The 72089-nt window shown below is 43.2% G+C and overlaps 4 protein-coding genes across 5 annotated transcripts; 2 read left to right on the forward strand and 2 right to left on the reverse strand.

Moving 5' to 3' along the window:
- The first annotated feature begins 13200 nt into the window (after window positions 1–13200).
- LOC311031035 (dexamethasone-induced Ras-related protein 1-like) lies at window positions 13201–15056 on the forward strand. The gene is made up of 2 exons (XM_084037135.1): window positions 13201–13473; window positions 13598–15056. Exons 1-2 carry the CDS (start codon window positions 13203–13205, stop codon window positions 14119–14121), a joined length of 795 nt encoding a protein of 264 aa, XP_083893261.1. The 5' UTR covers window positions 13201–13202; the 3' UTR covers window positions 14122–15056.
- On the reverse strand, window positions 14822–15715 carry med9 (mediator complex subunit 9). The gene is made up of 2 exons (XM_084037137.1): window positions 15578–15715; window positions 14822–15346 (listed from the first exon to the last, which is right to left on the reverse strand). The coding sequence occupies exons 1-2, from the start codon at window positions 15658–15660 to the stop codon at window positions 15127–15129; spliced, it is 303 nt and encodes a 100-aa protein (XP_083893263.1). The 5' UTR covers window positions 15661–15715; the 3' UTR covers window positions 14822–15126.
- Window positions 15716–22016: 6301 nt separating this feature from the next.
- Window positions 22017–46292, forward strand: LOC311031029 (ubiquitin carboxyl-terminal hydrolase 22-like). Of its 2 annotated transcripts, XM_084037125.1 has the most exons (14): window positions 22017–22505; window positions 23404–23436; window positions 33272–33404; window positions 34986–35099; window positions 35185–35286; window positions 36277–36443; window positions 37945–38104; window positions 38694–38799; window positions 39982–40140; window positions 41066–41192; window positions 41960–42051; window positions 42505–42567; window positions 43170–43319; window positions 43979–46292. In XM_084037125.1, the coding sequence occupies exons 1-14, from the start codon at window positions 22386–22388 to the stop codon at window positions 44019–44021; spliced, it is 1569 nt and encodes a 522-aa protein (XP_083893251.1). In that variant the 5' UTR covers window positions 22017–22385; the 3' UTR covers window positions 44022–46292. The 2 variants fall into 2 exon arrangements, with proteins under 2 accessions (XP_083893251.1, XP_083893252.1); XM_084037126.1 differs by lacking the exon at window positions 23404–23436.
- A 401-nt stretch (window positions 46293–46693) lies between these two features.
- Window positions 46694–51328, reverse strand: LOC311031761 (somatostatin receptor type 2-like). Its single transcript, XM_084038224.1, has 2 exons — window positions 51078–51328; window positions 46694–49822 (listed from the first exon to the last, which is right to left on the reverse strand). Exon 2 carries the CDS (start codon window positions 49789–49791, stop codon window positions 48679–48681), a length of 1113 nt encoding a protein of 370 aa, XP_083894350.1. The 5' UTR covers window positions 49792–49822; window positions 51078–51328; the 3' UTR covers window positions 46694–48678.
- Window positions 51329–72089: the final 20761 nt, after the last annotated feature.

Genomic DNA, 72089 nt, shown 5'->3' on the forward strand with positions numbered 1-72089 from the left:
TCATACACAGACGTGAGGGGTTTTTTTATCATCTGTTCCATCCAACTCTCCACCTCTCCCTATTGTGAACGACAGAAACGCCTTTGTTCAAGACGCTACCTGTCCTTGCATATTACTGATTAAAAGAGACCCGGCTGTGCCGTCTGGAGGAGGTGGGTGTTCCTTAAGCAGGAGAGATCACATTTTTCCTTTTTGCCTAAATAATGGAAAAAGCAGGGATTCTGCCTCTGCTTCATACATACAAGAACAGTGTGTGTGTGTGTGTGTGTGTGTGTGTGTGTGTGTGTGTGTGTGTGTGTGTGTGTGTGTGTGTGTGCAGCTGTTCTGATGGGGAGATACAAGAGGGAAAAAAAGTCAACAAGGTGTAAAGATGTGCACAACAAAAGTGCATACACACAAACAGGGAGAGAGAGAGAACAGCTTGTCCAGGGTGTGTGTGTGTGTGTGTGTGTGTGTGTGTGTGTGTGTGTGTGTGTGTGTGTCTAGATCTAGCCGTCCTTTCCTTCTAACCTTTTCCACTACAGGTTCTACTTTTGGTCCAGGCCCTGCTAAGAGCCGGATAATGTTCTGCTCTTTTAATTGTGCTTCGACTATGTTGGCCTTAGCATGAAGGTCTTGTGATACTGCTGTCAAGCTCGTGAAGAGAGAACAGAGTGTTATTGTCAAGGGGATAGTCATTTTCTTTGGATTTTATTTCTCTCTTTCATTGAGCTATAAAAAGGGATTCATTGATTCAAAGTGGTTTGAGCTTGATATGCTGTAAAAAAAAATAATAATGATGACACAAAGAACAACATTCTGTTCCTGAATTACTGCGATAAACTGTTTAATAGTTCATGTTTGTCTCTTCACTTTTCTTGAACTTTGACACATGCCAACACTTATAAACATATACACATACATCAGAATATTATATGATGACCAGCAGCCAGTTGTATGGGCCCAGTGTACGCTGTTATGACTATTATTATTAAGCTTCCCAGATTTTGAGCCTATACAATATATCACATAATCTCTAACATGATCAAATAGATACTTTACGGTTGGACATCGAGACTTGGACAACATCAACATATAGGTTATTACACAGCAATCATCATAGCATATCTGACAAAATACAATATTTTAAGGTGACTTAATTGATTTTTATATAATTTATATATCATATATCATTTTGTTGGGGTCCTATCTGACGGTCTTAAACAAATCCTACCATATCAGCAGACCACTGAGCAGTAATCTAATGCACAGGATAGGACAGGACGTCTTTTTCTCAAAACGTTACTTTTTTTTTCAAATTCAAATAGCTGAAACGCATCTTAAAGTCCGGGGATGAATCAGTAAAAAATGCATGAATGTGTGCCACATGCCGATTAAAAGACATTGCTTCTCCAGATAAAAAAAGACACAAAGACTAAATTATGCCTATGCATGTTTTGTCTCAGCAGGGAAAACATGAAATGAGGGAAGTTGCAGGAGAGTAATAATTATTTGAAACAATGCAGATGAATGCCATTGAGGCATCAGGCATTCGTAACAGGGAGACGAAACACGGAGCACATAATATTTCTGACTCTTATCAAGAATACTAATCCTTTTAGACTGGAGGGAACATTTCTATGTGCAGTTGTTATATGTCACTGGTTCCAACAATAAAAAGACACCAATGGAGGTCTAAAAGAGGGCAGTTGTGTCCTTGTCCCTCGCTGTACTGAGGGACTACATGTCTTGGACAACGGCCCTCCCTCCCAGCTGCTGCCGCCGCCGTGGCTGAGACTGCATGTTCAGGGCTGTCCGCTCCTTGCGTATGTTCCAGCCGCTGCATTGTCCTACTTAGTCCTTGTTAATGTTAATAGCGACACCAAAATGTTGTGTTCTTGCTCGTATAAATAGCTGGGACAGTGAGCATTGTTTCAGGGTGTGAATGGGACAAAACCTACGACAGCGAAACCAAAAACTGACCAGTAGTCAGTAGTTTCTCTTTTGAAGAGAAAAACACAGGTGGGCACATTCAGGCTGCAGATGGATGTAGAAACTCTAAATGTTGACATTACGCTCAAATCTGTTTACCTATAGGTTTTCTTTCATTCTCAAAATAAAAATCTAAAATCAATCTTTGAAATAATAAAAACATTTTAAGTGCCTTAATCAGAGTCTTTTTGTAAACACATGACACATAACTATCTGTGTCTTAATTGTTTTTGTGACACATTCATCCACGTTCCTGCTCGGACTCACACATATACATATTTTCGTACACTTTTCACAGATAGACAAGGAATATCCATTATTATAAAATTATGATTTAAAATGCTCACATGAGCTGCAGATGTAAACGCACATTTTGTGATTGGGGGAATGACCAGGCATGTCATTAGGATGATTAAAGGAAGATTGAATGTCTAGCGCATAATTATGTCTCATTATAAAAAACACAGGCTGTTAATTGTGTTGGTACATTATGTACGTGCATATAGTAACACCAGGCATTGTTGGATGACTGATTGTCCTGCTTTATACGTGATTACCATAAAATATAAACATTTTGTTTGTTAGTGTACTTCGATATTAATACTGAGCCTCAATTTTTATCTAAATATATATACAGGAAATAACTTTTTTCTCTTTCCCTAACTTTCCCAAGTCTGTTTTGTGGAGTGAAAAGCCAGTCCCATGTGATTTTGGCCTATACCTTGTAAAAAAAGTCCAGGGTCATTTAAATCTCCAGACCGGCCCTGCTTCAAAGTGTATACAGACCCTGGATCTGGTCTCAGCTGAGGGTTAAAGCAACAGACTGTAATAACTGTGAGAGCTGAGCTGCCAGGGACACATACAGTGATATACAATGTAGTGCATGGTGATACGTTTTGCTTGCAACACTCTCTCTATTAACATGCACAGCAGGAAATTGAATAACACACACCTGGAGGGATAAAAATAGTTTCAACACGCTCGCTGGGAATGCTTTTTTTTTCATTACTTTGTAGTATAATATGGCATTAGTGTAATTTTCTTCACACCGTGTCACTAAATAACAAATCTTTCAAAGGCCCAGAGAAAATCTGTGCAAAAATGAAAGCAGCGGGACGCGGCTAGTTTTGATTAACTATTACAGTAAGAGTCAACGTTAATCACATTTTGAGGGCGACATCAAACACGCCTCGATGGTTCCTAAGCAACACAAGACAATTGTTGCCATTTTCATGCCAAACCTGACATTTTGGACAATTCTACACCAAATCCATCTAGGCCGCATCCCATTTACGCACTCCACACTCTCAAATCAGCCACAGGACCATGTATGTATACTGCATGTAGACGCACTCAGCGGCGTGTAGGAACACTGAATTATTGAAAAATTCACCATCTGGCTTTGCATCACCCGGCTGCCTGTGGCGGCTTTGTGACAAAGGGTGAAGGTTTACAACGCGAAGCATATGGCGAGGAAAAAGTTCTGCTTTTCTCTGTAAGTTTGTCCCAGTTTAAGAAGTAGGGCATGGAAACGAAGTCAGCGAGAAATTCATCGAGCTGAGATGGAAAAAGCATGAAAATAACTTCTTTATACAGCTATTTATTCAATTCGGCAAATTCATTTGACAGCTCTTTGTGTGCAAGTCTTAGAGATGTTTAGAAAAGCAACACAGTGACGTAAGTGTATCGTAAGTGATGACCTTTTTCAGGCAGATCATCTTGACTAATTAACACCATAAGCGAAGTGTTTCAGATGACGTGGGTTGTACATCTTCTATTTCCAACAATGGACTCTTTCTGATATCTTATAGAGCTGATGAGAAATTTCAGCGTTAAAGAGTTGAGACACTGTCTCTATTGCCTTCAATCAGTGGCCACAATGTGTGTGTGTGTGTGTGCGTGTGTGTGTGTGTGTGTGTGTGTGTGTGTGTGTGTGTGTGTGTGAGTAGTCCACAAGGTTTCTTGTTATATTCCCGCTGGGTTCAACCACTAACCGTGGGTTGAAAACAAACCTTGCTTTCATCGATCGCCGCTACTCTTCATTTCTATTCTCCTGAGCGTTGAACTCCTCTTCGCGGTAACGGCGAGGCGTTCCCAGGTAAAACAGCGTAATGAGATACACCTGGTACACTTTGTACTCAGTACGGCTTAGCCAGCCGGGTTCCCTAAGGTCAGGGAAACACTGAGTGCAAATGGTCGTTCATAGGCGATGTTGCATAAACATGGCCGGCCAAATTAAGATACGAGGGACGGGAAAAGCTGCCGTGACGCAGAGGCGGACGGAGACGGCCGGCGGGGTTCAGACGGGAGCTCGGGGGCGAAAAAGAGCGCACCGCGGCTCGGTGTTTGCATATGTGCATGAGTCTTTACGTGTGCACATGAGTTATGTACATCGGCTCTATATGTTTGCACCACCTGTCGACCTCCGCCTCCGTCCTCACATTACATTGATGGACTCAGAGTCACTAATGCACCTGTAGCTGCGAGGGACCGATTATGTACAATTAGCTTGGTGCGGCGGCTAGGCTAACACGCTGCCCTTATTGACCCAGTCATTTAGCCAGCTCCTTGTGTACTCCTGCTGATGGTAATGACTGGACTCACACACGGAACGTACGGCCTTGTGTTCCCTCGTTGCAGGTCTCGTGCTGTCCGAGGATCGACAGAAAAACATTAGCGCCTGCCACATTTAGCTACAGGAGGAGCATGAGGGGAAAATTCTATTTTGGTTATCGCCTAGGCTTCCCAAGAATATGTGCTCTCACCGCAACCCCTCCCTCCTTTTTCCTAAACGTGGCTTGATGTGTGCACTTGTTGTCCTTCCATTTATCACTACACTGAGCTTCAGGGGGCAGAGAGTCAGACAGGCGACCTTGCCTTTCTTATCACTTAGCTCAGGCTGTCAACATCCTGCCTCCGCTATTTAGTCCAGATTTCAGAATCACGTGTCCTGCAAAAGAAAAATATATAGATATAATTTCAATATTAATATTATTGAAGAGGCATCCATTGTTTTTACATATGAAAAAAAAAAAATCCAAACCAAATCTATGTTTTCCTGCTGGATGCAGGATGCTGTAAAGTCCATTCTCAGCATATGTGCAGCTGCAGGTTCACTTTTCCAATCACGCACATATACGTTGCAAATAATGCAAGATTGGACCAGGATTGACTTCCAAACCATTGCCGATGTCACAATTCGTGCTCGTAGGCCCTCCCCTTAAAAACATGAATATAAGGTTTGCAACATCCGTCTGCAACCTTTTAGTGTCCAACATCCTGCATCGTTCTACCACAGAGAAACTCAAACACCCAACTGTGGGAACAAGAAGAAAAACATATTTTCGAGTGACTTAAATCATTTTTTCCTGAACAGACCCAGACGAAACAGTAGACTGTGTAATTGTTATACTCTGAGCTGTTTCTGAGATGTTCTTTGTACTCAGTCAACCCCTTAGTTAGGTAATAAAGTACATCTGATCGTGGCAACCTCCACAAGAGAAACCACAATAGAGTCTATCCCCATTCCGTCCAGCCGTGAACAGCTTGTCTTTCTGCGAAGAGACTGAGGGCATGTAGGAACACTTGAGTCAGCCTGACTGATTGCTTCTTTTCTGTTCTTCACGTCTTTCCATACGATGAATGATTTTAATTTGAAAGGGAAAAAGCAGGGATCATTAGAGTTTGACAATTTTTTGTTCGAAAATAACTTTTTATGTAATGTTTGACGACTGCCAACTTAATCACAATATCATACCAACTTCGTTAATTTAGTTTAAACTGTGGTTATTGCTGCAAAATCAGTGCTCTCTTATGTATCTGTTATGTTTCCACCTGTGCTGCCCCCCCCCCTGCTCAGGTGTCTGCCATTACTCCCCTGGCCATAAGCCATCTTCTGCCCAGCTGGTCTTAGTTTAGTCATCAGCTTTTTTTTTTTTTTAATAGAAGACAGGTCGCCCTCCTTCTCTGGATTCTTAGTGTTGTGTGTCTGATTTGTGCAGCGGGCAAATTGAAATCCTATAGCAATAATTTACTCTGTGACATTTGACAGAAGCCCAGTGGGTAGATGGATAAGGAAGCAATAGTGCCTCGCTGGAAGCCTTCCACTGCCGGTGGTACAAAGGTGAAGTGTCTGGCTGCGAACGGCAGGAGACAAGCTTATTCTCACTGTGGACTAATAAGCTGGCAAGTAGAGCTGAGGCGCTTTGTGTTAGCATCACCTACTATCAGCAGCCACGGTGGAAATATATGGGCGACATACTGCCGTATGTCATACTGCCTTTTAAGTGACATCATACGAAAACATTTTCCATAATTAGAGGGTCTTTATTATCTATATTTTTTGGATTGAGAACACCAGTCACAGGGGTTTTCCTAACATTTCCTAAAGGTCACTGTGTTGTTTTTATCGTAAATCTTAACGTTGTGTCTTTAGGACCCAGCGCCTCCCAGTGATATTTTCTTGCTTACATATGTGTTCAGCATCATATTTCCAGCATGTCTGTGCATACTGCCTGTGTAATTATTTGAAAAATAACATGCATAACCCTCCCAGCAGTTGGTGGGATTAGCATCAAGCTGAGTCGGCATAGATGTAAACACAAACAGATGAACTGGACACTCGAGTCTAAACATCTACAACCATGCTTGGACTGCCGGAAATGTAATTTCATTCAAAGAGGCCTTCAAACAAAACTGCATGGATCCGGCTTTATCCTGAGCATACCTTGTCTTGAGACTTAGTGTAATAACATTTCAAACACAGCCCAGGTCAGATGTTTTCATACACAATAGCTCAGAAACCAGTTTACGTAACATTTGTTTGGGGGTGGGAAGGTGGGGGAGATTTCAAATGATGACATAACTGCTCAGAGCATCACTGATGTTAATATTTTTTATATTAAAGGTGCATGTGTGTGTGTGTGTGTGTGTGTGTGAGAGAGAGAGACAGGTGGAAATGAATATATCAATCCTCACCAAAGACCCACTACCTTTCTTCTTCCCCCTCCTCCCTCTCTTTTTAGTCTCTGCATGAAGCTAATATAGTTACGTAAACAGCGCCGCAAAGGGCAGCAGCTCACTGACGTCTAAGGTTAAGCATTTATAAGATCACTCAGTGGTAGTCACATTTACCAACTCCAGTGCTCGGTGAAGTAACACAGGTTTGGAATCGACCATTACCCCTGATGCAAGGCTGCAGAACGCCTCATGGAAACAGTAAAGTGCCCACGGCCGATTTTCCAAAGGTGCTGTAAACTGAGCACCAGTGTCCGCGGACTCACAAGGAAACATATGATCTTATGTTACATTTATGAGATACGGCGCTGGATGACATGCTGGATATCAACCTTTACACATTTAACAAAAGACATTTTATCCCACAGTAGAAATTGAGGCCTAATCTGTCATGTTCGCAGTTCATAGATAGATTAAGCAGGCTGGATATTTACCTTTACCATAACTTAAAAGGACCATTTAAATTTAAAAAAATCCAAGGCCACATTCACATGCAGAACTATTGGAAAAACGGAGGGAAATATAAAGTGGGCTGTAAATAAGTCTCTGTCAGCTGTTACGACGAATACAAATAAATATTCACCCATCACAATAATTAAGCCTTTTTAATTGGATGGGTTCTTTTTTATTTATGTGATGTTTTGTGAACACATTTAGATATAATTTGCTTTGTAAATTACCAAATATATGAAAGGTTAAACACAAAATTGTCAATTAAGAAAATTTGTACATATGTTGTCATAGTATTCTTTTTTTTTAAAGAAAATATCTCAGATTTGACGATGCTTACTCTTCCCTACCATACGCTCTAACCAAATGAGATAAAACTTGTTAATTACTGAGCTTTCAGTTTTAGTCGGTCATTCTGTTGGTTTCGGGAAGCGAGCATGTATATTGATCCGATTGACATCCCTCCAACTTTGCGAGGTGAGCTCAGGCCTCCAGGTCCAAACAATCCGACGTGTTTGCCCGTGTGTTTGCCGCTCCTCAGGCCATTAGCAAATAACCACCCGCTCAGAAGAAACGCAGGTCAGCCAGGTCAGATGAGGAGAACCCTCTGAACCACCGTCTGTTCAGTGCATGTGAGGTAAGCTGCCAATGCCAAATCATTTCTGATAACTCACACAAAGAGCGCTTATAGTTCTACCAGCCTGTTCCGCCATCATCTCTCTAAAAGGCTAAAATAACATTGATGGATCAAACATGATAATTTGCTGGCTCTCTTTCCCTCAGACTGAGATGCAACTGCCGCCAAAAAGACTATCTTAAACAGGTCGGGAGCATAAAATACTATTACTAAAAAAAAGAAACTGTCCCTCTTTTTGTGCCTTCCAAATCCCACAGGGGGATGTTTTGCTTCACACGTCGTACGTCACACAGGGAGTCCGACATGAGGTTGCATGTCACCGATATGAACACAGTTGACAGATTGGCGGTTTATCAAAACATGCAGGTGGTCGGCAAACTGAACCTGAACTCGAGGCGGAGCAGTGATTGGCTCTGAAACCTGAAGCCTTTGTGTTGGAAACGGCAGGGATCATGCTTCATTCAACAGTCCCTCCGCACTATGGCCCGGCATGACACGCAACGGCCCCAAGTCTCACGCCATGTAAACACAGAGTGACCCTCCTCCTTTCCTTCAGCATGCAAGATCAGATGGCCTCTCCTGCACCGGGAAGACTGAATTAATCAAGTTCCGTCCCTCCATATGGGCTGATCTCTATCTCGCCGAGTTAAACTGATCAGTCGTGATTCTGCAGAGAGAAACATAATGGCTTGAATTTATTATCCATCTGTGAGGACATGAAAAAATGAACTTCCTTCCAATTTTTTTTTTCTTGGATGTTCCACTAATCACAGGCTACTTGCAGGCTTCATTGCATATATAGTCTCATGTTCACGTCATTGCATTTTTGTTTTTAAATATTTATAATATGTTAGCAAAGTGCAAGCAGTTCAGTGGAGTTTTGTAACCTGTCATTTTGTTGGAGATTTAGAAGGATTGGAACAAAAGAAATCCACAGTGGTTTGAAGAGAACAGAGCGAAGAGAAAGGCATCTGTAAGCCTGACCATCAGTTATGTCAGCATGCATGTTCTGGGGCCCACATCTGGCTGAATCAGATGAAGTCTGTGTTTGTTTCTTTTGCCAATACACCAGGTTTATTGGGATGTGTGTCGTCTACTTTGCAATCTGCATTACTTGGATATGTTCTAAGTATTCCAAAATCACTTCTAGGATATTTTGGGCTTTGTGCAAGGATCAATTGTGCAGCTTTCCATGCAGAAAAGACTCATGCCAATTGCATTATGTACATTTAAATTCATAATGTTTATGTAGTGTTTTGAAAAAGGTGCGTATATAAACATTTATATTGGATAAATATATAGAAAAAACGCACAGAGCAACAATAAAATGAAAATGTAATGTCACATGTTCTCTAAGATGTCAACTAAGAAATACTGAACAGATATAGAGTGGATGATGATGTACAGTGTGTACGTGTAAAGATGTCTACGTAGTCTATGCTACGTATTTGTAGGGTTTATGCTGACACTGACCGATTTGCATGTTAGAAAAAGAATCTGAAATTAAAAACTAAATGATGAATAATGATCTCTAATGTGAGTGTAAAACTAATTGAAGCGGCCTGAAAATAAAAATGTAGTTAAGTTTTATGAGTCATTTTCATTTGACACATGATTTTTAATTTTATTTTCATATGTGGGTTAAAACAGGGTCAATGGTACAATACAATGTGTTGACATAATCTAGATTATTAAATTACAAACCCGAGGGCAATGCACAGTGTAAATATACCTTGATTCCATTTGAAAAGCAATATAACGTGTGCAGTAGTCACACAATGTAGTCAAATTAAATTACATTAAGGCAGAAAGGTGCCTGCAGGCAGAACACCATGTAGCCAAATTCAGACTCAAGCACGCATACACACATATGCTCTTGTAAATTAGTCTTCGCACTAACAGATTTTGTGTGAAACATGTTACGCGTGCAGTGTTTTACATGTGTGATATGACATCACAAGGATCACGATACCACAAAATGTTACCACCCTGTCTGCAATCACATTTCTAAACACGTCACCGCTTCTCGTCTGGAAGCACGTTTTTTCAACTTGTGTTTCATCCATGTTATATTTAATTCATAGAATTGCTAATAAGGTCGAGCCACAAAACATTATGAAAAATCGCTCCTAACAGTAAAAAGACTTTCTCCCTAGTCTGCCACAGTCTTCATCCTTTATAGTGTTTCACCTGACAAAGAGATGTCTTTTTTCTATTATAATATTAGTTCCTTCACAATAAAATATGGTGTTGATGAATTCAATCATTTCACCAATCTGAAAAAAAAAAAAAACATCAGCTGTGAAGCACCGTCTCCTGCAGTCTTCTCTGTCCTCTTGACTGAATGATGAAGGCAAACATGGCTGAGAAGGAAATGAATCGAATGTGTATCACTGGGCCGGGGGCCTGAGTGGGCTGCAGTGTGCTTGCCCTGCTCGAGGGCTGCGTTGCCAGGACAGTGCACGTGTCAAGGACCGGACCCAACAGAACAGACTCCAAACAGACACAAAGAAAAGGACGCTGGCAAACAGACAAAGGGATTGAAGCTAAAGACAAATGAATCTGTCCTGCATGTTTGTTGTTTCTGGGACTGACCCTGATCCAGGTCTCCGGGGAGCAGCTGGGGTCTGTGGGTTTGTCATTGAGGTTCAAGAGAACTCGCAGTGCAAATGTTTCTCTTTCTCTGGCCCACAAATAAAGAAACTCAGCCGGTTAAACGCTTGCCCATAACCTAGATGTTGGCTGTTACCAAGAAAAAGAGAAACTGGAATGAACCAGATTTTTGGATATTGTTACATGTATCTGTTGCTTTAATCTGATTTGCACATCACTGCATAAATGGGTGCATAAATGGGTATATATAACTGGGTATATATATATATATATATATATATATATATATATATATATATGTATAGTACATATATCTATATATGATATTGCCCCCACTGTTGTTGTGACGGCCTGCATGCACGTGTGCTGTTATATGCGTGTCTGGGAACACATTGGCTTAATTACGGAGCAATAGTGAAGGCCGTAGTGCTGGTTCACTCTGACCTGGTTACATGAAACCCATTGATCAAGGCTGGAACAACCAGGCTTAAGTAAGCCTCTCCAGTTTCATCCTCAATGCCCTACAGAGGGCTAAAAAAAAAAAAAGGTCACCAACATGAAACCAATCGTTTTGGATGTTGTGTAAAATCTGATTTATTGCGGTTTTATTTCAAGGATGTTAAAGGAAATGAGAAAGGTAGAGAGTTAAATGGCAACATGCTGAACCTTGCTGCTTGGGTCAATTTTATCTAGTGATGATCTGAGGTCGACACTGATAGCTATGAGGAGCAATTTAATTCTTGTTTGTTGCGTTCTATAACTGCCTGTTGAAAGGACACGTGGCATATATTATATGTTTATCTGTCCATTTATTATCTCTTGAATGAATGAATTAAAGAGATGTAATTGTTAGCGATGAGTCACAAATGCATCAAAAACTAGGGTTTCTCTTTTTAGAATGAATTTTCTTTCTCTGCACTGATTCACGGGTGAGAAGATAAGGTAAAGGTGATAAGTGGTTAAGGTGGCATGTGGATGAGTGAGTCACAAACAGCGAGCTCTATCTTTAGACGGTCTGTGGGGGACTTTTATCAACACACGAGGACGTCGATACAAATTGGATTGGATGGCTTCCAGGCAGCGGTTTCACACAGCTGCTCTTCAGTTGTAGGGTTTTTTCCCCCCGCCCCTCATTGTTACGTTTGATGATCTTCCATTTTGTCTGAGGAGGTGAAGAGATTCTAATTTAGAAGGTGGGAAAATCCATAAAATACTTTCTCAAAAACTGCCACTGCTTCTGTTTATATTTGGATCAGTGTGATAGTTCTATAACTTAACTGGATTTTCATTTGTCTGATCACTTGTGACATCTTTTGTATTGCAATTATTGTTGTAACAGTGTTTTTGCTGCCATTTTGGCAAACATCGTAAAATAATAAAATGTTATATTGTTATTATTAGTATTATTATTAGTGTTATTAGTATTAATTGATAATTAATTGAATTAATTAATATTTAATATATTTTTAATCCTAATTTAACAAAAACATTTTTTTGTCAAGACTGACTTGAAAAAGCTGGCTCACTATGATGGCAGCAAAGTAAAAAGACTTATTTAAAAAAATGCAGGATACAAATAGGCTACATTAAGACAAATATAATTAACTTGCATGTTGCATTGAGACTTTCAGCTCCACAGAGCATAACTTACACCACAATGCCACAGCAACAGTAGCCTATACCCATATTTGCATTGCACCTTAGGGCATTTCAAAGTGCTTTACCTACAAACAAATGGAGAAGGTAACCATTTAAACCATAAGTCAAATAAATAAAACAATGACAAACAACATAGATACATGTGAATACATAGTGAGACTGCTACAGTAACAACAACAAACCTGCAGTAGCATTTCATTTAAACTCGTGCAGGTGGGTTACACGCTATGAGGGTGATAAGAGCAAAACAACCCCTGAATGCCTTCCTCTCCTGAGGGGAAACCTGCCCATCAATTACTGGCGTCCGAAGGAACTGATGAAGCCGACGTCCACGTGCAATTCGACTGTTGCTTCAGGTGCCTGTATTTTCTGTCGAGACAAAACATAAACACAGGGGATGCAGATAAGGCGCGCACGCTAGGTGAGTTGTTTTCGATTACAACATTTAGATAAAACACGTGCAACAAGCAACTGTGTGAGTGTCTGTCAAACATGGCATTATCTAAATGGCATATTACGCATATAATAATTATTACGCAAGCAGATATGGCAATCAAAACATGTTTGAAAAGTTAAGCATTCGAATTGAAAACACGCTTTAAGTATGTATATATATGTCCCCTTTTTGTTGATTAAAGTTGAACAGGGCTGACGCACAAAAACCACCATAGTAACATTATAATATCGGGTAGGTCTCCATCTCCCCCGAAACTGGAGCGTAACGCATGACGCATTTGGAGGCGCGGCACACTTCCCCTATAAATGCTCAGCCTGCTCCCCTCCGGCTTCAGACCAGACACCGAGGTTAGACTCCTCACCTCACTGAAAGGACTTTAAACCCGACCTGCCTGCCACCATGATTAAGAAAATGTCATCCGCCGAGAACGAGTTCGACATCCCGGCCAAGAATTGCCACAGGATGGTGATTCTGGGCTCGACCAAAGTTGGGAAGACAGCCATCATCTCTCGCTTTCTGCACGAGAGAGTGGACGACCAGTACACACCCACCATTGAGGACTTTCATAGGAAACTCTACAGCATCAGGGGGGACGTTTACCAGCTGGACATTTTGGACACATCTGGAAACCACCCGTTCCCTGCGATGAGGAGGCTTTCAATTCTCACCGGTGAGTTGAGCTTTTAAGGCATCAAAGTCCAACAGCGTGCGTGTGTTGCAGAGTTCGTGTTTGCTGTTTCATATATGGTGTTATTGTTTTGGCACTCAACCCGTCTTCTGCTGTCTCCCTCCAGGCGATATGTTCATCCTGGTGTTCAGCCTGGACAACAGAGACTCCTTCCAGGAGGTGCAGCGCCTGAAGCGCCAGATCTACGAGACCAAGTCGTGCCTGCGCAACAAAACCAAGGAGGACGTGGATGTGCCGCTGGTGATCTGCGGCAACAAGTGCGAGAGAGACTTTTACCGCGAAGTGCAGGAGGAGGAGATCGAGCAGCTGGTCGGCGGAGACGAGCACTGCGCGTACTTTGAGATCTCGGCGAAGAAGAACACCAACGTGGACCAAATGTTTCAGACTCTCTTCACCATGTCGAAGCTGCCGGGCGAGATGTGCCCCGGGCGGCACTGCAAGGTGTCGGCGCAGTACTGCGAGCTCCTCCACAGGAAGTCCTTCAAGAGCAAGAAGTGCAAAGACGGGAACGCGTACGGAATCGTGGCGCCGTTGGCGCGGAGACCCAGCGTGCACAGTGACTTGATGTACATCAAGGAGAAAGCTATAGGAGGCAGCCAGGCCAAAGAGAAGGGCTGCGTCATATGCTGACACCCCCCCCCCGTGCGCAAAAGACTTTCCGGACACTTTCCGGAGCTGAAGCAGGAGCCCAAAAACTGCAGACTGTGATGATCCTGCGATGAGACACTCAGTGATGCAGTAGATCCTCTCAAAATGCTGTAAAATCTGCCTCTAAATTAGCTTGCCGAGAAAGGCACATGAGAGAAAAAAAGTTTACATTTTGCTATTAAGTTTTTTTCTTTTTCAAAACTTGGTGAAACTTGAATGTTTGCTGCATTATGAACAAATCTGAATGTGTATTTATTGTGCATATGTCGACTTTTTTGGATACATGGAAAAATAAAACACTTGGTATTTTCATAGACTGTCTTCCTCTTCTCTTACATCTTTGAAGCAAAACATGCAATGAAGTACAGCAGGTTCTAATTACTGGACAATAGTCGTTTCTCACAAGTTATCACTTCATACACAAGCAGATACATTTAAAAGTGCAACATACTGATTTGAGGGGTAGTGATGCGTGTGGGACCATAAACACGTCTCAAGCACTCTCAGATTTAACTACATGTCAGCCCTGCCACCACCTCAAAATGTAGATAAGCAACATGTTTACTATCATTACATTCTGAAAAACCTCCCATCACAGAGCCAACAATCACTTGAAAAGATCATTAAGCTATGACGAAGGCCAATGTGGACGGACTGGTACGTTAATTAAAAAAGCAAATACTTCTTAATCAATTAATTTATTACAAAATTTGACAAGATAGGAATATTATACAATGGGGAAATCTACATTTAATACAAATACTAACCAAGTTGGCATTTTCCAAAAATAGACAAAAAAAGACACCGTGTGATGTTGAAAAACATCTGATGCAACATAGGAAAGAAAAAGAAGTCCTCGCTCATTGAAACGTCCTTCGCGTATTCTTGAATTCCACGTTTGCTCCGTGGGTGAGGATATAACAACAAAACCTCCACCCTGCACATCTACGAGCTTCCTCCAGTCCGTGCGCAGTAATCCAGTCACTTTCATGATGCTTTGGGCACGTCAAACATGCACAGGCTTTTGTATTTCTGCAGCAGCTGGTTCTTGGTCCGGACCTGCTCCCGCAGCGTAGCCAGCTGCTGCTGCTGCTCCGGCGGACTGCAGTCCACCCCGGGCATGTTGGAGATCTGCTCCCGAGCCTCCTGGATCTTTACCTTCAGCTTGGCCAGCTCTTGGTGGACATCCTGGCTGTCCTTGTCCATGCTTAAAAGAGAGAGCAGGGTGAATAATAGAAAAGCTACATCCACGCTGACATGTTATTTTGGACATTTACGGCACCCTTTCTAGTTCAATTAGCCTAGCAGTAATAGCTAACGTTAGCTTTAGCTACGAGCCTAGCAACTCCACCAAAACGACCGTTTACGACAAAGTTAATATGTTTCCACGCAGCAGCGACCGAACATGCAACACACACACATCTCCTGGTACACTTACCATTTTATAATATCGTGAACTAAAGGCAGCAAAGAGCAGTCTTCGCTCTCTTTCTCTTGCCTTGGCTGAGACACCGCCATCATCACTAGCTGCTTCGCGACGCGCTTAGTTTACGTCATGGATGGGCAGTGTGTGATGACGTCACTCCACAAAAAAATGAACCTTGACCGTTTTAAGGCTTCATTAAATCAGTTAAGGCGCGCATAACAAACATTTGGAGAATAAAGAACGTGTACAGTAGCGCTCAGTAACTTCAGCTGTTAGCAAATAAAAGAGATTTTAGCAAATGATGACACAGCATGCTACGGCCTTGGTGTTTTTCTATTAGTTTGGTGCTGAGTCATCCCAAATGGATTCAGGTCAAACTTGACCTGCAACTCAAAGTTTCATCCCATGATTATTTCCAAGATATATTATACTGTGTAATCATAAGGTTGTACGGCAGAGGCCTAACCTGGGTTTATTTTTCAAGGAACCCCAGTAATCTTGGTGTTTATATAAGGCTCTCTGTTAAATCTGACCTGCATTACTCGGGAATAATGCCACCTAGCAACCTTAAGAATCCATACCTTAATTCACCCTCCTATGTCTACAAGTGTGCCACTATACGTGGTGTGCGTGTAGAGTGAAATACAGCAACCAGTGTAAACACTAGTGTGCATGATGGTCAGGGAAAGTGGTCTAATGGACTCCAATGAGTCATGCTATGTGTCTATATTATAGATGTGTGAAGAGTTTTATCCTGAAATTAGATTGATGACCCAGGATAAAAGGGAAAACCTACCGTATTTCTGAGCAACAGCCTACTGCCCCTCAAGATGCAGCTGGTAATATGTGCAGCCTCTCAGTATCAGCATAGACCAAATAGGCTTGAGATACTCACGGCTCTACAAATAAAAACCTACCCGCGGTCCACCTCTTCCTCAGCCTTCACTGACCTACATCCAGCCATATCAGGCCTCAAATCGACCATGGGCCTCCACTCTCTTATTGCAGGTCATTAGCCTTATTAGACTGGCAACCTGAATGATATTGCAATAGGCTCACTTTCGTGTTTGACCACTGATAAGGCAGAGTGAGTTAATATTGGCAATGGCCGTATGTCATGTTAATTGAGTTGCTCGTCACCCGCCTGCAGATGGAGGGAACCACCATGATGAACGGCATCACTGCACAGATTACACTGTGCTTGTGAAGTAGTTAGTCCATCAAACCTCTTTTAAAAACACAAAGCTATATAAAGTAGCAGGATTTGGTGTGCGTATGCCTCTATCTGCCATTCAAATGTGGCTGCCTTTTCTTTTAAGGGGCTTGATTTTCCTCTCTTGATCTTCTCATCCTGACTGACCTATATATTTCCACGGCGATATGTTCCCATCAAAGGATTGACAGTTAATCCTGTCCACTTCTCCCGCCACACACATCACTACCCACACCTTGTAAACACCAAGGGGACAAATTGTCATTAGCCACCACAGCGGAGAGACCACCGACGTGACACAGCCGGTGAAGACCTAATTAAGCGTGGCTTCGGTGAGACTTCACCTCGCATTTAGGCGTGAGGTTTATTGAACACTTTTCTTGGTCACACCTCCAACCGAGTGATAGTTGTGAGCTTACCAGACACCTAACCAATCATCCGGTGCTCCTGCTGAGTTTCAGTGTGACGTTGACATTACATACTGAGGACTCTTTCCGAGGTGGTACACCTATATATGACCCAGTTTTTAGTTTGTAGGGCATTATGTAGATCAAGTGTTTTTGGGTCACAGGGAAAGCTCTGACCCATCACATTGAATGAGAATAAATGGGCCATTTCGTGATCCAGACGGTTTCATCCCACACAAGCAATTGAACGCATTTGGCTGGAATCGCATGCACATTGTTATTGTAATTGGACGGATATTAGAAGATAACAGCTGTGTCATAGAGTAAAATGGTGTGTGTGGCGATAGTAAATGTTGTAAAATTTGCCCGGGGTAGATAAGCATCACATTAGTATGTACATGTAGGGGTTTGTTTCATTCAGCATTTTTTTTTTCATTGTGTCTTTTTGCATCACGCTGAGTAACTTTGACCTATTTACAGCTGAGGGAACTGGCAACCCGACAGGAAGAAGCTTGTTACCCGACTGTAGGTCAGAATCACTGATATCTGTTTGACTGATTGACTGTATGTTGTTTCTCTGATCTTTTTATATGGAAGCTAATTAGCTGTGAGGATTTAAACAAACCCTTATTCCTTTGATAGGGAAGTAAATATTATGCTGTTAATATTTATCCACATTTGCATCTTATACAAGGATTACAAGCAATCGTGGTATTCATGTTTTGAGTACATGTTCAGAATGTTTTAGCAATGTTTCATTCAGAATGGATATGACTAATCTTTTGATTATGTCCTTGCTTACTTTTTTTTGTTCGAATGTACATTCATGAAGCACAATTGAATAAATTATAAATGCATTAGTATTTATTACCTCTACACTGCATCCTTTATATTGAGTCAATGTCTGAATAAGTTCTTCATTTTTTTTTCATCATCGTCATTGTCTTAGCAACAATATCATTCTAAAGATTTCAATGAAAAACTATTAACAAAAAAATAAAAATTTCTTAACAAGAAGATTGTGTCAAGCAAAAGTTAAATCAATGAGAAAAGCCAAAGGTTTGTAAAAAGTCCTGGCTCCATGTATGAACTCAGCAGCATCTTTTGGGAAAAGATCTCATAAGCTGTGAGAAGTCAGAGAAATCTTGTGTTTTGTGACCATCAAGGGAGTTCTGGTTGACGTTTGGGCCTGGGTGACTTCATGCTTCTTCTGGTTGAACCCCTCCATAACACTCCCCAAGTGGCCTGCCTTGCCCCACCCAGCCTCTGTGATGACGTGAAAGAGCCGCTGACAGCATCTCAAATATGTGTCACATCCCAGCATCTCTGGCAGGGAGCTGGCAGGATGCAGATGTCCGATGCTGATCTGTGGTCTAATATTAGCATGATTCTCCATATGAAAGCTAATCTACTGTACATCATTAAAACTGATCTTTTTCTTGTTGTTTTTCTTATAAAATACTTTATTAAATTGAATAAATACTGAGCATTAGAAGATATTTCCAGTCAAAAGGTTAGTTCGAAAGGAAATGTTTTGCCGTCAGTTGAGTCCAAACTTCTTGGGAGAAATCCTTCACCAGATTATTATTTATTCCAACAAAATCCACATTTAATTTGATAAACAAGGCTTTCTCAACATGCATGTATATGGGGGTCATTCAGTTATAAAATCCTATGTGTGTGTGTGTGTGTGGGTCACGCGTCTCAGCAGTGTTCCAAAGTAAACTGACCGATTGCATGTCATGCCCATCATTGCCTGTTACACTGGGATTTCCCAGAAAGCAGAGGCTCAGTTCCATTTACAATCTACTGATTCTTAGCAAACCTCTTTGGTGCAATAACTGCATTACAGCTGATGTTACTGCTGCACCGAGACATGCAAACAGTCAACTCAATCAATTAGGCGCTGCGGGCAGAAGGCCGAGTGTTTGCATGATACGCACTTGGTTCCATTCCAGACGAGGCACACTGCATGATTGTTAGATGCTGTAATGATTCCAATAACTCCTTCACACAGTAGTGCCTAAAGGGCTCAGACCTGGGTTAGTCGTAATCTAACAAAGACACGTGAATGACACCCCGACTCATTCTCCGTACACTTAAGCTCATGTAAGTCCAGACACTCTCATTACCCATCCAGCAATGTAGTAATGAGTGTACCACTGAATGGGCATGTTCACTGTCATTCCCTCTACTATTTTTCTGAGTAAATTGCATTCTGTAGTTTTTAATAAGCATCATTGAAAATGACTTATAAGTCACTGGGAAGTTTTGCCTGGACACCATAATTAATACCCAGTGGTGAAGTTGCCTGATTTTATTTTAAGATTTAAAAATAGCCCAAATGGCATGGAGAAGGAAAGAAAGAAGATACACATTCTTATTCTTATTCTTATTCTTATTCTTATTCTTATTCTTATTCTTATTCTTCTTCTTCTTCTTATTATTATTATTATTATTATTATTATTATTATTATTATTATTATTATTATTATTGATAATAGTATACAATGACTCAAATTTTACTCCTGAGAGCAACAAAGTTTAACTGAAAGGATAAGTACACCTGCACTGCCCCCAAGTGAACAATTGTGGGAACACCCCCCCCCCCCCCCCCCCCACACACACACACACACTATTATATATAGAGCTGTAAATCAAGCTGAAGTCATGCCGAAGTCATCCTGTATTTCAGAATAACCATGGTAATTCATATGAAGTTGTGATGGAGTAAGGTTACGTCTGAGAAGAAAATTACAGTTTCTTACGATTGTTTACACACTAAAATAAAAATGTCCACACAATTTGCGAAATTCTACTCCAAGGAGCAAAACACCTCCACAGATTTGCACAACATTACACACAATGTCTGCTTCACCCTTTTTGCAAAACATTACACACAGGGATTTGTAAAACGCTACACACATTTTCACACCTTAGACACAGATACGGATTGTGAGGTTACTTCCTTGTCATTACAAAGCCCCGGATTGCCAATGACCACACTTATGAACAAATTGGATAATCACATCCACCAAGTGTGGAAGCACAGATGTGCTTATTTGAAAACGCAACACTCAGGTGTGCTATAAAAGGCAGCAGGTGAGTTCACCTGTCTTCAACAAAAATGGAAGGAGCTAGAAGAAGAAGAAGAGTGAGAATGAGAGGGGGAGCTCAAAGAGGAGATGAAGGCGGTAGAGGAAGAGGAGAAGGAGGTAGAGGAGGAGGCCCAGGTAGAGAAAGAGGAGAAGAAGGAGATAGAGGAAGAGGAAGATAAAATACATACTTGAAATATTCAGTCTGCAGCATCAGTGTTGTGCAGTGCTTGGTAAGTTTATAGTAGGCCTATTTGTGTACATTCTCCCTATATCTCAAACTAATCATGAGGAGTGATGTGGGTTTGTCACTATTTTTTTGACACCTAAATTATCCCTTACATAACAATGTCTGGCCAAAAATCTAGCACATGCTATTTCCTAAAATTAGTTTTTTTTACAAAAGTGTTTTTTATTTATCACAGCAGTGTGAAACTGGCTGCAATAGTGTCTGATCATTGAGGACTGTGTTGGTTAAATGAAAACTAATAGCATTTTCACAAATATGTGTATATGTTTTGACTGAAGTGTGTATGTTTTGACTGAAGTGTGTCATTTTGCAAACAATCTAGGAATTATGCAAATTGAGTTTGGTGTTTGGATAATTGTGATTATATTTTGAAAAAAAGAACCCGGTTTTCAAAATTGCATGTAAGAATGAACTCAGACCAGCTGCTTGCTTTGGCTCATCTTACTCTCAGATGTAGATATAGACCATCACAGCTATCTCCAACACCTTCACAAAATATGAATATGAGGAGACTGCTGGTACCACTGGTACATGTATTGACGTGTTGAGTACATCGTCCACTGACCATAATACAAACAAAAGTGAGTAATTGTACACATCTGTACATCTTTGTTGGGAAAAACACATTGGGGTTACTTACAGATATACATGGGCAAGGTCATGCAGCAACCCCATCCCTTTAATATGTGTGTGTTCATAAGGTCTCTTTGAGTTCAGTGTAGACTCTCTGCATTAACTGAAAATGTAAAATACGTTTTCTCTTGGTTTTAAGTGAAGTCAAGTAAAAAACTCATTAGATGAACTTGAGTTTTTCAGGGCTTTGGGCCTAATTTTCAACTGTTGACGTGAGCTCGTTGGCATCCAGCAGCTGAGCATCAGCTGTCAGTTGTTTGCCTCCATATCAATCAATATCCCATTATTTGCCTTTGAGTGGTGTGTCCTTACATACACAATATGACCACTAGGTGGCAGGCTTTAGTTGATGATACTAACGGGGTGTTGCGGATGGTGTTTACAATTATGAATAAGGACACATCATTTTTGATGCTGTTCAGATAAAAATATTTATGCTTATTTTATATAGCCTATATATCTTTTATCTCTCTATATCTCAATCAACTAAATTGCAAAATATAAAATGTATGCGTCCATGAGACAGAAGAAGCCTCTGTCAAAACGCAATGAACAATGATTGAAATAAAGCAAGGACATTTAAAATTGGATCCCGATGGCTATTTCAGGAAAAAAGACACCATTCACAATAATGTTGCTGTAAATTTTGAGATCGGGTTTAGATTCCACACGACTCTGAATGGGAGGTGTTATGTTAAGACTCCGTCAACGATGCATTCTATGGTTAAAATCAGAAAATCACCCATACGGAACACCCTGGGGCCGAAACCAAGCGCACCAAACGTGCTCTACAACCGACGTAGTGACGCAACGCCTTTGTGTTGGCAAATCACGGTGTACGCTGGGCGGGCATTGTGAAGCTGTAGTTGAGTGTTAGCAGGCTAACTAGAGAAAGAAAGCTAACTAATCGTGAGAGTGGAAGTGGAGCTAACGTTAAAGGAAAAGGCAACTGTCAAAACAGCAAGGGGAGCAAGATTTTTTTTAATGGAGTGTTAATTCCGTTAGACGACTACATGAACATATGTGTAGCTAACGTTAGTTAATCAAAGACCGTGTGATGCCAGAGGAGCATTTTGGATACTACATCGATTGTCCCATTTCCAAACGGAAACCATTTCTGGACAGACAAGTCGTGCTAGCTAGCTAGCTAGCTAGCTAAGTGAATCATCCAGGATACTTTTCATTGTCACCTAAAAAACCCAAACTGAATGTTTTGTCTGTCATGAGTCCGGCCGGGTGCTCCCATGTGAACGCTTATAAGGTGGATAATTGGAAACAAAACCTTCGAGTCATTTACCAATGCTTTGTTTGGAGTGGTACTGCTGAGACCAGGAGACGCAAGGTAAAAACACAGGAACTGCAATGTTAGCTTCAGGAACAAACGTGCAATGATTTTTTTAACGTGGCACAGGCAGACACGGGGCAAGAGTGCAGATGATGCTCCACACGAAGTACATTCACTGAACGGGTTGGTCAAAATTACGGCGTTAAGTTAAACTTGCAGCAGTGCTGTTGCTAATGCTGGGGTTAGTTAGCCAGCTAGGTTACCACCGGTACGTTAGCTAGCAAGGCTGCTTGCCGAGCTGCGGAGGCTGGCGGCTTCTTCGCCATCCTAAAATGCAACGTTTCATGTCTCTTTTATTAACGTTAGCTCAAGCAATGGTTGGTTAGCATTTTTTTCTCCGAGTCAGTCGGATAGCTAGTCGTGGGTTAGCTCTTTGGGTAGATGCTGAACAGTTAGCTGCATGGCTAAACTTGGGTTTGAGGATGGCTGTGGCCATTAGCTAACATTGCCACACCAAATGTACCCATTGTGGCTCTCCACACGCGCACAATTGGGTCACATATGAACGGTTCTGTCCCGGGCATCCCGGGTCAGTGCTTTTTTTTCTGCACTGGTCATTCACTCACGAGTTTGGATGCTGGGAGGTCAGCTGATTACTTCATTGCCAATTTCTTGTTGGGCTTATCCCACACCTGCTCGGCCTGCACAGCTCCGAATAGCCCACTACAATGTGATGTCATCACTGGACCGTGTTGCAGTTTCTTTCACTCTTTCGCTCCATTTTTTTTTCTGAATATAAACATGTTTTTTTTGTGCCACGATGTTCATTTAGAAATACATAGAAGCTTTTGTAATGTGGATTAACAACATAATGTGGGTTGCTTGACTGTTACAAAAACAAATCCATGCCTCTCTTATGTATGTCATACATTTTTATGTCGTTGTGATAAAATAGGTGCTTCAGAGTGATGCAGGATGGACAGAGCTGGTGAGTTGATGCTTATCCCCTCCTCATCTTCACTGACATACTGTAGTTCAGATGACTAGGAGCTGGCTTGCTTTCTCTCCTCTTGCTCACCTATCTGTGTGCCTCAGTGCCTTTTCATGTAGTTGACTGAATATTAGATGTAAACCTACGTAGCGGATAAATTCAGCCCCATCCCTGTATGTTAGTCAGTGAGATCACCGGGCGGGAGGGTGGACTATGAGCGGAAAAGCCAAAAGCGTAGCTCAGTTACATTGCAGGCATGTCAGAGCAAATGGCTTGTGCATAACGGTCGATGACCCTTTTTTGTTTAGACAGTCTTGTAGTGGCACACTTTGGTTTTAGCACAGACTTCACATTGTCTTTATTAGAATGCTTTTCACACCAGATGTACATCATAATTAAAAAGTGCTGGAGAGCATCTGAAAATGTATGAAATACAAAATACATAGGTGTGTTTAGCTGTTGCAAACCTGGCCACAATCAGTTTTAAAAGCCTCACTGTCCAGGCACAATCACTTCATTGACGAGATGACCAGTACCACAGCCATTGCTTCAGGGGCAACCTCTAATTTTTTTCCCTAAGATTTACCTCGGACAATAAGTGCAGTTTTGGGAGACACACTGGCAATATATTAGTTGTATGGTGAACTATATCTTCCCTGCTTTTCTACAATGCCCTGTACATGGTGGTATGCTGCATGACAACCAGTCCTCCAGGTTGAAAAGCCTGCTGTCATAGTCCTCAAGGTTAGATGGCATTCAAAGAGCTGCTGTGAGCAGGTTTCTGTACACTTTAAAGCTTCCATTGGTACTTTCAGACTGAATAGGACTGGATTTTATGCTCCGACTCCTCCATCAGTCCATGTCATCTGTCACTGCAGTCTTTTTCCCCTCAAAAATGAGCACCACCTAGTTCCTCTCACACGCTCCAGCGTCGCAGTAAACATGGCCTTGATATTTGAAGTAAACTGATAATTGGGAGTGGAACTTCGCTGTGTAATACCAGTACTGTATCCAATAGTGACATTTTTATTTATTTAATAACTTGTTTGGGCTGTAATATAAGTGAAATGGAGAAGGAGAAACCTAGAGTTTTATTCATTTATATTTTCACAATTTGATGCGGTTTTAAATAGAAGAATTGTTGTTCGGTTGTTTACAATTAAAGTTGATTGACACAGCATTAATAGTCGGTTTTACTTATGGGAGCCATCCTTCTAGCTACGCAACAGCTGTCTTAACATCTGTTACCAGTGGTTCGGCTCTACCCATCTGTACCCAGACACTGCTTGTACAGGTGACTGATACAGAGAGGAAAAGAGAGTGGCTCCTGAATGAAATGTTCTCTCTACTGCCTAATTGCACTCCAGGATGGATATGCAAGTATGATTCTTGTGTCCCACTCCCCCTTCACCATGGTCCTTTTAGGACCTAGCTACTCCGGAGGTGAGGCAGTCTTTGATTGTGTTCAGCTCTGAATTATAAGCTAGAAGACTAGATGCCTTTTATCACATCTTATCACTGCGCTGCTTACTGCTTAAATCGTCTTCACAATAGTACAATATTGGCAACTACACTGCAAGCACTGTAGTAAAAGAGGCACCTTCTGCATAGAGGGAAGTTGGAAGACATTGCCATTCAGAGACCAGCAGTGAATAGAAAAGATGCGTTTTGACATTGCATTCACACGTGGTTTCATTAGCGAGTGCCTTTCATCCTGAATTGCCTCCTCATTTTCCTTGTTTCTTCTTCCCTTTTCATGTTGTCTGTCCTCGTCAGCCTCCCCGCAAGCTGCCATCCTCTCTACCTCGAGCTAAAATCAATTCCCATGCAATGTGCGGGAACATTAGAGGAAAATCTGTCACCTGCTCTGCATGCACAATCTGAAACCCACATGAGCCAAGGATGGCAGAATGAGTGCAAGAGATAGGAGTTTGCAGAGATGACATCACAACCCGGGGTGGCTTGGGATCTGCCATCCTTAATTAGTAAACGTTAATTAATAATAATTCTTTTGGCATGTTCGTCTAAAATTAAATACCCCATTAGCTTGGGATGTGCACATGTGTGAGTGAGTTGAACGCCAACGCATTGTATGACAGCATGCACTCCTTAACTGGCAAACGAGTTGACCATAGTTTATGTTTTACTTAGTATCAAATTTGATACTATACCTAGATAATTTTATAATTTTATACAACAAAATGGTCCATGGAGAGACAAATCATAAGCAGATTGAGCAGTGTATTAATGATGTCCCATTAAGGGGAGATGGCAAGAATAAACAAGTACGCAACAGTGTTTTCTGTTTGGTGTTAATGGACATTGTTACATGATTTTCTTCTGGGCATCATTATATTCTGTTCTGGTCTAGGTGTGCTACATGCCATATTGCCAGAGGGGCTACACATAGCGTAGCGGCCGTAGCCTGTCAGTTTGTGTCACGTTATAAAAATCGTCTGCATTTCAGGTTGCAGAGGAATTATTGTTCTGATGTACTTCCACTTCTATCTGCCTGGGTCCCTACTTTGATTCCCATCTCTTAATCTATTATTACTGTGTTGTGAGGGTATGTTTAATGGGTCTAGTGAGAGATTGTTTGAGAATGGCACACAAGCCGTTATCTGCCCAGATTTCTTATGTTTCCCCTCTTCATTGAGATTCATGTTACACCATTATTGCCATGTGCCATTTAAGCAGGTTTGCTCAGCTTGGAGATAGAATCCTGCCCTTGCTTTTAACCGTTAAATTCATTCCCCTTTAGGCCCAACTCCAGTCATATTCATAATTTATAGTTTGTGAATGGCTATGGTGGTGGAGGGATAGTGTGAATATTCATGAAGGTCATTGTTATTTATTTTGTGTGCTGCTCCATCCAGCAGGATAGGCTATATTAGCTATGTATAAGAGGAGCTTCGATGTGCAAAAACACTGCTGCCAAGAAGGAATCCGCTATGCAGTTAAAGCAGAGCTATTATCTTAGGTTGAGTGGGAATCCGATGAGATGAGAGCCGGTAGGGTGGGGTTGGTGGAATTTTAGCACCATAACTTCTTTGAAGAATGTGCTGTCACTTTGATTAAAGGGGTAAGGGTCGTGATTAGAGAGCTGACTGAAGTCAGCTTTTTTATCTTCTAGTTTTGATAAATCATGTATGATCAGAGGAACCATAACACCCCCTCTTTTTCCCACAAGCACAAACCCCATTTCTGCTTGTGATGAGGGGAGATGAGAGAGAAATCGTTTGCTAGATGTTGCAGGGAATTTCAGAGGTAGGAAAATGGATAGCTATATCTTCAAGGATGACACATTTACTTCCTTCTGTCGCTCTCTCCTCCCTCCTGTTCTCTCACTTCATACACACACACACACACACACACAGATGCACTGAGGCACGACCAATCCCAGTGAGCGGCTGATTCCTGTGCTGTGAGCAGATCTCTTTGTCAGATCAGTCTCCATCACATCACAAGCCTGCTCTCTGACTCATCAGCATACGTTTGTAGCATCAGGATCTTTTCCTCCAGCCTCTTCATAGCCCTCACTTGTTCCTCTTCTGCACTCACTCCCACGCTTTTTCTTCCTCTTTTTTTGTTCTTTTGCTTTCGCTTTTTTTTCTCCTATTTTGCAAACCTAGTTCAGCTCACAATTCTCATTTCCCCTTCACCTCCCATTAAATGTGTGCAATAAATAAATGACTGTATGATGATAATTATAATACTATGATGGCAATTTCAAAATTACACTATGTACAATGTTAAAAAACACAAAGAATAGAATTTTCCATTCAGAGGTTGTTTTTTATTTCTTCTTTTTTCGAATCCTGTGAAAGTCGTAGCAAAGCCTCTTAACGTTGAATTTTCCCCTGGTCCCACTGGTCCTTTTCAGTCATCTCGCCACCGCACAGTCGGTGGGTTTGGTGATATCAGACGTTTGTTTCTCGCCCCCTTCCAGCCCTTTTTCTTCCATGTCTGTGTGCTCTCTCTGTCACTTCCAGCCTAATATGTCTTTCATTCTGTCAATCACTGGGTGGCTCAGTGACTCAGAGAAATAAATGGCACAAGGTCTGTAACCTCTTCCCATAGTAATGGGCCCATTGTGTGGTGAACTTTTGCATTCTATTGTCTCCCAGTAAGGCCTCGGGTAAGCTAGTCTCCCATTCAGCATCTTATTTAATGGCGGTGCTATAATGTACTTGAAGTGTGAGGGTACTGTACCGACTCATTTGGATGTCCTCTGCTACAGTGCTTCCTGTCTTGGTGTTTATTTTAGACCAGAGACGTGAGAGAAGACAGCCAGGCTGAGAGCTGGTCAAGAAGATTCAACCTTGAAATGAGCGCAAATGTGAAATCGGGGGTGAAGGAGGTGGGAGGGCTGTGACTTAAAATGAACAGCCTTAAACTTTGTCTTAGCAGTGATTGAGAAAAGAGTGATGAAAAATACATTGATGTGGTAAACAAAAAAACAGCCGTTCTCTTTTGGGCAGGGTTACTATAGCTGTGTGTCTGAGGACAAGCATGACTTTGCGTTTTCATTGAGCTCCTCTGTGTAAGCTGCATCCAGCTCTCCATATTTTCTCTTCCATCTCTCTGCCTGACCGTTTCACTTCTTTGCCCTTTTTTCGAGAGGCGGTTCTTCTCATTAGACTGTCCAACGGGTTCTGGAAAGACATCATTGCTACAAAGCATGCTGGTTGTGGCCTGAGCCAGCCAATGAGGCTGCTGTCCAGCCCTCCCTTAGTACCACCATCTGGCTAATGAGCTGTCAATCACTCCCCAGGGGCCGGCCAAGCCCAAAACCAAGAGGCAATCAATCTCTTCTAGTGTGGACACTCAATTATTCCCTATTGTTAAAACTGTGGGCCCAAGTGACAGCTTTTCTTGCGCTTAGGCATTTTGTCTAGAAATGGTTCTCTGTCCTTGTGGAAATAAAGTGGCATTAGAACCTAAGATAATTTATTACTTGGGTCTACTCAATATATAGTCGCTTTTAAATACTCTGCAGTGCACTAATAGCCCCACTGTGCCTCTTTTCTGTAGACAGCTCATAGATTTTCTTGAAGGTAGTGTGCAAGGCACTGTGGATCCTGATAGGTGCTATGGGGATAAAGAAGAAATCAACTTGACATCGTATGCGATTTGAGTCCAAGGGGACCAAATCAAGGAGTCACATCAGCGGTCTGTTTGTGTGTTTTCTTTCTGAGGAGCAGGGTGGTTTGGGCATCTGGTAGCTGCAGGGTTCGACAAGTGATCACGCACCCTTTTGTTAAGCTGGAGCTAGACTGTTAGCCATCTGTGCAGACAAACACACGGCAGTCTGCACGATCCTGCCTCTTGCTGTACATGTTTGTCAATGTTTTTGCTTATTTTTTTTGCGGCTTGGGTTAGTCTGCACGATGGTCAGGTGGATAAATATTGGCTTGGTGCTCTTGTGTGAGAGAGGCTTTGTGTGATTCCTTTATGTGGCAGTTATCAAAGCATGTTTATTTGATGATTATTTAGCTTGTTCCCTCTGAACACGCATATGGAAACACACAGTTAGCCAGTATGTTTCACGTAATAATATAGTTAAGAATTTAAAACCATAAGTTTCACTCTGAGTTTTGTGAGTGGAAATCCTTCTGTTGCCTCCTCTTTTTATTCTCCGACACCCTCTGTAAATCAAGGAGGAAGCACAGCCTATCTCTCCATAATCGAGTGATCCTAATCAGATTCCCACACCTATGTAGATACTGCAAACCTGCTTTATCACACCAACCTTGACAACTTGCACAAACTCCCAAGAAGCATTGGACTACATATTTCCCCCTCATGGCATCAAAGCTACTCCACCGTGAGTATGTCAGCTTAGTTCCACTCCATCCTCTTTTTATCCAGTTTTTATTTATTTTCCTGCAGATGGCAAGAAGCTAGACTCCATAGGCTGGGGCTCAGGGTTTAGCTATAATGTCCTTATAGCAGTGTCTGACAGTATGAGGCCAAACTACACTCCAACAATCCCCCATCTCCCCCACAACTGGGATTCGTTTGGATGAGGTGGGAATACATTCTCATGCAAAGACCATACAGCATGTCATTGTCAACAGAGGTTACAATGAGCTGAGGACGAAAGGAAGCGAAAGGAGAATAGAGTAAGATTTGCATTGTCTGTGTCCCTAGGGCTGCTTACTGGGACTGCATTTTGCAGGACAGGCATTGTCATGTGGGGATAGTGGGAAGTGCGCCTGCCAAGGCACTGACAGGCTGCAGCCCCACAGGGCCAGTAGGCAGTTCTGGAGCAACACCATCAGTCTTTCCCCCTCAACTTGATCATATTCGTTATCAGAAATGACTGTCTGTATGTATGCATGTGTGTCTGAGTACTCCTAGCAAAGGTCTACCTGTGTGTGCTCGACGAGAGAGATTCTCCGTGTCATATTATGCATATTCATAGTGTGCAGTGAGCATGTCTGTGTAGAGAAGCATGGAAAGGCTTCTGAATGTGAGGCTGCATGGTGAGTCACTGCTCTCATATAACCATGCTCCCTCCACCCTGTATTGACTCTCTCCCCCCTCCCCAGTCTGTTCTTTGCAGCAGTAGGAGCGTGCTCAGAAGAGCCAGACTCGGGAGAGCTTTGTCCACATCATAATCGTCGTCGTCATTCTCTCTCCTCCTCAGTTACAGCTCATCACATTACTGGCTCCGTTTGAATATATGAATGCATTAACCTTAATGCTACGTTAGGAATAATGCAGTCATATTGAAGGAATGCAGGAGATGAAGAAGGGTGGTGTGGATATGACCTTATTCAGATTAAGATGTATTCAGCTAGATCTTCTGGATACAGCTGAATTGAAGGTATCCCACTGTGGTTGTTGGAGCTGGGTGATTGTTAGCTGAAGGCCAGTAGCCCCACAAAGCATGCAATGCTATCCTATCCTCATGTTCAAGATGTGTTGGAGACCTATTCATCCAGCTAATGCCTTTCTGCATCTGTTCCTCCATCAATAGCCACCTTTGTACATTAGTGGGTGATTCCCCTGGACACGGTGCCCAGCCTAATTTGCCCCAAAGAGCCGATCCCAGATGGGAAACGCAGCCTAGTGCAGCCCGAACTGGAGCTTGCTACCTGTCCGACACTTGTTCCAGTCATCTGAGCCAGTCGCTGATCAATAGCTGATCTAATAGAACATTAAAAGCCCTGGGCGCAGAGAGAGGCAGGACTGCTGACACTGAGGAGTAGACAGCCTGTGAACCATGTTGAGAAGGAGAGAGCACCGAGAAGCCAAGGGGGTGCTGGAGCAGAGATAGATTTTCTGCCTGTTAAAGGGGTAGCGAGGCTGGGGAGGGGGAGCCAAAGGCGTGGCATTGGCAGGGTTACTTGTTTTTGACTTGGGAGTCTTGGTGCAATAGAGGTGGTATGGGGATTAACATCACTGCTTAGGCAGGATAGGCTCAAAGAGGCAACTAAAATCTATAATGAGGAATTCACTTTACCTCAGTTTCCACACATTTTTTTTATATTTTGCCATGTAAGGATTCATTTAGATTCTCAAAACACAAATCCTGCTACACACTTAACCTTTCTTTGAACTGAAAGCACTTTGAATTGCCCTGTTGTTCAAAGGTGCTATACAAATAAAATTGCCTTGCCTTCTTTTCTCAGAGCACGTCAGTGACACAAGCTCTGCATTTAAATAGTTCAAAGTAGGCTGAAGATGTGGGGTTTGTTCATTTCCTTCCCGTCGCTCACCATACATATCTCTTGGGAAAAGCACCCCTCCCGGATTTGGTTCTGCCCATTTCTTGCATACCCATTCAGGGCTGGCTGCCTAACAGACCAATATGAATAAAAACAAAGCTTAGTGTCTGCGACCCTGAATATCCCCTCTACTGCAATGTCATCACAATCCAGCCCACGGCTTATAATGCTCAGCCAAAACACAGACCTGATTGTTAGTTTTGCGGCCGATCTATGCGGCACGGCATAGAAGCATGTGTTTCATGTAACAAACATATCCCTACCATGATATGAGCAAATATACAACGATCGTGTTAGTCCTTGTGAGAGCAGCAAGCTCCCAAACAAAGCTTCATGATAACATGAACATGCCTGATGTGGCCTTGGATGTTTAAAGTTCATCCTGTGGGTTATTTAGTGAGATAGTCACGGTTTCATTATACCACAAGTGGCAGGCTATTCTTTTTTTTAGCTGTGTAGTCGGCCCCTTTGCATAGTGTTATGTGTCATCGAGGGAGATGGGAGCGAAACTGACTTTCTCTGCAACAATACACTTTAATGTTCTTTGTATGGTGTCGGGTTATACTATTGTGCCTCTACTCAAAAGACAGCAATAAGCAGACATTACTGGATAGTTTGGCCAATAGCTTAAACAAGGTGTGTGTAGGAGTGTGTGAGTCTTTCTTCTGAACTAGTTTCACACAGTGTACCAGAAACTAAATCTCTCCAGCCAATACTTTCTCTCCACCTTTGCTTCACACCTACTTTCCCTCTGTCTTCTCTCTCTGAGTGGGCGACTCATTGCGGCATGGTCTGGTCCCTGTAAGGCTTTGATTAGATCGCTCTGTCTTTCCTCTCATTCAATTTCTTTCTCTCAAAGCAGACAACATGCCGTGCTCTCACTCGCATTACCAACTGTAGTGAAAGCATCTATGATCATTGGTCATTTTTAAATTAAATTGTATTAAAGTGTAGAATTTCAGTATTACCATCTGCATGCTGTACATTCGTTAGAGGGTCAGGAGTGAAATGGAAATGGGAGTATTCCATAAACTAGTATATCACGACATCTCTCGCATTTAAGCCGCCAGGCTGCAGCTTTGTACGCAGGTATACAGTCATATAGCCTGTATGTCAGAGGCCAACGGTATTTTCATGTGTTCATTAGCATGGCTGTTGTTGGATGCCTTCACAGTGAAACCTGATAGAGAGGGATTATCCAATACCCAAAGCCCAAGTATCAGGACTGGAAACGTCAGAACGGTCTATCCCTATTCATAATGCAGTTATTAACTCCCATACTCATCTAGGCTACATGTTGCGTCTGCTTTCATATACAGCATCCGTATCACATTTCTGGCCATGATTTTTGACAATCTTCACCATATCCACATTTTGTTCCGTTTCATCTTTTCCCTCCCATATCTTACTGCATTTCCCTGGTAAGAGTTGGTCAGGGCCACTCCCTTCTCTCTCCCTCACAGTTGTTGTTCAAATTTTAGGTATACACACAGTGTAACCGCCACCAAATGTAATCTGAATTATGCATGAGCTGGGACCTGGGCTCCTGTGCAGCCAACATGGGCAGGTTTTGGCAGGTTTGCAGAAGATGTCAGGCATTCTAATGTCCGGTTACCTCTGGGTGCTGTAGTCAAACCAATCACACACACACACACACACACACACACACACAGACACCGGCTGCTCTCAGTGTGTGCTTCAGAAAAAAAATCTGCTTGCTTTCTCCAGTGTGCCTGCCAAGCATTAAATCCCATCATACTCTGCTTGTGTTAGAGAGCGAAATATTCAGTTGGATATATGTTGTTCTTCAACTGCATAGACTTTGTCAACAGGCCCTGGCAATCTTTGGTCTGTCTTCATATTGGGTCTATTCAAGTGCTGCTAAGTGTTCATCTGACTCAATGGAAGATAGAAATCTGATTCAGCTGGCAGGGAGTTCCAGTCTCTGCCTTCGCCGCTCTACAGTATATCTCAGGGCTCTGTCCTGCTGCATAGGATTTTCTCACCATACTGACTGTCCTCTCCTTTTTTTTTTCTGTCAATCCCCCCCCCCCCTCCTCCCCAACCCCCGTTCCCCTTTGGGTCTCTCTTTCCAGGCCAAGTCGTGTATCTGTCACATGTGTGGAGCCCACCTGAACCGACTCCACTCTTGTCTTTACTGCGTCTTTTTCGGCTGTTTTACGAAGAAACACATCCACGAGCACGCAAAAAACAAGAGACACAATCTAGGTAAGCCACACACTCACGCAACTATAATCTGAATATGCTAATTGTGTGCCCTTAAGTCCCTATATTTAAAAACAAATTGCACAATAGAGCTTAAGCATTAGTTGATAAATGACATCATTATACGTATTGTCCCTCCCTACGTCCAAGGCTCAGTCCCATCACGTCAATCCTCACATGCACCCCCGTGGCCCACTGCAGCATCAGCTATTATCAGCAAAGGATTACAGCATTACTTTGGGCAACTTCCCTCCTCTGAACAGACAGGGAATCCAAACCTGACTCTCCCCGCAACAAATTAACATTCTGGTGGGAGCGGCTTAGCCAGTCAAATGTCATGAGTTTGTACACTTACTTTCACAGCACGGCAAGAGAGCGTGCTAATCCACAGCTACGAGAATGCCTGCACTCTGACCCCTGCATGCTAATTATGCCATATGAGATAATGACACTAATGAGCAAGATTTGGATATTACCCCGATCAACTACACATGGTAAACTGGGCCACAATATGGTGGCTTAGTAGTCGTCTGAATGGCTTTGTTTAACATTTGGTTTGGTTGCACACAAACGCCTCCCGAGTGCATGGCCACAGTGTTAATTGCCATTGAGCATTCCATATGAGCCTCTCGGATATTGACCTTCTGTTCTTCTCCACCTCTAATCAAATGAATCCCTGTCTGCTAGACTGCTAGATAGCAAGCTCCCATCTCTTTTTTTCTTGTCTTTTTTCCTAACGTCCTCACTCCTCAGGACCCCTTTCATATTTGTCCTCCTAGCTACTTCATTCTAGAAATGCCTTTCACACCTTTTTACAACTTATTCTTGCTCTCAACCTTTGGTTCAAGTCAGCAAGATATATGAATTCCTCCCTGTATCACGTGCAGCACTCCATATTCTATATCTTCGTCCTCTCACTGCCACTTGTGTCCCCATTTTCTCTCTTAATCGGGTCGCTGTTGTCCAGAGAGGCCCATCCTATGTAGCCATGGTTTACCAGAATAAAAAAACAAAACAAAGATTGATCATGTTTTTAAAATGATAATTTCTTTCTACATGATTTGTTTCTTTGTATGCTCTTTCTTTATCGTTCTCTTTCAAGCACGCACAGACACACACAATAGCACTGTAAATACCCAGTCAGGTTTTCTATATGATGTTTTAGCTCACTTTATCAGTGTGGGTAGAACCAAAAACAGAAAAATGTCCAGTTAAGCTAAAAAAAAAAAAAAAAAGAAGGTTGTCACGGCAACAGAGCTGAGGTATTGTTGCCGTGGAGTTTTAGAATGGAAGAGGATGGTGTGTTAGTTGAAAGCGCAGGTGGGTGTGTGATATAGATGCACGTATTCCATTACTTCTATCCTCATATCTCTTATAATTGCTCAGTGCAAGAAATGAGATGGAAAAATATGGCGGTGAGTGGAAAATGCAGGGCAGAGAAAGTACTTGTCTTGAGGCTTTCACTGCCAGCGAGGTTGGACGATGAAATAAAACCCAGTGTGTGTTGCCGTGGTGGAAAAAATCTATTTGTAATTATGGTGCAATCTCTCTTTCTCCCTCTCTTTCTCTCCTTTCTGCTTCCAGCGATAGACTTATTATACGGTGGAATATATTGTTTTGTGTGTCAAGACTACATATATGACAAGGACATGGAGCAGATTGCCAAAGAGGAACAGAGGAAAGCCTGGAAATTACAAGGTAGAGCATTTCGTTTTCCCTCCGAGAACTTAATACAACTTTTGCAACGAGGCCATTCAAGTTTGTGTTTCTTTTGGGTCCACAGGCATAGGGGAGAAATACACAACATGGGAGCCGACCAAGAGGGAGCTAGAGTTATTACGACACAATCCAAAGCGGAGGAAAATCACTACTAACTGTACCATAGGTAAGCAATAAGCTGCAGTGTGAAGTCTGCAGAGCTTTTCATCCCCTGACAGCTTGTGTGCTGCGGGGATTCTTAATAGCTATGTGTGCCTCTACATGTGCCTTTGGGCAAACTGTGCTTGTTTAAGTCTGATACCCGAGGTCAACAGGACCAGGCAACCCCACAGGCAGTGCACAGAACACAGTGTTCCCTCGCTGATGCTTTAAATGCACACACCAAAGCGGGCCTCGGTTTGTGCCTGTCTCTCCCCAGAATTTGTTTTCTCAGCTTTTGCTGATTTTATCTGCTCCACCGTCTCCTGCCATCCCTCATCCCCATATATCTTTAAAGGGTAGACTTGGTTGGTTGCCCCTATTGGGCAGTAGACTGTGTGTGTGTGTGTGTGTGTGTGTGTGTGTGTGTGTGTGTGTGTGTGTGTGTGTGTGTGTGTGTGTGTGTGTGTGTGTGTGTGTGTGTGTGTGTGTGTGTGTGTGTGTGTGTGTGTGTGTGTGTGTGTGTGTGTGTGTGTGTGTGTGTGTGTGTGTGTGTGTGTGTGTGTACACCACGACTCGTCTGAAGTATTAAAGCTCTTGCTGAGCGCTCTCTTCCAGAACCAAACCTTACTCAATTGGATTAGACCCAAGACCTTGCTGTGTTTCACCTGTTCTCCTGGCCATCACTGGAAGCTTATTTTTTTTTTCTCACTCTGAATGAATTCATTCACAGCTTTGGGGTCTGCTCCAGGCTACAAACAGTTTTGCTGGCAGAGCTGACCAATGCCTTATTCATTATTATGCATTTGCTGTATTTGCTTGCCAAGTGACAAAATATTTTTGAATTTAGTTTCAAAATAGAAATATCATTTATGTGCTTTTTTCATAACCAATTCAATCATATTTGCTTATTGTAAAAGTCTTGAGATCCTTGGTTACGTATCAGAACAATGCCATGTTTAATCTTCTTGCCATGTTGCTCTGACACTTTTCTTTGTCTCTTTTTGTTGTCCTCTAGGTTTACGAGGGTTAATAAACCTGGGCAACACATGTTTCATGAACTGTATTGTTCAGGCCCTAACACACACGCCGCTGCTGCGAGACTTCTTTCTCTCCGACAGACACAAGTGCGAGATGCAATCAAATTCCTGTCTGGTGTGTGAGATGTCCCAGCTCTTTCAGGAGGTACGGTGCACAATTTGCATGTCTGGACTTGTTACATAGGTGTATTCAATCCTACAAAGACGAGAAGAATTCCTGATTTAGGTTAAAACAGAACCATCATTTCAGAGGTTTTTTTTTAAGGACCAAATAAATACAGAATGTTCCCTCGCAGTGTAACCCACTGCAGAAGGCTGAGTCACTGTTCGGCTCTTTTGTCGACTCCGAAGAGGGAGGCTGAGAGGAGGGAAACATCCTGCCTGAAAGGAATGTACAGAGCCACATGCAAATGAATAAGCAGAATGCAGTAATTATAATTTTATTGAACCGGGTCAGTCATTGCGAATAATGCTGCACAGCCGTTTATAGCCTTTTAATCCCAGGTCTTTGATACAAAGGTTTGGCATTTTTACATCCGACACGCTCATCCGTCCTGGCCGTTATGTAATATCTGCTTGGTCTGCTCCTACACTGCCTCACTTTTTTTCCTAACACCCTCTCACATCCCAGTATATAAAGGCCCACGGATGGCAAGTGGTGTTATAATGAGTCACACACACACACACACACACACACACACACACACACACACACACACACACACACACACACACACACACACACACACGTTCAAACCTCCACACCTTGTCCCCAACTCTAATTCTATTGCTTACTTCCAATATCTACCTTCATACTTTTTTTAACCCAGCCCCATAACTTAATCAAAAGCCTTCTGACTCTGCAGACACACAGCTTTTTAGAAGTGAAGGGCCCTACCCGCTTTGATCAGCCACTCTCCTCTCTCTCCCTTTCCCCTGCTTCCTTCTCCTCTGCTGGCATCTTTTGTTTGTCAACCACCTTCAAACTGACGAAAAGGAGCAGAGTTTGTGAGATTCAAACGAGGCATCAGCATGGCATGTTTTCCGCTTTCGCGGCTCGATCAGATTTCAGACAGCTGTGGAGCGAGGTGTGCGCGACATCTACGTGCCGAGAAACGAGAGCCCTTTCTGGCATTAATGAGCTCCTGTCGGAACTTCATTGTTGTGTTTGCACTCCGCCAACTCGTGTGCACCGCACAGCTCTGTTACTTTCTTACTCGCATCTCCTGACCCCGACCTGGATTGTCAGTTGTCACTCACTCAAATTCCCATGACAGTGCAAAAAGACACTACGCAACAACTGTACAGAAGGAAGTTCTTGCTACAAAAAAAACTCCAGTTTTCCAACCAGTTCTGTCTTGCACACATCACACCTTGTGACCTCAACTGTCAGTGGATGTGCTGTGATTAGCTGTAGCGCTGTTCGGCGACATGTGGTGGAATTCATTGATATCTGACGAGCTAAGAGAGTTAGAAAATTACCTCGACTTGACAGAGCGCTCGTGTTATGGTTCAGCAGTGAATTATAAATGGCAGTGGGAAATGTAACGATGAGATTGGCAACGAGGTGATAAAATATAATGGGCCCAGGAACACCTGGTGAAAATAGGCTAACCACACACCTCATCTTTCTTCCCTGCTCTCAGTTCTACTCGGGCCACCGTTCGCCCCACATTCCCTTCCGGCTGCTGCACCTGGTCTGGACTCACGCACGTCACCTCGCAGGCTACGAGCAGCAAGACGCCCACGAGTTCCTCATCGCTGCATTGGATGTCCTCCACAGGCACTGCAAAGGGGACACCATCAGTAAGCCGTGTAACCAATCAATGTGACGTTCCTGGTGTGTATACTGCATTCAGAGTAGAGTGTTTTTTCTTTAAATACAGTAAGATTGGAGGGTTCACTTTCTTTCTTGAATATTTCCTGTCAGGCCACGATTCAAGTCGGACTGAATGGGGAAACGCAGCAAAGAGCAGTGTCAGTTGAGATTTGAGAGGCATGTGTCTGGGCCACCTACTGCCTCTGATCCAGCATGTGGAGTTATACCTTAGATCTACCCGCAGAGCACAGTGCCTTACTTCACTGGAAGCATACTGAAGGAGACTGGCAATGGTGTGTACCAAAGGGACAGCAAGCAAGCAGTGTGAGGAATGTCAATAGGCCCTGCTGCAGTGCAATGACAGGCTGACGCACACCCACAGACCCTGCAGTAAGGTTTGTTTTCGATTATCTAGAATCCAGAGAGTTGTGATGTAGCAGAGAGGCTTCACTGCAGGGGAGTGGTAAAGTGAGAAAGAGGGCCAGACAGAGTCCTTCAGAGGTGCTAAACAGGTTGTTGTTGTTGTTGTTGTTATCTGTGTGTCTATTCATACTCGCTGCTCTTTGTGGTCCACAGGAGACGACAATGGGAAGAAGGCCAACAATCCAAACCACTGTAACTGCATCATTGACCAAATCTTCACTGGGGGCCTGCAATCAGATGTTACCTGTCAAGTTTGCCAGTACGTTTGTGCGTTTGCAACGTGAGAAGTGTAAAGAAGCAGTTTACGGAGAGAACCCATCTGAGACGTTTTCTGTCCATTTCTCTTGATGGAGCATCACATCACCACCTAAACCCCTCCCCCCTCTTTTTCTACATTAACACATTCATCCATCTATCTGATGGTGTAGTCGCCTCTCACCACTGGGCTGATCGATGTGGACACCACCTGTCCTTCCAGAGTGGCTGAACCCCTGGTTGTGTCCTCTCCACTGCTCTTATTTAAAGGGCCGGCCCCTGCAGTGCTGCTGTAAGGGAGGTTGTCTAGACGGCAGCACAACCCAAGCACTGCCTGCCTGCCCCCTAGAGCTGTCCTGTCACATTAACGCTAACACGCTGCACTGAACTACAAAGCACCTCGCCCAGACTAGCAGGCAAGCCAAGCCAAGCCAAACCCAGTGCCATGTTACCTGCCTCCACAGTGAAAAGGGAGACTGCTGATGCAGAGCTAGAGATGCTGTCTTGAGTATCATTCTGCCATGAATGAAACTCCTCTGTAATCATTAAACAACGCTCCTGTTGACTACAGATGGGGAAGGCCTCAAGCAACAGAAAATGCATCCCCAAATGCTTTTTAAACAACAATGATACCATAATGGTGCCAATAATAAGGCAGGGTTACTCTCTCACCCATCATATAAGCATACCTTTTTCCCTTTAATAGCCACCTGCTGGTACCACTGGGTGTTACAGCACTCTGACTTATCTAATCAACAGTGATAATGTATGGCAGACCATCCCCTGTGCACAAATATTTGTGTATATTGCATGCATTCTACACAGGAAGCCTCATTTTCTCCCGGACTGCAGTCCATCACAGCCTTTGGGCTGTAATAATGCAAATTCCTTTTGTAAAGCCAATTTTCTCTGATGTAACACTTCATTGAATTGCAAATAGCCCTGGAAGAACAGTGTGTATATTATGCACATGCACACACTCCATCTTCCAGCGGGCTTAAACAAAAACCTGATCAGAATCTACAGAGGCTATGTGAACTTAGGCTTGTGCATTGCCGTCTGTGTCATCATCCTTTCATCATGAGCTGTAATAAATGACACGCAAACCTACTCACAACCACACACTATTTATTCAACCTCATAATTGAACTGCCTTCTCTTCTTCTTTTTCTTTTTTTTCCTCTAGCGGGGTTTCCACAACGATAGATCCATTCTGGGACATCAGTCTGGACCTTCCTGGCTCTTCCACACCTTTCTGGCCACTCAGCCCTGGAGGGGATGGCAGCACAGTCAATGGAGAGAGCCACCTGTCAGGATCCACCACTCTCACAGACTGCCTACGCAGGTACTGCTTCAGTGTTAGCTGTTTTTTTGTATCTTTCTGAACTAAACCAAACTCTAAGTCATCTAGCTTGTAGAATATTTAAAAGCCCTAGAGAGGAGCCTCTTGCCAAAAAATAGATGGTTAGTCGCCTTACAGAACTTGCTATGTTCCTCCGTGCTGATTGTTATTGTCCTGTATCCTTGACGCCACCTCTCCAGATGCATGGCTATCAATCATCTCAAAATACATTTTAATCATCCCTCCACTTGTATGAGGGGTCACATATTGTGTCTGCACAGGCACAGCAACCCTGCTATCACTCATCTCCCACCATCACCAGGTTGGCAGAGGAGGTGTGACCTCTCATATCTCCTCTCCTGCCTCTTCATTCTTGCAATTTCTTTTCCTGCTCTCCTTATCTTATTTCATTCCCTCCCCTCTCCACCTAATTCCTTTCCCCCTGTGCCCTCGGTTTCTACCTCTCCTATTCGTCTCATCCTCCCCCCTCTTTCTCTCGCCTCCTTTCCTTCTGACTTTTTTTTTTTTACTGCAGCACCTCACACACCCCTAGTTGCTGCAGCAAGGCTCTTAAAGGTACAGAACTGGTTGGTGCTGTTGCCGTGGTGATAGAGGCGTTGGGATAACCAGCAGGGGTCTGGGTTGGGTGGCCTGACATATAGAGTGGCTGCACCAAAACACTGCAGGCAGACTTTTCACAAGCCCCTCACACATCTTGAGGTGGAGTTTCGATCTGTAGGACTAGAAGTAGGTGTTGTGGGGTGTTAAAAGCAAAGCTATTGTGTAAAATGTCCAAAGAAAATACACCATTATACTCTTCTTCCTCTTTTCACCCCCTTCCTCTGTTCACTTCCTGTCTCCTGTTTGCCTACTTGTTCTCTGCCTTTTCACACCCTCTCTTCTTCTCTTCGACTCCCACCCTCTGCAGGTTTACGCGGCCTGAACATCTAGGAAGCAGTGCCAAAATCAAGTGCGGCGGTTGCCATAGTTACCAGGAGTCCACCAAACAGCTGACAATGAAGAAGCTCCCCATCGTAGCATGTTTCCATCTCAAAGTGAGTCAGCCAGTGACAACATGCTGCCATTTATCACTTGTTACCTTATCTGATTATTTAAGGGTGCATTCAGCTTTTATCACTAACACATCAGATTTTTGTCATTATTCCAAAACGGCAGGTACAGTACTGTCTTGAATTTTTTTTTATTTTCATAATTTTACCCTATTTAGTTTGGTATTGATTTTTGTAACTGCATCTTTTACATACTGCAATACATTGATATGCTATAGTATATGGTCCATTTTGCCCTGTGTGTATGCAGCCTTGCATCTGATAGAGGCAAAGTTCTGATTTTTGCAGTGACTTAGCTGTCTGGTACATTGCTTGTGCGTAGGTGTGTTGATAATACGATTCAGTTGTTGGTGCATTACCTCCCACTGTGCAGCCCTTTCTCAGTGTCCCAGGACACCTATGACTTTAATGACTCATACAGTGCCCCACTGTCCATGTTTTATTTATCATAACAGTATTGGGTGGGGGCTTATAAGGTATTTATGATATTCATAGGAAAACAGGCTGCAAGACAATTGTCTTAAGATCCATCCAAGCCTGATATTATCTCGTTATGAATGCGCTAATGTGTGACACAGGATGAAAACACAAGCATTTTCACTTTTCACTCGCTGTGTTGTATTTTGTATGTTGTAGTGATGATACCTTATTTCTACATGTGTCCCTTCCCCTCCCCCCACTCTCTGTCTTGCCATGTTTCTGCCCCTTCCCCCCCTCTTCCTCTCTCACCCTCCCTCTCCGGCCATCTCCAGCGGTTTGAGCACTCTGCCAAACTGCGGCGGAAGATCACTACATACGTTTCCTTCCCCCTAGAGTTGGACATGACGCCCTTCATGGCATCCAGGTAAGGCACTACCTGGTGTCGCTTAGCTGTCCTACCCATATGATGGGCATCTTGTCCTGTTAGTCTTCACAGCAAGATGGAAAAAACAGATTTTTCTCAGAAAAACAACAAACAAACAAACAAACCCTGTAGCAGCTTACTTAAGTGGTTTATTATATTGTAATGCTTACACGTATGATACACTATACATCTGTATGTTACACACAAACAATATATTTATAAAGATAGATTTATTTATATATATATTTTGATGTCAGTAAAGCATGCAGCAGCAGTATTGCCCCACCCCTGTCTGTAGCATCCATTCATCTCCATTCAGAGACAGTAAGATCATTAGAGGAGGATATCGGCTTTCATAGATAGGATAATTCTGCCACCTAGTGGGTTATGTTAGCACACGCACACAGCTTTAAAAATGCTAATGTCTTGCTGTTCTTTTTCTGTCTCCCACAGTAAAGAGAGCAGAATGAACGGGCAGTATCAACAGACTGTTGACGTATTAAACAACGACAATAAGTGAGTAACTTGGGAAACTACAACGGATTTATAAACACTGTCACTCCACAGCAGCACTGACGTCATAGTAGACATTTCTCCTGTTGCATGGCCGCACATGCTAATGACCTGAAGCATCTGGCTGTGACTTCCTCAAATTAAATCAATTTGAAGTCTATTAAAAGCTGCTTAGTTTGCCTCATCCATGACTGTTACAGTAGCTTTTCATTTTCCGGGACATTTACGGGGAATTTACTGTCTTAATGCCATTGACGGGGTGCTTGTAGTAGAGACAAGTGTCGGTATGCATGTCGCTCCTTGTTGAAGCCTTTAATACACTAGAACTATGGGATGGATAATGGGTTGTGGTGTATGATTTAGCCACGTGTTCCAAACAGATGTGTAAATGTGTTTTCTTTCATCAAAATTCCCAATCACTTGTGATTTGTGCCAATCTGATGATTTTTATAATTTTTGATGCGGGGGGCGATGATTCCACACGTCTCATTGCTCTGCTCCGCTAAAAGCACATGGAATATAGCCATATTCAGGTTCTTATTATGCTCTCCTTTTGTGATTATTCTATGCATTTCAGGATAAAGACGTCTCTATTCTTTTTCCAGGTATTCCTTGTTTGCAGTGGTCAACCACCAAGGCACATTAGAGAGTGGCCACTACACCAGCTTCATCCGCCAGCACAAAGACCAGTGGTTCAAATGTGATGACGCCATAATCACCAAGGCCAGCATTAAGGATGTACTCGATAGCGAAGGGTAAGAATGGAAACCGACGTTGGCAGCACTACAAAATGTTTAAAGGAGTCATCACCTGGAAATCGCAATTTCTCTTGTTAAAACATGCATATCTGTGTTTGACCTCAGTTGAAACTTGCCTGAAAGGCTGGAGTTTGAAAGTGGCGCCGTTTTTTCGCTTCTGCTCTTTTTCCGAACAGGAATAGCACACAAGGGTGTGCATTCCTAAAGCACGAGATTTTGATTCTGCGCCTTCGGTGACGTCACCGTGGCGACTACTTGCATAAGCCCACCCCTCTTTCACCACCCAACCCCGCCCCGTCCGCTACCTGAAATCGCCGAAGCGCCGCCATTATGTTTTGGAGTCTGCATGCAGGCAAGCCCCCCCGGCTCTGTCCTTCCTGCGGCGAATCAACGCGCGCCTCATTACATATTATACAATGCACATCCGGACCAGTCAAAACCTCGCGCGTAATCTCGCGTGATAAAATCGCGGTACGAAAAAGGGTCAGAACAAGCTCAATGTTAGATTAAATTTTTTTTTTTTTTTTCTAATAAGTTTTACGAATTGATCCAAAGCGATCCAAGGGGGGCTGGATACGTATAAAACCAGGTGATGACTCCTTTAAACATATAGCATGAAATCTGAATCGGATGTTTTTTCCCCCCCATCCCTTTAGGTATCTCTTATTCTACCATAAACAGTTCCTCGAGTATGAGTAGTCTTTGTGACCACTGACCATGAAGAACCACTGCTTCTAATGAGAGAGTCAAAGGGACTGGATGAAAACGCAAAACACACAAACCTACCTGAAACTCTTTGATTACCAGTCTTGCTCCTCCAGCTCTTGGAGGACAAAAATAAAGACGTGTGAAATCATGCAACCTTTCAAAAGAAAAAAAAAAAAAAAAATAAGCACTGAGCTACTTCTTGGCATCTACTTGACAAAACTGAATGAAGAGGAGAGAAGGATGAGGAGGAAGAGTTGGGCGTTGTCAGTTCCAGACTTGGGCAGAGGGAAAGAGGCCCCACACCCCTCACACTCTCCCTTCCCCTACCTGCTGCAGGGGCTGTCTGAGTATGACTGACTGTCACGTTGATTGGGCACATCCGGAGTTTTCTTACAGTATTCTGACCCTCTCCACCCCCCCCACCCCCGCCCCCCCTTCATTTCTCTCCCATGGTGCTCTTGTTTCAACTGACCAAGCATTTTACTTGATGGAAGACAGTTTGTTGTCATATGCATATGGGACTGAACGCAAAAAAAAAAAAGTTAAAAAAAATTAAAAAAACAAGAATAGAATCAATGTATTATGAACTTTGCAAGAACATTTTAAAGGTATGGTTATGATTCTTATCATTTGTGAATTTTGTTATGAAATACTGTATGAATATAGTATACATCTATTTTTTAAGAGCAAAAAAAAAAAAAGAAAACATGGGAGAGCTTAGAGACGCTGCCTTTGCCAGTTGCTGGGGAAGTGCTGCCATGGAAACTAAGCAGATTTGGACCTGAGTGTGCTCATGTTCCATTATTTACTGTGTTGATTGTTTTTTTTTGTTTTTTTAAGTCTGGTTGAGGGCAGGGAATATCTTTTTTTTTTTTAATTCTTTCTTTTTTTAGCAACTCTTTGACTTTTTGTTTACTGTTCTTTTCAGTGTCTTTTATTTTAAATTTTCAGTACAGTCACGTGTCCCTCACTGTCCTGGTACTGGAAATGTTTTTTGGACGTGTTATACTTTCATTCTTGTGGAATTGTTGGTATAATGATGGTGATGGTTAAATTGGCTCACCTTTTTTGCTGTTTATGAATTGTATGTTGAATGTGAGCTTTGGGTTTTCCGTATGGCGTTCTGAAGAGAAGACTCGATACGTGAGCCCACCCAAACGGGCTCCTGTGATGTGTGAGAATGCTGTGGTCTCTCCTCATTGAACACCTTGAATGCTCTGTGCAAAAGAGAGAAAAAAAAAAAAAAAAAAGCCCATTTAACAACACTGCATGCGACTGGGCTCTCATGATCTTCTGTGAAAAATTGCCCTCAGTAATGCCTCAAGGCCTGCTGCTGCTGCCCTTCATGATTCCTGTTCTATAGTTTGGGGATGGGAAGATGATCATGTGAGATATATATCTATATCTATATATAGAGGGTAAAAACACATTGCACGAATATGGGCACTGTGCGACCATAGCCTGGCTCTGAATCCATCAGTGTTAATCTTCTCCATGGCAACTGTGTGGCTGGTGTAGACCGGTGTGGTTCGTGGTGTGTCTTGCCTCTGCAGTGCAGTAAACCCAGTGCTCTATTCAATCAGTATGCTGTCAAGTCAGACTCTAGATAATGCACATACACATCAGGGTGTTGTGGTCTGTTTTGTTTGAATATCACTGATTGTGTATGTATTAAAAAAAAAAAAAATTCATAATAAAAAAAAAAAATACTCACTCATGTATAAGATGAGGGCCCTAACCTATCACAGTAATGCCACATAAAAAAAACCACAACCCCTGGTTGTTTAGCTGCTCTGTAATTGAAGACAAACATATCCTTTGGTCTGCTGCAGAACCTCAGCTAGAGGGCAACGGTGGGGTTTCTTAACCGTGGAATCAAAGACGTGTGAAGTGGGCACACTTTGTTTTTTTTCGATGTATCGGAGGAGCAGTTGAGGCCACCCAAGGACATTCAGGGATGCAGCTGAAACGAGAAGAGGAGAGCTTCATCATCCGTTTCAGTGATTAAATTCAGAACAAAACTGGAATGTGTACGTTCTGTCTTTTGTCTCCTCCTTCAAGTCTCACTCTCCTTTTGGACGATATATACTGTGTGTCCCAGAATTGAAGCCCTGTAGTGTATTTCCTGTCCGTGTACTCTCATGGTGGAACAAAGAAAAGTACTGTAAAGGAAAGAGGATCTTTTATTTACCAATGGATATGGTGCAGCAAACATGCACTCTCACATTTAAGCCTTCTATTAAATTCACACTGCATTCCTAATCGCATACTTTCTTTTTTTTTACTTTTAGTACATACTTCCACGTACATCCTTGTATTGTTGGAATACTCCGTTTGACATACTATATATTAGGACATGCTAATGTGTTTTTCTGGCATACTAAATGGTATCTTAGTATGACTGGTGGAACACATTCTGTATATCTGACCTGAGACCACCTCTGGTTATTTGGTTGAGTTTGGCGCCACTTTGTGGACAAACCAAGAAGCTCAGAGGAGATCTGAGGGGAAGGAAAAATCAAACCTGTCTTCAGGATCGAATGCAATGTAGGCATAAAAAAACATGAAAAAGTCAAGAAAGAAACAAAATGTATATATTTTCCAATGAGAGAACCTTCCATTAATATAGGTCATAATAATCGAAATGCCTGATTTAAGTATTTTTATTTAAATATTCGACATCTTTTACCATTCCACAATGTTGCACCAACAAAACAATACTTATTTGCTAACTTTTATTTCGTTTCAACCAACACAACTGTACACAATCCATGTTTAATCCATTCAACATTCAAGCTTGCGAGACATTTGAGGAATTCAAATGAGACTCATTATGAAAACCATTCTAAATTAGACCCAATGGAACAAATACCAAATTCTTCCATCATCCGAACAACGTCTACATTCATAATCCATGTCGTGTCCTCTCTCGCTATCATCACTATGATAATAAGCGTAACCACGGGTCCAACACTCTTGGACACTGTTGCTATGGAAATATAGGACATTAGAGGTGTCATGTGTTTAGCAATGAGATGTTACAGAGCAGGTAACACATTCCACAATACTGCAGAGAGAGAGATTGGATATGGAATGTGTTTAGTCATGGCTGGGTGTATATATATTTTTTTGCCTCACATGTTTCAGTGTGGACTGCTGGAGCTGCACAATGATGATGATGATGATGATAAAGGAACACCAGAGCCTCTTGAGGATAAGTGTTCTAGCCCTCCACAAATTCACTCAGACACACAGAGACAGAAACAGGATGTTCAGAGTCATTCTGCAAAGTGATTAAATAACAAAAAAAACATACATACAGTGTTTTCTACCATACACAGTGAAAAAACAATAACCTGAACATGTGTTTTGTATGGAGCACGCTTAAATCCAGTTTAAATTCACTACTCCACTACTTCCAGGAGGTGACCCGTCCGCTTCTGGGGGATAATCCTTCACGTTTGGGCGGAGGTTTCATTATACTCAGATGACACACAAGCACAAAGCTGGGCTGCTATTCAGCATCCATACTGAATAATTTAGAATTGTGCAGTCTGGACCTTTTTTGTTGTTGTTGTTGTTGACAAAAGCAGTTATTGTAACAGCTGCAAACATCGACAGCAACATTATTCCACTATACACATAAATAACAGTAAATAAGTCATGAATAGAACAGCCTCCCAGCAGTAATTCACTCCAGTAGAAACAGGCATTCGGTGGCATTGATTTATATGACACGATACGACACCGGGGTAGAATCTCTATACACGTTAGCAGCACTTTGGTTTGAGGCTGGCTCGGTTTATATGGAGCCAGTACCCTTAACTTAATGTAAATTATGCATGTAGATATATTGAAGCAGCGACATATTTGCCCGCCGACTGAACACTGCTATTCACATTAATATTTGATACACTTCTTCACAAGTAAAACCGGCCACACATACTGGACTTTTGTACTGCAAAACACGAGAATCAATGGTCTGATCACCATCTGGTCTGAAACAACACGTACTGGACTTTTGTACTCCAAAAACAGCAGAATCAATGGTCTGATCACCATCTGGTTTCATAACTAAAATCCTTGCACTTTTCATAGTCTCTCTGCATATTTTCTGTACAGTTATTTACAGTTAAAAAGGGGTGTGTTGTTTTCCAGCAAATGCTGACACGTCATTTGTTTTTTTGACACAATACAGGACTGTGGAAACTTGGCACAGGCCCTCTGCTGTGAAACTATGTCCATAATCCCGGGTCTCCAGGGGAAAAAAAAAAAACCTCATGTCACCCTGGGGACCGTTTGCGAGTGGGCGTTAGCGTCCGTTCTGCCTGACCTCCCAGTCAATACGCAGAGAACAAACAGCCATTTCATTTACAGCATAGAGCAATATACTTCTGATTGTGTTATAATGGATTTGTTTCCAGCCAGGGAAACCCAACAATGTGTCGAAGGCAGATAGGGGAGCGGAGCCGTTTGACTTTCTCCTGTTGCTTTGTCCACTTGAACAAGAGGGCATGCTCCTCTGTGAACCCTCTGTTTGATAACGTCCTCCTCCTCTCCGACGTGACCGTAGAGATGCAGATAAGAGCCGACTCTTGTTTGTTTCAGATTATGTACATGTGTAAGCGAGGCCCCCGTCGCCTCCCTCTCAGATGCTGGTCTGCAGATCCCCATTCAGCAGAGTGCTCTGGGTCTCCGTGGGGTCGTTTATCATGCGGGACTTGTCCTGCCGGCTGTCGCTGCGATCCGCCTCGTCCAGCCCGCCCACCTTCTTCAGACACAGCACGTTCTGGAAACTCTTCTTGAAGTTCTCCGACAGGAAGGCGTAGAGGATGGGGTTGGCGCAGCTGTTGGCGTAGCCCAGCACCACCACGAAGGCGAAGGTGCTCCGCAGGACCGGCGTGGTGCTGATGGTGCCCGTCACCGAGGTGACGTTGAAGACGTAGAAGGGCAGCCAGCAGAAGACGAACACCGCCACCACGATGGACACCATGCGGGTCACCTTGCGCTCCGAGCGCTTCCTCTTGGAGGAGCCCACGCGGATCCCCGAGGACTTCACCTTGACGATGATGAACAGGTAGCAGAGGCAGATGACCATGAGGGGCAGGAAGAAGCCCAGGACGAAGGTGTAGAACATGAACGCCGTGTAGTAGGCCTCCTGAGGCTCGGGCCACACGATGGTGCAGAAGCAGCCGTCGTGCTTGGTGATGATGCCGCTGTAGATGACGATGGGCAGGTTGACCATCAGCGACACCCCCCACACCGCCAGGTTGATGGTCTTGGCCATGCGCGGCTTGCGCCACTTGGTGGACTTGATGGGATGCACCACCGCCAGGTAGCGGTCGATGCTCATGACCATGAGGCAGAAGATGGACGTGAACTGGTTGAGGGAGTCGACGGTCATCACCACGCGGCAGAGCACGGGGCCGAACGGCCAGTGGACGAGCGCCAGCTGGATGGCGATGAACGGCAGGCCCAGCATGAACAGCACGTCGGCCACCGCCAGGTTGAGGATGTAGATGTTGGTCACCGTCTTCATCTTGGCGTAGCGCAGGATCACGTAGATGACGAGGGCGTTGCCGCACAGGCCCACGCCGCAGACCAGGAAGTACATGCAGGTGATGACCACCGTGCTGGTCTTGTTGAAGCTGTGGTCCGTGTAGTTCCCGCGGAGGTCGGACTCGTTGCCCGGCTCAAAGCTGTCGTACATGAGGTGGTCCGACAGGTTGGGAGGGGACGATGGGAAGATCCAGGGGTCCATGATGCCTCGCTGTCTCACGCAGGCATCTCACCTGCACACGAAAAGACTAATATTTTCAAATCACCCTTTTTATTAGCTGACATTTCATATTGATTGTATGCTTTCCACGAGACAAAAAGATCCATAGTCATCATCTTCATCAAATATTTAGCGTGACCTCTCTGCTGACGGATGCTAGTCTGTTGAACCCTGAAGCCCTTTTTCTAATCACTCTTAAAGCCATGTGGGAATAGAATCGATTTTGCATCTGATCCTCAGACCTGATTGGTAGTGTGAAGAAGAGCGCCCCCACCAGGATGTTGGGTGGCACTGTCTACCTGAGGCCAGACATTTCCTTGTGTGTGTTTATTTGGTACTGCTACCCAGGGAAATCACTCCCCATCATAAGCACTCCCCCGGGGAGAACGATTGCCCTTCCTATGTTGCCGGACGACCAGCTGCGATGGGTTACCCTTCGCTGACACGTTCTTAAAAATTTATTAGGGGTTGGGCAATGATGTAAATTAATCCCCGGCTAAGTAATTGAATGAGGGGCGTCAAGGCAGTGCCAATAGTCAGATTGAAGAGCCTGTCACTGCCAACGCTCGGGAGGCAAACACGGTTCTGACAACTTAGTTTGGTGCCAATAACATGAGAGGTTTTATGATGCCAGTTTATCATTTTGCCGTGGCAGCAGAAGGGTGGACGCTTGTTTTTGATGACTGTTATATTGTATCGTGTATATTTGGAGATTCAGTGGGAGAAACATCTTTATTTTGTGTTGTATTTCATCATTATTATGGAGTACTATTTTGGTTGAATATTTCATATACAGATTTGTTTCATACTGTGCAACAGGTGCTGTAAAAAACAGCCCAGAGCCAGCTGAGTTAGAAAGAAGAGAAAAATGAGGTTTGCCATCAGAGGAATACTATTTAAATGAAAGTGTCTACTTTAAATTCCTAGTTTTTTGATCTGCTTTTCTTATTCACTGGTTCAAGCCACGGATTCTGCTCTAACTTTTGCTTTAAGTGGTTGAGAAGAGGAATATTAATGGGATATACATGCTCATGATTATGCAAATCCAGTGAATGGAGAGGGTTTTAGTGGCATTTAGATCACATTTGTTAATACACGTGTTATAACAGCATCATGTTCCCACTAAACAGTGAAATTGCACTCTGGGAAACAATACGACGTCACATATCGGAGCGAGGGTTTACATTTCGAACAATTTGCACAATTTCATTCAGACGCATTAATCACATTAATCTAGACAATTCACCACAACAAAATCATGGTTTTACCTGGATTCAGTCTCACCATCAACAAAATGCGCCACTTCCGTGCGGATGAAAGTATTACAGCAGATTCATCTTCTTCATCTCCAAATATTCCTCTATAAGTTTGTCTCACCGGCATCAAAGAAGGAAACCTCTCTGCAATGTGATTTCTTCGGGTAGATAATAATCCCTTAACGGTGGCTGCATCACAGGAGGAGAAAGGGGGAAAAGGGCTCGGACAAGTAAATAGAAAACAAAAAAAGGTGCTCTGCCCAAAAGCTCCGATGCGCTCGCGCTGTGATGCACGCGCTGACTGCCTCCAGCTGGAGAGCAGAGCGCGGGTTAAAGGACGCGCGCTCAAACACCTCTGATCCGAGTCGCGCACGTCTCCAGCCCCGCGTGCAGGTGGGGCTAAGTGGAAGAGAGACGGCGTTTAATGGCATCGGATCCTTCGATGCACGAGGCGAGAGGCGCGCATCGCGAGATGAACATATTTTATATGATTTATAATAACAATAATCCAGAATACACGCTAGTTACATATTATATTAATTTGAACAGACTTATCACGTGAGTCCTTTCCCTTCGACCACGTGGACTTTCTAAATCCATCAAACTTCAAGATGATGACCTATTAGTCACAGTACCAACAGCATTTTTTTTAACGCGCACTGCCGGGTTCCTTTATCAAAGTTACAGATGAAAATACGATATTGACTCACACCTGCTGTAGTGCAAGTCCACCCTTCAAAACCATATTTAATTCAGCCTCCAGCCACCAGGGGCAGCACTCAGCGCAAATACGTAAAGCCCCACTCAAATTACGCGCCGCGAAAGCCACGCCACCCTACCTCACCTGGGTCAGGTGGGTTTTTTTTAACGATCGTCTCATCGATGCACGTTTTTAATCTCAGGTACGGTGCATTTTCACCCTCCTCCAAGCTGGTGTTGTTGGTGTTGCTGACGTCAGAGCTGGCCTCAGTGGTTTTGACAGTGAGGAGAAGTTGCTATGAAGCATGCTGTTTATCTGGCAACTCCAGTGCTCCTCTTGTGGCAACTGTCAATCAAATATTTCCACTGCTGGAAAATGTTTGCAAACATGTTTCCATCTATTGCTGCTGGAGGTCATTTAAGGTCTGCCTATAGAGGCCTGCTGCTGCCACTACATTAGCTGGTTCTTTGGGGAAATCTACAATATTATATGGACTTAATGGCAGTTACCCCCCTAATGTGTCCTAAAATGATGGTTTCAACTTCTGGACTGTTTGGCTTCTGTCAGGATATGAATGTCACGTACATGTGCTTGCTATTGGTTTGCTTGGTTACCGTTGTGATTCAGTTTGGCAGTGAGGATCGACTCACACGTTGAGCTTAACACAGTTCAAATGAACTGTTCATGTGAGCATTTCTGCCCTGAGGTTTCATCGATCAGCAACATCTGCAGCGGCCTTTCCATGTCATCAGACGACTAAATGTCAAATAATTCAAGCTGGAAGTCTCATCTAGCCGCCATCGCAAACTCAACGGCTATTTAGTTTAAAAGTCAATGGCAGATCAGAGCACTGAAGGCACTTGAGCACTCTGTTATCGATAGATGCTTCTTACTCTTCTTTGTCTTTTTAAAATTAACTTGAACCCCGAAACTGATTCCATGTTATTCCTTCCTCCCAAAAGTAATTAAATGAGAGCTGGAGATTGAGAGCTTCTTAACTGTTCTTTGGAGACTCTCTCTCTCTCTCTCTCTCTCTCTCTCTCTCTCTCTCTCTCTCTCTCTCTCTCTCTCTCTCTCTCTCTTTGCTGGACCACGAGCAGTGCAGGCGAAAAGGTCACAGGGGAAATTAAACCGATTACGTAGGCAAAGCAGTGATTTATTAGAACTTATCTTCCCACCGGCAACAATCGATGACCCAATAACTCGACTCTGTGTTAAATATGTTATTGGAAAATCTAAAGCGATGTGAAATATTCACATATTTCATGTGATGTGAAATATTCACATATTTCACATCGACTTCAACAAAGGTGGAAATGGCTATTAATGACCCTTGGGGTGCGTTGTTTATCAGTTTGCTTACCCAGACTGCGATGCCGATACACGTGGCCACTGACTGATGGAGTTATTCTGCGTTCCTTCCACCGACGGCGTTGATGTAATGCAGGAGGGGAGGGGGGGCTCGGGGTCTACATTTGCCTCCTAATTATCGAGGCCAGACCAATCACCATCCCTGCCTCACGCCCTGAATTGAAAGCATCGATTTAGACATCCAGCCGGGGGCAAATTGACAAACAATTAGAAGCCTTGGGCACGCTGCAAACTATTCAGCAGATACCGCCGATGCGTTGGGCTCTTTAATGACGACGCCTCTGTGAGAGAAACCCATTAAGCAGATGCTCTTAAAGGTATTCTGTAGGTCTTCAGATTCTTTAACAGAGGAATGAGACTTGGAGTCGTTGGTGTTTGCTTTGTGCCGTCACGGCCGGCTGCGTTCCCTAATGTCTGTTCCTTTGCTGTATGTCTTCCTCAAGAGCCTGTTAGCTCCTTCCGTGCACTTCATGTAATAATGATACCGTCGAGCAAGTCGCTTTGTGTGTTTTCTCAGTCCAATTTATTGTAATGACACGAACCCATTTGGGGGCTAAACGTTCATCAAAATGATAATCAGCTGCGGCGTCATTGTCTTCCCCTCTGGTCGGTTCTCATCGGGTGTTAGTGACATCTGACCGCTCAGTTAGAAAGCTAAAGCATTCAATTCAGTTCTCTTTTTTGTTTTTCTTCTTCTATAAGATCTAGTCAGTGTAATTGGCAAGGAAATATAAAATGGTGGTGACCTGTGCGACCGCCTGTAGGCCCGAATAGAGTTCACAACCAAATATGGTGTAAGTGATGGTGATAGACGATGAGACGTCCCGTTGTGTAATGTTTCGCTCTGCTAGGCTGCACCTGAGGATTGTTTTCATTATCGCTCTAATCTGCTGGTTATGGCTTTTATTAATCGGCTTGATAATAGTGGAAAAACAGCCGAGGTTGATGTCTCCAACAGAACAAAATCCTCACTTTTAATAAGCTGAAACCAGAGAAAATCACTCTCTTTTGACAGATAATATGCTCATATGATTGAAGTTTTAAAGAATGAATGTTCTTGCTGTGTTGACCTGCAGTTAAATGTTCACTCAGCTGCAATAGTCATGCAATAAATCCAGGGTCCTGTTGATTCAACTTCCTTATCATAACAACAGGGTTTATCGCAGAACTAGACTAGCCAATAAACAGCAAAGTGTAAAGTAGAACTATTATGAGTTGTTAAATGGAAATATGATAATACATTTGGAATTAATCAGCCGGTCAGAAGTAAGTCCCTTCTGTGTCCACAGTATTAAAAAAGAGTAAATATTGTGACTCTTATCAAAAGAAGCATTCTCTCATCCATAAGCCTCAGCCGGCGTGTACAGTCTGTTCCATGTGGACTCTTTACACGCGGCTGTTTGTTTACATATCCGAGTCTGGTCGCCGTGATAAAGCTCGCTGCCGCTCCTAGGAGACACTGTTGTGGTGTCGATCTGTTCGCCGTGTTGATGTGTTTCCAGATCCTACATAAGAGTGGCAGACAGGTGCCTCCGAGTCTTACTCTCAATGAAATGGCAATCTGCTCCCGAAAACGCTGTCAGTCTCAGACTCTGACATTAATCACTTTGTTTTTAATTTTAAGGGCAATTCACATTTTCGTTGAAGGGTGTAACATAGGCCAAGGATGAACCTATTACCTTTTTGGAGTGGACTGGTGAAGGTCTACGCTCTCGGAACGTCCTGGTCTTTGCTGGCTCATAATGGATATTCTGTACAACTAAAAATGTCTGCGAATATTCTACTTTCCATGTTTAATAATATTTGGTTGAGTGAACTTCGTCAGCATTCGTTCCATTCATACACAACCACTTATCATTGTTAAGTCATGTTTCCATACTTGGGTCACGTCATAACAACTGAGGTCATCTCCATGACAACCGAGTACACTTCTTTATGCAGCTGAAAGCTCTGGGAAAAAGCTGTTAAATTGACCTTCTACTAAGATGTGATTTGCTAAAATAATGTGCTTACATACTGTGTGATACTGTGCTGTTCATCTACCGAGTCTTTGCTAGTGTGAGTCGGAGCATCTGAAGAGTGGAGGAGTCTGAATGATGATCCCGTTTAGATCAACTCAGGGGGTCTTAATAGGGAACATAAATACTAACCAATTCCACATTTCCAACAACGGATGACATTTGACAAATCCGCGTGTAAAATCCAAATAAATGACACGTTAATCTGTGTTATTCTGCTGCTTCCTTTTAAAATGGGAACGGATTATGAGTGAGTATGTGATTGAATTTGTTGGTAAAGTAGAGATGAAGTCGACGATGTTGAAGGAAGTACAACTGTATACCACGGTGTCATCCGTGTTGTGGAAACCATCAAACGGCTCATTAAGTCAACGTTGCCTGCAGTGTGATGGATTGCTTCAAACGCTGCTGTGTTATTATTTTTTTTTCCCAGATATGGCTTTGTAACTACAGTCATTGCATTGCAGCTGGGTTTTCCATACATCAACACAGGCTTTTAGCAGGGCTGGGTATCGTTAAACGTTGCCCGGATGATGTATTCATAATTCATGCAGGATTGCTTGTCAGTAGGCAGTTAGCAACCAGCTTCAAAAGTGCCATATTTTCTCTTTAAATCAGTGCTCATGCCAACCTGAAGAGCAGGTCATGTGGAGTGCGAATGGGACTGAGGATAAATATTTGGAAAATCAACCGATAAAGAAACTTTAAGGTATTAAATTTGAGAACAGAATTTGTTGGGGTGTGTTTGAGGTGGTATCGAGAACATTTTCAAAAGACACCTCGCCCTACTTTTCAGTCGTAGCTGCCGCTCCGATGTCATGAACACATGCTTTGGACTTGAGCGGGATTTAATTCGTAATAGTGAGGAGCGCTGGGTTTTGCAGCAGGTCTGCTTGTGTATAATAGCTGACAGCTGGTCTGTAGCTTAGTCTCAGAGGCTTGTCGTAACCTGTTATCTGGCACGCAGAGCAGTCGCTGCTCACTTTTTTTTTAGGTGTCCACAAAAAAAAAATCCCTGTCTCCTTTCAAGTCTCTTAATTGTGATTGATTGTTGCAGATCGTTGCCACAAGACTTCTAAAGACTTTCTTTAATTCCCCTTTTGTGTAACAATTGCTGGCAGTATACTCTTTCATTACATTCATTCAACATCAAACAGAAAAAACATGTACTTTATGAGTAAGACACACAAGACTTGAAATGACTTGCTTGTTGACCGGTTGGTGCTTTTGGGGAATTGGATTTCTATTTTGGGCGGCACTTTTTGTCTTTTTCCCTTTTCATTCCGTTTTCATTTTCTCGCTATTTTAATTTAATTTTGTCCTTTTTGGTTATGCATACATTTCCACTGGAACATCCTAATTAAAATGTAAATGAAGCCTCTGAATGCTCAGTACTATTTTCAGACTTCAAGATGAGCACCGTGTCTCCGCTTGGCAGCCAGCTCGCAACCTTTAAGACGCATGTGGGTTGAAAAAGTCTGTATCGCAGCATGTCTTCAGGGTTAGCCACCGTAGAGAATACTGCACGTCAGCCCAGATGTTCCCTCCAAGCACTGCTTGGAACCTGTGGAGAGAACTATTATTATTTTATGTTTCTCTGTAAAGGTTAATTTCACACCCCAATCCACTGCATTCCTTCTCTTGACCAGCAGGGGGCGACCCCTCTGGTTGGAAACGTAGTTTTCATTTCGTAAATTCTGGTCCCATTTAGAGTCAAATACACTATCAAGCAGGGTGTGCTTTAGGGTTTGGCTACCTTGTGATTAACGGGTCATTTCCAGCCTTGTATTAGAACTTTAAACACTTTCCAGCGTGTTTTCAGCCTATGAAAGTTAATTTTAACCTTTTTTGTCACCCAAAAACGTCCCCTTCACCATTCATTTTCACTTGGCTCCGCCCTCTCGTGTCAACTCTTGATGCAAAATGGGATGAGTGATGTCACGATGACTACGTCCGATTTGATTCTGTAAACCACGATTTGATTCGGTAACTTGTAACCAAAATTCTATATCCATGAAATAAACATGCAATTCATTCTATATTTACTTTAGCAGATCGATTTATTTGAATCGATAGAACTGACAATCGATTCATCGATGCATCGAATGAATCGTTACACCTCCTCCACTTCTTATATAAAGCCTACGCATCCACCCCTCTTCATCTTTTAGATAGTGGGATCTAAAAAAACAAATCAAAGGCAGCTTTTATAATATTTTTTCCTCAAGGGAAGATTCAGCCACTCTTAAAGTACACGTGAGAGCACCATCGGCGGTGGAGCATGTGACCTGGTCTTGTGTGCAGCGCGGCTTTTCTAATCTCGTGAAACCAGAATTAATCTTTCCAGAGCCGGGAGATGATAGATAATGTAGCTCATGGAGGGAGGCAGGCGTCGGCTCAGATTTCTCAGGTGGGCTCTGCCTGAATGAGCTGTCGGCGGCACCGACCACCTTGCCCGGCCGCCTGTGACAGTGTCTGGCTGCAGGACTTATAATCGTCGAATCAACACTCATCGCAGACGAACTAAGCCTCTTCCTTCACACGGTGGCTCTGTTTTTATTCCTCTTGTCATTTTTGATTTCCAGCTCCACCAAGTCCACGCAGCAGAGTGAAAAAATGATCTTTATACTCCTCCTAGAATATTAGACGCCAGTTCTTTCAGGGAATGTCGAGAAGTTTAGCCTCACTCATTTATCCCACTGACATGGGAGCAGGAACACTGACTGATTGCTAATTGACTCACAGTTACCCGATACCTGCCGGGCGTGAATAACACAATGTTAACTAGCGCAGCGCTGTTCCTGCTTCGGAGATGGATCAAACGTCGGTGCATAAGAGCTTAATTTTAACAAAGCAACACATTGATGACCAGACTGCTAATGTTGTACACAGCACACTTGGACAAAAAAGAATCGCACATAGGAATGATGCATTACAGTAACCATAGAGACCATAGTGCTACTCATCCCTGCCAAACATGCGATGGAAAGTCACTTTTGGATGTTCATGTGCTTCTAGTTCTTTGTACACTTTTCACTGTTTTATCCAAATTTGAATCCTTCACTTTCAAAAGAATATGATATTATTTTTATGACATAATATTTATCACAATTCCATGACAATAACTGTTAGTTGTGAGCCTCACAGTGGCGTCTGGTTTCACAACGTGACTGAATATCTCGATGAAGATACGTTTGCATCTAGGACAAGCTCTTTAGCGACAGCCTTAAAGAAATACAAGCCTCTCTGGTTTTGTCTGTTATCGTGACTTCCCATATTATGTACAGTATGTGTGTATGCCACAGGATATCAAAGTCTGCTTTTAATGCTCGCCTCCTGCGAATGAAAGAATCCATTCACTGGCAGATAGCAGTGTGGCGTATTCTTTTCATGTTATAGTTGAATGCGACTAAAACATTCCGAGCTTCATATTGTAGCCTCTCTGCATATCCACAGGCGACTCAAGCATAAAGAGCATTAATATTACTTAATTTGAAATTGACATCCATATTCAGACACCACACACAAGGCACAGCACAAATGGATAAAGGTGGAACTATTTTTCTAGAATCCAATATGTGGAGGCTTGTGCTTGCGGGCTTCATGGAACCTAATTTGTGCATGTTGGAGGCTTTCAGTCTGATATTCTGCTGCTATTTGCTCCACATTTATACTCTCTGTATCTTGCACGGCAGCAGTCAGTGAAAAGCCCTTGTGCTTTTTCTCTTGCTTTGTGATGCGATCCTTTTGAAATGTGAAGACCGTTTTTAAGGAATTGTTCCCACGAGCGTCGTCGCCGTAAAGTGTGTCAATAAAGCAGCAGAGATCAAAGTCAGTACTTAAAGCATTTAAGGTGGACCAGCTATTCTCTCTATATTTTTTAAAAGTCTCATGAATAGAAAAAAAAGAAATAAAAATAAAAATAATTATATATATATATATATATATATATATATATATATATATATATATATATATATATATAAAATGTATTTTAGAAACTGTTCATTGTACTGTATTATAGGCCAAGACTAAACGCAGAAGACCGGTGATGGCAGGAAACTCATTTTCTTACATTTTGCATGACATTCTTTATCTGACCAGTTCAATAAGGAAGATGAAACGCAAACCTGTCGAGGGTCCGTCCACATATCCGTCTGTGTGTCTGCTTCTGTGGGTTGAGTTGTTTTTCGGCTCTGGCTTTATTCATGCTTACGCTGTGCACCCCGTTGGCCCCGCGAGGGATTATCTCCGGTGCCATGGATGTGCATATTTATCCTGCTTAAATGCCACTGCCTTGAGTCTCTCAAACACACACACACACGCACACACACACACACACACACACACACACACACACACACACACACACACACACAGACACACACACACGCGCAAGCATGGAAAAAATTCTGATTATAACATGAATAATGTGCATTTTGTTGATGCTTAGTGATCCCATGAGTAAATGTTCTCTTTGTTTGGAGATGAGGTCGACTCTGACTGCTGCTTATTGATGATCCATACAGCAGAATGGTCTAAGCATCCTTGAGAGCTTTTCTTGTTTCTTTGCATGCAAGAGTAGTGTGTCATCAGCAAAAGTGGAGGTCCTCTTGATTTTCGGTCAACTTTCCACTGGATGCCGGTCTTTTTATTGTTGATTGTTTGGGTGTATCTCTTATTTGCTTATAAGTCAAAAAGTCAGAGAAACAGAACTTGTTTGTCTGTTTGTGTTCCCTGAGAAGAGGAAGTCATCATGTGTTTGTTCAGTAAATGCCGAGTGAGTAACAGCTTAGGATTCAGGCATCGGAAGCTGTATCTGTGAGGTTTGCACAAAGCCGAGGGACAGATGGCTTCGTAAGGAGATACAGGAAAACTCCACAAGTGGCGAACGGAGGGAGGGAGGAAGAGAGAGAATCATACACAACCAGAGACGCGGTGACACGAGATGAAGAGCTCGGCTGCTTCAGCTGCAGCGGCAAACCCGTGTTTCAAATGACTCTTTAATATTGAACAAAGCAAGAGCGTCGATGCTATTACAACCTGCCATGTGTTTCGGGCTGCGTAATTGATTTGTAAATGATGCAGTAATGAAATATAAATAACCCAGAATCCTATTAAACATAACGGATTATAAACAGCGAGATGTCGGCCGTGCCACAGTGCTGCAATCGTCCAGCGTATGGTGACGAATCAACACAGGAAACTGAGAGGGAATAGTTTCTCCACACCCAACAAGCATCTTTTCAAATCACTGTCAGGCTGCGGAGAGTAAGAATCCACAGCTCGTCGCTTGCGTTCACATCACCCTCTGTGACAGTCGCACTCTTGACACTCGCTACCCGTCTCCGTGGAGGCACACCGGCGTGGATGGATGCGCCTTAAGGGGAGTCTATTGAGAGACGTAAACAACAGACGGGCCCCGTTACCTTCATTAGGTCTGCCGCTGTGCAGAAGAGCGGTGTCTCCTGGGTAAACGCTGTCTATTAGAGTGTCCATGACTGTTCACACACATGCATTCAGATTGAGGAGTAGATGCCATCCTCTCTAAAGGCATCGTGCCACAGGAATGCAAGTCACGACGAATACGTTGCTCTGAAGTAGTTTGCTTTGATGCTGTAATCCTGGTTAGGATTATGATAATGTCCTGCGTTCTATCCTAATATGTTCTTCTGGACTACAGCTGGGGTCGCTTTGATATGGACCTGTGTCATCTCCATCCTCCGGTTAATATTTAGTATGATTGCTCTGTAATTGTGGATGGATTACATGCAAGTGAGCGAAAACTGGATTTACGTCTTCCCATTGTAATTTCAGCATTTTTGTTTTTGGCATGCAGCTGTTCAGATATTTAATTTCATCATTTCGAAAGGTCGCAGCTGTCCACTGCTTCCTCAATCACTCCCCATACAAAATATTTCCATGAATATCTGATTTTTCAGAGGGTTCACGAGAGAACTGGGCTGTCGAACTGGAGCACTTAAGTGTGTCAGTGTGGACCTGACATGCAGGAACCTGCTGGGCTGTGACCTAGCTCAGCGCAGCATGCGTCAAGAGCCATTTAGGGCCTAAGCACATCCCCAACCCATCTTTGCCATCCGGGCACACGACTTTCAGCCAAGCAAGGAGCATGTGTGATGATGGATGTATGGAAGCAGCTCCGAGGGGGGGATTGAGGAGATGAGTGAGCAGCCATCGTGCAGCCATATAGCTGTGTAAAGGAACAAAACAGAGTCAAATGACTGGGATTTGTATCTTGGCAGCAACATTGAGTGCAGGCTGTGTGCAGCATGGATGGATCTGCTGGAGAGAGTTAATGTGGGGAAGGTTAGCGAGGTTTAGTGAGCATCTTTGGCTTTGGAAAGGCTCAAAGAGGACTTGTCATGTCTTGGCTTGCTGCATGACACACTCCACTGGTGATGGCAGGTATCACTGTTTAAATTGATTTGGCTGTAATGTTGTTGGATAAAGCAGCCCGCCGTTCCAAACAAATTAATTTTTATGCAGCTTTTTTACATTGGCAATTTATTTTTTATGGGAATAAGTTGTCATGACTTGTATTATTTTTTGATATCTCTTTGCCACTGTGACTGGAGTGTTATGATTTTTTTTAGTTTTGCAAAGGCTCAGTGCAAGGGGGGTGCATTGTGGGTAATATGGCTGTTGAAACTATTTCCCCATGGCTCACTGGGTTCTTGTAATCAATCTGGCCTCAGTGAATCCTCTCCTCGTATGACCCTTCATCATCTAAACCCAAGCAGCCACACTTCAATGTATGCTTCCACACATTCAGAAGAAATTGCGCTGCCCCTCGATCGCAGCATTCAGAAAGTGATCCGCCTCCCCCAGGACCGGGATTTGTGCCGTTGTCTGTATTTTCATCAAGAGTCCAAACACTCCGAGGTTTTTACATTAACCCAGTGACTCTTTCAGACGCTGTTGAAAAGAAAAGCCTCTGCCTCTCTTTGCATACAGAATACTAAAACAATCTCCGATCTCCGTGGACTGGGGTTCCAAAAAGCTGCAGGGAATTCTTTGAATGTCAAGAGGCACTCTTTGGTTTAGCTTTTTCTGTCTTTGTAGGCAGGTGAAGGATTTGTGTTTGAAAGTTCTGGTTTGACCTAAAACGCGATCAAGTCCTTGAGGCTTTCACACTCACCCACAACCTGTTGGTGCTTTGACAATCAGAGGGACTCCAGGCAGATGCTTTCTTTTCCTCGTCCAGTGAACAGTCACAGAAAGGTTGGTTTGGTCCATTTTCAGGATGCATACTTACTGAATCATCCTGAAATATTAAAGGTATCCTCTGGCGTTTACGATGCATTTTTCAAAATGCCGCTGACAGCCGAGTCGATTGCCCCGGGAGAGGGAGGAGAGATGGACGCTAACCTAACCCAGCGATGACTTAAACCAGACCTGTTCAACGGGTCAGTTATGTTTATAAATGAATAAAATGTAAAAACCTGAAGGGAAAAAAAAAATCTCAACAATGCATCCGTTAATTTCTGACAAAGAAATGCATGACTGATAACGATGCGGCGTAAAACGATCGATGATCTACGACCGCCGGCGGTGCACGGTCCGATCGTAAATCTAAAGTGACAGTGAGTAACCATGGTTACGAACACGCTCTGCATCAACAAACTTGATGCATGCTTGGTTTTCATAGCAGTACAGGGCCTCAAACATAACCAGGCACCCAGGGAAATGACGATTAAGGAGACCTTTTTTTAATTGCAGTAATTTTGCACTGCTAGCAACAAATCACAGATTTAGTTGTTATTGATCACCGTCCTATGACATTAGAAAAATAGAACAAAACACTTAAGGACACAGCATTTGTATTCAGCTCTACCAGCCCACTGACTGATGACTCCAGCCTCACTGCAATAACGTTTCTGTCTTTTGGTGAAAGCTTTATGTGTTGTCTTCACCGGCATCCATTATAACTCGCGTTACCATTTTTCTAATGACCTGATAAATGACATATTTTCCACAGATATTTTTCATGCAGCGCTGTGCGTGACTTAACACCATATCTGGAATGCTCCGGGGCGTAATTTAGTTAAAAAGGAGATGCCAGAGGGTTTATCCAGAACATACCATTTAAGAGAGATGGAAATCCTAAAATCTGACACATTTGTAGAGTGGTCTATCACGTTTCCATTTGTAGACGACAGAGACGCCAGCAACAAGATTAGGAAACAGAATGTAATGCAGGAGGGGGAAAGGGTTTTTCAACGAAAGTGTTCCTCGTGAAACTTTCAGACTGTATTAAAGAGGTAAAAAAAAGGCTTCTCACTTGATATGTCAGTCTGATAAGTTAGGGGATGGCAAAATGAGTTTTCTTGCCTCCTCTTAATGGCTTTGTTGTTGCTTTTCAATCTGCGAGGCTTTAGGGGATTAGCAATAATACTTTCACACTGAAGCGCGATATAAAAGCAGAGCTTCTTAATAAGTATGCGCTTCGTGCCGGCAGTTTGGGCTCCTTTGTTTTGCGATCTCCCAGCTCAAAGAGTAATTTGATGTGATTCTATCAGAGATCAAAGTTTTCTTTGTTTTTACTTTTAGAATTGCCTTCACACATCGTTAAGACGGAAAAAGATGACAGCTAATCGTAGCTAAGAATCATACCCCCCTCCTGTAGAAGTGATGTTTCTGTGCTTATCAATCGAATTTGCCGCCGCATGAAAGATCTGTGAACTTCTAATAGCATGCATTATCTATATTAATATACCGGTATAGTAATAGCATCCGATATTAAAGCTCTACATTGTTTGGTTTGTCTTTGGTGTTACGTAGCTTCTCTGGTGCCGGTCAGTGATAACCATCTGTGTCGGGCCGAGCTCCAGCAACGCCGGAGCACAGAAACCTGACGTGTTATCGGCCATCAAAGATCATAGAACATAAGGAAAGGATATTGGCCGAACCCAAGCAGCATTCACGCTCCGCCTAACACGGCCGCTGAATGGTAAAAGATCGGCCGATAAGGACGCGTTTTTGTCTGCAAGAGGAATGGCGACAGTTTCCTTTCTCTCTGTCTGAAAGGTGAGGGGTTAACGGTTTCTTTACGGTTTCTCATTACGTGGACAGATGGAAGGCTTGATGAGAATCCCTTTCATTAGAGCGTCAGTCGGCTGTGTCCCCCCCCCCCCGCAATCACTATGTGAGCAGCTGATCTCAGAAATGCAAGAATAATCGTGTTTGTGGCCAACAGTATGACAATGGGCTTTGATTTGCATGCTGTAAAAAGATGAGGGATTCTGAACGTGGCAGCAGCATTGCACCATTGTTATGGTTTCTTTTTCACCTCTAATTATTTCCTATTTCTTTCAAAGTGTGTGAGCAGCATAGCAAAGAGCTTTTAATAGAAGACAAGAGAATACTTTTACGTACTCTCGAGTTTTTAAGTGAACTCACTTGATCATTTTTCATTTGAATATCATAGCACCAATTACAATTATGAAAACCACTTTGTGGAGACAAATTAGATGAGTTCGCTGCCCAGTAATAAAGGACAAATCAGGTCGAGACATTGATTGCAAACCGTCTTCTAGGTGCCAAATGACTGTGATGCTGTGAGTTGAGCCTACGTTGCTCTTTCACAGTATTTGAAGGACAACTCAGATCCGTGGGATTTTAATCGGGGCAACATATTTTGCTAATTGCTTCGTATGACACTGATAACGCCTCGAAACGGTCTAAACACATGGATCAGCTCAGACAAATGAGAAGTCTGACACAGTTAAAGGCCAAACGCAATTGATATATTTTCCCCTTCTTCGCTTTTCTTCTCCCATTCATCAAGAGACTTTTTACTAGTTTTGCAACACAGTACCACCCATTGCTCTGTGGGCCAGAAACACGCAGAGAACTACATGAAGTAGAGCCTTTAATTATCAGTAGATTGATTCTAGTAGGTCCCACATCCCATTTGCACATTAGGAGGTGTCGCATTAAAAACCAGAAGCCTGGCGAGACACGTTTGTGCCGCATTTAAGACAAATAAGAAAAATGACAGACACACACACACACACACACACACACACACATGCACACACGCACACACACACACAGAGTGTTGCTGTGGATATCCGTCTCCTCTCAGCAGATGTTGCACCTTTACACTCTGTGTTTCGCACGTTGAATGATCGGTTGACACTGACTGCTAAATCCCAGCTGGACGCGTCTCTTCTTTGGCGAAACCACATCTTGCTCGGCGGGTTTGCAGTCATCACATTAGAGAAAGTCTTACAAATTCATTTTAGCAGTTATAATTAGTCAATCTTGATATCTGTTGGCCCATAGAGATAAAAAAAAAAAAAAAAAAGATCGAACAGAGACAACAAAGATTTAAAGATTTAAAGACTTTTTCTGCACATGCAGAAAAAGTCAGAGGCAAGGTTTCCTTGTAATATGATTTCTGCTTTGCACAGATTGATGTTATGTTTTATGAATAGCACCATGCGAGAGCTCTATCTATGCTCGCTCTCCTCAACACATCCACATTGCCTCACAAATGTGCATGAGTGTAAGAACCTTACAGGCCAGCGACACTGTAGACCTGTGTGCTTCTAAGGTAGTGATATTATGTTCTCATAGTAAGTGGACGAGGTTATCATGACATCACCCGTTGGTTTGTGGACTTTGTGCTTTTGAAGTCTCTATTTCATTATTTTGCAACCCCCATCTAGGTTTCATAACCAGTCTCAGTGACCCATCTGTCAGTCTCCCTTTGTGGCCAATAGATCCTCAGCCGCCGGTTCTCACGACGCATCTCTCAGTAGTCACCCCGACTGAAAGACAGCTTGACAGCAAGTGAGCCATCCCATCAGCGAGCGGAGAAAAATCAATATTTTCAACGAGTGAGTCACATTTTTTCATTCAGAATCGCTCAGCTTCATAACGGAATTAAATTCAGCTTTGCACTTTTTTCCCCTTTTGGTCAAGAGAGAAGAACAAAATAGAGAGAGAGCATGGAATTTGAACTTGGCTGCAGTTTGTGTGTTAACCAACCGAGCCACCAGGACGCACCGTTGAGCCCCTCAGTCTTCACTGTTCCACATGACGTTGCCGCAGCGTTCTGCTGTGATCTAAAGCGTGCCCAGTCCCCCGGGAGACTGTTGAAATCCCGTCAAGCATCTCTTGACATTGCGGGGTCATCGCCATGGTTACTCCATGTCATTCATGACAATCTCACTTTGGATTCTTCTTTTTTTTTTACAAGGATATCAGTCCAGTTGGTGAGCGACAGAAACTTCTCGCCTCCATCTCTCCCTGTCAAGCCAGCTGCCTCTCAGCGTAGACATACTGTGTTCCCCAAGTCAGTCATGGAGCAACGGAGCTGTGGGCTGCCACGTATCCACGGCCAAACAGTAAAACCTCTTATCTAAAAAATTCACTTTTTTGAGAAAACCCCAAAAACGTTTCAGATTTCACATTACTCCAAGTCAATGCTATCACTATAATATTATTTAATAATATATATTATAATTATATTATCAATGCAAACATCTAATTCTAACATCCATACACGATGATGCACCTTTGGCGACGGCGAAGGCGACTCCCTCTGGGTCAATTCCTCCCCGCCCTCACCCACTGCCATCTTTCCATCAAGTAAACTCAAGCTTGCATGTCTGTATTACCTGCATCAGAGGTTGCATTCAATCTGTTTCAAATGGAAACAAATAATAGTCATGATAACAATAAGAGAAAGGAAAAAAAATACTCCATTGTCGAGGAAAAAAATACAATAATAACTTTTTCCCCCAGAGAAGCTTGATTACTTGTATTCTATCTGCCTGCTTCAGCTTGTCTCTACTCTCTGTTCTCATTGATTTAAGTTTGTTGAGTATTTTGTGTACTTGATCTCAGACACTGGCTTACTTTTTCAATAAATGTGTTTTCAGCACTCGGACTGACTGCCCACTCGAGAGCAGCTATACGAACGCTTGGTATACGACGGCCCTCCCGCTGACCTTGCTTTTCCCCACACACCACTGATATAGTAATTAGCTTCATATTCGCCTCTATGTTCAGGCCTGAGCAGTCGTACAATTCTGTTGACCAAGCAGAGAAAAGAAATGTGTGCTGACTCGATGGAAATAGCAACATTTGCCATAAGAAGGCTCCGCATGAACGCTCCTCTGGTTATGTCGGCGTGTTTAAATGGGTGAAAAGAGGCAGAGTTGTGGGTTGTATTCATTCAATAAAAACAATACAACTGTAGCTGTGATGATGTTTTTATTTAATTCACTTTAACGGGCCATGAGTCATCATCATCACCATCAGACAATAGTATGATGGTGCACAAAAAACATGGCTTTTGCAACCTTTTTGTTTTTAATATATTTCAGAGAAGAAACCAGCCTGGTGTGAAATGGGCCACAGGCGGATGGCGGGTTCAAATATGAGACTATTACAACCAAGGAGCATCGGAACAGGCAGCCAGCAACCGTGAGTGCTTTCAAACCGATGCATTCACCCTCTATCGCCCGAGCGGGGGCTTATCTTCCACTTCCACAGCCTAATGAGTCTTGGTTGAATATATTGCCTGAAGTAGAGTCAAAATGATCGGCAGAGCGGTGACACTGCATTGGCAAACAAAGGCGAAGGCAATAGGGGAGGAAAATCTAATCAACCTGATGAATTCATCATATTTGACAAGCACATAGCGCAGAGTGCCACTCGAAGGCACAGCTTCCAATATGACAAACGCTGTTTGCCTTCAATTTACCGAATTTGAAACCCTTTCCTGCATATTGCAGACAGATTTTCCAGAAGAAAAAACCTTATAGGTTGTTTCCTGGTGTTCGCAGGCAAATGCCAGGGTACATCCTGACTTCCTGCCCCCTGGTTTGTCATCATTAGAGTCACAGCAGCCCCTCTGCATGCGATGTCCTCCAGCTCGGAGGCAGATTTGCGACGGTTGTTTATTTAATCAGAATCCTCTCTCATTCTGTGTATCACTGTGTGGTTATGTTCTATAGCAGCTGGTATTTTGCAAACCAACAAGCTCACTGAAATCATTTCCTGCTATCCGTTATCTATGCAATGACTGTATTGGCAGGGAGGGGTTGAGTCTTAGCGCTTTCAGCGGAGACACAGATATGCAATGAATGCAACGGGTCAAAGTTTAACCAGGAAGTCGCTTTATTAAATCCATAATTTTCCTTAGATTAACCTCCTCAAATATCTGCCCATCAGCAGCCAGCCAATGATATCATCACCTAGTCATGACTTCATTGTACATCATTCACATGAAGAAACATTTTGCGGGAAGGAAACTCTGGAACATTTCTTTTTGAGAATTGCAAAGGGCACAATCGCAATTAGGAATAACAGAACGGCCCTGAGTTATTCCCCTTGAAGGTTAATGAAATATAATAGGGAACAGCTACTGGTGCTGTTTCTGCCTTACCTGAAATGTATTCATGGACCTGAGAGGATTAAATTTCAGTTGTCCTTAGAAACAATTTAGCATTGGCTCTCTCTCTGTTACTAAGTACCAAACTGTCACTGAAGTCAAGCTGTTAAAGCACTTAAAAAGAGGGGAGAGTGCTCTATGCAGTCAATTATAGAGTTATCAAATGAATGAGCATTGTTTTGGGGATCATGCTGATCACATTGAGTTAAAATGTCTCTATCTCAGCCGTGATGCTAACAAATGAATGACGCATTCCTGTGGGACTTAACCTTTTATGCTCGTCCAGATGGTTTTTTTAATACATCCGGAGCATTCCATTATTAAAAGACAAAAGGGGGAGACTGCGACGACCAGCTATTCTTACGTGCGCTGCGTCTGTGGGTATGTGACGGCTTTGTAATTACCTGTCTCGCTATAAAACTCAAATACCAGGCCAGAAGGGAGGCTATATAAAGGTAGGTCATTAAAAAGGGAACACGGCTCATTCGCCTCCGTTGAATACCACAGGTCTGACCTGTTGCTCCTTATCCTTCCCGAGGATGACAAACAAGACAAAGAGTCGGGCGCGGCGGTGCGTTGAGCTAAATCAGCATCGTGAAACGTTCACCGTGACGATAGTGACCGCCTTAGCTTAGTGTGTTAGCGTGCTAACATCTGCAAAATTAAGATAAAGTATGGCTCATTTAGTCAGGAAGTACTGCACGTGATGATGATGACGCTATAGGAAAGGACACGAGGTTCACCAAAGTCTTTCAGGTGCATCATCTTGGAACCATGAATCACTGGATAAAAAGCCTATCCCAGCATGCACTGGTTGAGAGGCTGGTTACACCCCGGACAGGTTGCCAGGCCTGCAGTGCTGATGTACTGTACGTAGGCTACAAATACATTCACACCTAAGGGCTTTTCTGCTGGACTCACTGGAGCGTACAAGCCAGAGGAGTCTCTCCTGCTGTCATGGTCGGCGGGGCGCTCTGCTGCGTTGTAGAATCTGGTCCTCGGCTTTTGTGTTTCATTGAACCCTGTGATTAAAGCACTGCATAACCGAGGTCTGCAGAACGGACAAAGAACTGTGGGGTCATTTGAAAGAATCGACTGCTATAAAATCAGCATAGCTCACTTGGTGGTTTTGGGCTTTATTGTTAAAATCAATGAAACACATAGGAGGCTATAGGGGGGAAGCAGATGGTGCTTTTATAGCTACTTTGATCACTCAGGCTGCAAAGGCTTTAATGGCGCAATCCTGCATCTGTTACACCTTGTTGAATCCGCTCCTCCTGAAATTGTATCCTTTAGTTCGGGTCCGTGTGCTAATGCTTCACAAAACGCAGCTTCTTCTCGCACAGTTTGCCATCTTGCAATCAGGATGTTTAACTCGAGAGGAGTCATGAATCGCCGAGACCAATGCCTCATTCAGAAACCGACTGACAAGGACTTCCCTCCAGTCCTCCTCGAAGGCTAAGAGGTGTTCATCAGTTTTTATTTCCCCGAGATTTCACACTTTTGGAGTGCACTCCGGCGTTTGCCAGAGATGATGGGCCCTCAGTGTGGTCTGGCTGCAGATACAGAGATGTGTGATTAGTGCCTACACGGCAACAGCACTCCAATCAAGACGCCACTATCTGCATTCACTCTACCGTCGCGTCACGTCCGTCGATAAACCGGCAAATGAATGGCTATAACGCAACCAGACGTTCCATAGATATCGTCTCCATCAGCTGGAGTAATTCGCGATAAGCACAGCAATAACCCTTTGTCATGTCCCGATGGCCATATTGATTTCAGGAATAAAAGATCCTCAAGGAACACTTTTCAGTCCATTTCGGCCGCGTTATGTTCTTCAATCAGACAGCTCTGAGAGCCCTACAGATATATCCAGGAGATTTGCTCAGTTTGGGGGCGCAGGGCTCCCAGTCTGGGAAGATTTACAGGATCATCGACAAAGGGATCCCCTCTGTTTTTAACACTCGCATCAATTGCATCAGTGGGGTTTTTTTGAAAGGCTAGATGGATGCCTGTGATCTCCTCTTGATCTGATGAAGCCCTATAAACATGGGATATTCTCTCACTCTCTCTCTCTCTTCTCACACAAACCAATAGGAGATTTTCAGGTCGAATGATTTACCCTTCCCACGTTTGTTCTGAAGTCACATTCTGTCCCCGAGCGTAGACCGGACAAATATGGAGTGAGAAACGGAGCGATCGGGTGATTTGTTGGCAAGCATGTCTGAAGCAGAAAGTCACAGATGGCCTCTGGTGGCGGTGGTGGTGCTGTTCCAACAGTCAGTGCAGAGGTGGAGTGTCAGTGCAGGACAGGGTGAGATTATGAGGGAACGAGGGACCGACCATGGCTATGTTAACATTAATAACACGTACAAGAAATCTAGCAGACGTTAGCAGGGGCGTTTCTCATAAACTGTGTCTTTTAGTGGAACCGAGGCCGTGTTGTTACGAGGATGCAGTTATTGCTCACGAGTGGAGCAGCATGCCAGCGGGGGTCTTCAGAGCCAAGGGGGGGATTTATCAGAGCACAATGGCAGAGTGACTCCGATGGCACAGAGCTGAAGAAAATCATCCGTCCAAGATGGAGAGATGGAAGTTGTATGATGGGAGAGGCAGACATCAGCTGGATATAATTTACTGCAGTCATGGGCCATATTGGTAGCACTATTAGAAATGTTTCTGCTCTCCTATCTGTCCTCTGAAATGTCTGACGGCAGATATAATAACCCTGCAGGGCGATGGATTACCGGCGATTTATCACCCTGTTTTACTTTAACCCCAGCCATAAATAATCGTCAAATCTGAGTTTAATCTCAGATAAAAACTGATGCGTAAATGTACCGAGCACAGAGGGCTTCTTCAAATGTAACCGATGAGCAGAGCTCCACACACTGATGCATCACTTCTATGTGACCACTCCTTCTCTCTGCTGTGTGGCGATGCCACCTACTGGTCCGACCGCGGTCACACACTCGGATCAGAATCACTCCGTGGTGCACGTGTCTCTTATCAACGAGACTCGTATATGACACATTCACATCTTTGGTTTTTCCAGCCTCCTGAGGGCCGCGCCGTATTTACTCAAGATGGGTTGTAGCTGATGCTCCGGACAAAGGAACGCTTTGTCGAAGGGATTTTTACAGCACTTTCCCCATCTGTGGCTGCCTCTGTGGACTCATGATAAAGACACAATAACCTGCAGGGGACACGCCCTGTAGAATATGATTCAGCCGTAGGACTATAGCTCTGCTTTTTGGTGTGTGTATCATTCTATTTCTAATAACTCCCATGGAGGTGTTTTGACTCAACAGGTGCCGGGTATCGGTCTCCAAAGTCGTACACCTGTCTTTGACTCCGGTTCCTAATGAATCCCAGCCCCGTGTAGTTCACCAGCGCCGGTGTCCGTTCTTGGCTATCCCGTGGTTTTTTTTAAGAAGGAAAGCCAAACCTAAGGGGGTGAACAAAGAGCCCAGTGTGTCTGCTGGAGATATTCGTCACCTGTG

The sequence above is a fragment of the Eutrigla gurnardus genome (genome assembly GCF_963514095.1).
Source record: "Eutrigla gurnardus genome assembly, chromosome: 20".
In the NCBI taxonomy this organism is placed as follows: Eukaryota; Metazoa; Chordata; class Actinopteri; order Perciformes; family Triglidae; genus Eutrigla; species Eutrigla gurnardus.

Bases quoted from the DNA above. Each gene is read 5' to 3' on its own strand.
- LOC311031761 (XM_084038224.1), bottom strand. From the start codon at position 49,791: ATGGACCCCTGGATCTTCCCATCGTCCCCTCCCAACCTGTCGGACCAC.
- LOC311031029 (XM_084037125.1), top strand. From the start codon at position 22,386: ATGAGTCCGGCCGGGTGCTCCCATGTGAACGCTTATAAGGTGGATAAT. The intron at 23,437-33,271 runs GTGAGTTGATGC...CTCTCTTTCCAG, and splicing joins ATGCAGGATGGACAGAGCTG to GCCAAGTCGTGTATCTGTCA. The intron at 35,287-36,276 runs GTAAGCAATAAG...GTTGTCCTCTAG, and splicing joins CACTACTAACTGTACCATAG to GTTTACGAGGGTTAATAAAC.
- med9 (XM_084037137.1), bottom strand. From the start codon at position 15,660: ATGATGGCGGTGTCTCAGCCAAGGCAAGAGAAAGAGAGCGAAGACTGC. The intron at 15,347-15,577 runs GTAAGTGTACCA...CTCTCTTTTAAG, and splicing joins GTTCACGATATTATAAAATG to CATGGACAAGGACAGCCAGG.
- LOC311031035 (XM_084037135.1), top strand. From the start codon at position 13,203: ATGATTAAGAAAATGTCATCCGCCGAGAACGAGTTCGACATCCCGGCC. The intron at 13,474-13,597 runs GTGAGTTGAGCT...GTCTCCCTCCAG, and splicing joins GAGGCTTTCAATTCTCACCG to GCGATATGTTCATCCTGGTG.